Source organism: Lichenostomus cassidix, chromosome 4 (genome assembly GCF_008360975.1).
Source record: "Lichenostomus cassidix isolate B80296 chromosome 4, HeHo_3.0, whole genome shotgun sequence".
Classification (NCBI taxonomy): domain Eukaryota; kingdom Metazoa; phylum Chordata; class Aves; order Passeriformes; family Meliphagidae; genus Lichenostomus; species Lichenostomus cassidix.
The window spans coordinates 50,414,731-50,486,819 of NC_139484.1; positions in this window are offsets into that span (position 1 = coordinate 50,414,731).

Consider the following 72,089-nt stretch of genomic DNA (forward strand, 5'->3'; position numbering starts at 1 on the left):
CCATAATTTGAGTATTCAAAGTGCATCTTTATTCTGATTTTGAGCTGTCTGAATCTAATATGACTTTAAAGTCCTTTTTGCATCTCTGCGTAAAAAAGAGTATTAAAGGTGAAGTGAGTCAGTGGAATGGTGATATTTTCCATTTCTTTCTTAATATTGTGTAAAATTCATTAACTGTGTCTTGTGTCATTCTAGTTGCTTCTGTTTTGACACATGAAAAACAGATATTGGAGAATTTATTATTGGCTTCTCCAGCCTTCCTTCGGTTATTACTAAATTGTTGCTCCTCTGTGTATGGGCTTTATATGACCAGGATTTAGTGGTCAGGGGCTACAGGGGCATCTTCCGTGAGAAGGTGCCAGAAGCTTCTTCCATGTCCAGCGAGCCAATGCCAGATGGTTTTAAGATGGATGTGCTGCTGGCCAGGGCTGAGCCAATCAGAAATGGTTGTAACACCCCAGTGATAACATATTTAAGAAGGAAAGTTGTTGTGCAGATGTAATTGCAGCCAGAGAAGAGCAGGGTGAGAATATTTGAGAGAAACACCTCTGCAGACACCAAGGTGAGTGGAGAAGGAGGGGCAGGAGGTGCTCCAGGCACCAGAGTTGAGATTCCCTTGCAGCCCATGGTGAAGACCAATGACTAATCAGTTGCTGTAAATTTCTGACTTTTTAAGACTGGGGAAATCAAGTTGAATATCCAATATGGGTGGCAGTATTTAATGATTTTGTCAGTTCTTTCTCTGAATTAAGTTAACAATTATGCAAGCAGAGATGGCCTATTCCAGTGAGGTGACTGAAAGAACTCTGATAATTTAGGTAATTTATTAATATATTTTCTTTATTGTTTCTCAATCATGTTTGAGGTGTCAGATAACCTACCACTAAGTCAGCCATAAAAGAAATCAATGAATGGAGAGAATAACAAGAAGTCTATTCTGTGCTTGATATTACAAGGATGCTCACAGACACACACAGGATGATGACACAGGCTGCCACAGACAAGGAGCTGCCTTCAGCATCACCTGTATGCAGGACTGGCATGAACACTCTTACAGAGACAATCTCAGAGATAACACAGAGGCTGAATCTCAGTACTGACAGCACACACCCAACACACTCTTGTGTCACACAAACGTGCACATCAGTGCATCCCTGGAGTACTGACATGGCCCCTTCTGTCCAACCCACAGCCCTGACCAGATCACAGCCTACAGCTCCCACCTGGCTCCAGCTGCTGATCCCAGATCCAGTCACTCTGGTCCTGCCAGTAGCTGGCACCTTGTCCTGCAGCAATCACACACACACAGAGCAGAGGGATTACACAGAGATAGTCAAGAAGAGATTTTCTATCAAGACAGGACAGACTGTGGTGAGGAGGTGCAGGTCTCAGTGAGACAAGCACCCTGACCAGCTCTGTTTTACAAGTGACTAACCTCTTTCAAACCACTGTGTCCATTCCCACTTTCTTCCTCCCTGTAGCCCTTGCAGTGCACATTCCATCATCAGTTTGCATAACTCCAAGACCTCTGGCAAGATCCTGGACCCTCAGGTTTGCATGCTTATCAGCAGGAAGTGCCTGGTTTTCCTGCAGATTCTTGGTAGCCCATCAATTAATGTGACTTGATCACATTTGTTTTGGATCATTGTCTCATTCATGTTTGTCTGTCAGGTTTGTGTCACCATATATTTTGTTTATGGCTTTTCTCTTTTCCTTAGTATCCCATTTGGTGACATCTTAGATCAGGTAAAATAGAAATAATAATGATTTCTCTGTACCGTCATCAATTAGTTTGACTTGACCAGGTTTGTTTCTCCTTATTGCCTACCTTATCATTTGTCAGTAAGGCTGTGTCTCTGTGTTTACAGCTTCCCTCTTTTCTTATACCTTATTCCTTTTTGTTGCAGACCACAGACTATTACTCTTCTTTTTTAAGTTGACCAGCAAAACACTGAAAGCTTATACTTTTTTTTTTTTTCTGTCTATTTCAAGCACTCTGTGTAATTGGGTGTCATTCTGGAAATGGTTAGTTTCAGTTGATCATTGAGAAATTCCCCTCTACTGATCAATCATTAGATACAGAAAGAAGCTCTTCCAAATCAATTGACGAATCTGGACTGAAGATTTCAATTTATTTGTGTCTCTCATTGTCTCAAAACCTTGATTCTGTTTCTTTCCTGTAATGTAGTTTTCTGCAGAATTGCACAAGGTTTCAAAACTAGATGTGGCCCTATCCCCAGGTCAATCTTAACACTTTCTGGCATGGACTTATTCTGCCTATAGAAACCTTGAAAAGGGTTATGGTTTGTTAAAGAGGAGGGAGAGGTGGAAGGAAACCAAGCATATTTCATTTTCTGCACACAAAAAAAAAAAGTTGCAGGAAATTTCAACAAGAACATATTCTGTGTTTATACATACATATATAGTGGTTTTTCAGCCTTTGATAGGAGACTCAGTCTAAAACTAACTATGTAGCCTAATTGCAAACATAAATAAGTACACATGCTTAAAGAGGACTGCAAGAATACATTTGTGTTTACAAGCGTATAAAATTTATGGGGTATAGACTAGCTTTAGAACATTATTACCCTTCTAACAATGAGGTCATACAGATAGAGCATTATTAATGTATAAAACTGAGAACTATGTCAAGAGAGTTGTTGGAAAATATTTACTGAAATGTAATATTTCACTCACTCATCTGTTTCAGCAGCACTCCTTTCTTGCTTTTTATGCTTGATTTAACTGATCAATACTGAATTATAACAACATGAACATTCACTCTATCTTTGTCGTATGTTGATGGTGGCTAAATCTTGCACTGCTTCCCAAAATCTGCCTTTTATTTTTCTTGAACGCCAATCAGGAAATGGAAAATTGCTGTGAAAGCCATATATCTTCAATCACAATTACTGACGACCACTTGGATATCTCCTAGCAACTGTAAATGCTCAGCCTAAGTTTTCAGACCAGAGAAATCTTAGACAGGTTTCAAATATTGAATGCCTGAAGGAGTAATAATTTTCCTGCAGGTATTTTTGTGAGAGAAGGAAGCAGCACTAACTAAAATACAAGTATGCAAAGGTATCAAAATTTTTTGCTTTTGGTGTCAGACAATTAGCAACGCTCCTTGTATTAGGTGAGAATCCCATATATAAAATTCTATCAAATCCAAATGAGATACATAATTCAAGTGTGGTGAGCTCTATAACATTGTATTCCTCTAACACATCCTTTATCCTGTGTTTTTGCAGAGAATTGAAAATTTCCTAACTTAATACTGGGGAGCTGAGCATGACCAGAATCTTAAACAAATATTTGTTTGCTTCTGTTCTTCGAAAATAGAATATAATTATATCTCCAAATGCTGCAAGTTTCCATCCTGTTTGTTTTTCATCTTGCAGTGTTAATAACATTCTGCTGATCAAATTCACGTACAATTATTTTGAAAGCCCCTGATGTTTTTTCCTTTGTTTTTTTTGTAAACAGATTATAAATGCTTATCTTTTTAATACATGAGGGAAGAATACCTCTCAAATGCAAAAATATTCATTATAGAGAAAAAATACAGATATCCTTTCTAGATGCATTTTTTCTTTTGAATCTCTGTGGCGTTTGGCAACTTTCTACATAAAATGGGGATCCTTCACTGCATTTTTCCTTTTTTATTTGAAAGAATTGAAAGAGGTTAAGACAAAAGGATGGATAAGATTCAATGCCCCACAACTTGTTTGTTAACATTATAGCATAACATGTCCTTTATTCTTCAAGCTTTTATTTTGTCTTGGATGTTTTTGGCAAAGTACTTCGTTACCTGAACATAACTATGCCAAGAGATGCTTGTTTATTTTTAATAACTTTAAAACTACTTTAAGCATTATTCTTTTAAATTTAACTTCTGAATATCTGACACCTTGCAGTGGCACCTTTGAACCTCCAATTTTACTAAAATTGCTAAACATCAAATTGCTAAAAAGATATGATTGATAAGCCTAACATAATGGGATGAACTTATTTCCATGAAAATACTCTGCGCTGTTACCACTCCCTCGCTCACCACAATATTCTTCATATACTGAAGCATATGTGTGGTGTTTTTTAAGGGTACACATGGATTTTATGATGGTATGGTGAAGACATTTTATTGTAAAAATTTAGAGTTTTTAAACTGTTAGTTTGTTATGATTTTATATATTTGTGAGGTACAACAAATGTGCTTAACTAACTACCATAGACTACAATAAGGCATTAAGTGTAACCAATCACCAGCCCCACAGTGTGAGCACTTATGGGTTCTAATAATTGTTTTACAATTATGTAACTTGTTTTTCACCTTTAGTTTAGCTGAGTCATTCCCAGAATGCTTTTCTAGTTAGCTAAATAACAGAAGTGAGCAAGGATTTTGCAAGGGCAACAAGACCTTCACTTTGCAAGGCCTTTTTGCTCCACAGCACGTGTAGTTGTTAAGGTACACAGGCAGGTGGGCAGCTTTGAAAGGGGAGAGTGCACAAACTGGACATTCCCTAGCACAAGGTACAAAGCAAAATAAAGAAAGCTTGAAAGAAGCACTGTTGTATAACAATGAATTTTAAGTTCGGGGTAGAAACAAGTGTACAAACCTGTTGCAGGGTTTTAAAAAGCACAAAGTGATGGGTCTAGGATGTTTTGTTTATATGGGGGAAGAAACTAATTTGAAACAGGCAAAAATTATTTGATTAAATTGGGCTAATATTGATATTATAATGAATGAGCCATAGAGATAACATGGTAAATGAAAACAAGAGCCTCAAGAAGATAACATTTCATCAATAAGCCGTTAGGGTTGCTGAACAGTCTATAATAGCAATTAATAATCCTTCTTAAGCAATTAAGGATGTGCTTCGGAGAAAAATCACTGGCATCTAAACAATATCCAAAAGCTTTTACCTGTACTGTGGAATTATACCACTTTTTTTTTCCCTGAGACACTGAATGTGGCTATTTCAAAGGATGATGAAACTCGTAAAGCTAAGTTGTAAAAGAAAACTTTATTTTTGTTCGAGTTGCAAGGAGACTACATGTCTTCCCTTTAAAGCCCATGATAAAAAAAAAAAAAAAAAAGAGGAAGCTCTTCAAAGGTATTAAGTGATTCACATTATTGAACTAAACCCTGTGAGCTGCTTAAGCACAGAAGTCTCTGATTGACTTCTTTTCTTTCCTTCCCACCTCCCAAGAACATGAAGGAGAATAGCAGTGGTGTTAATACAGTCGGTATTCTTTTGCATATATTAAGTAACAACATGTACCATAGAAGTGAAAAAATTTTGACTTTGAAATATAACCTTCAAGGGAGAGTGCACAGTGCACAGTGGGGAAAGTACCACAGCTCACATTATTCGTTCCCCTCAGGGATTCTTCCTGGGGGAAAATAACTCGTAAAAGATGTCTGTTATTTTTTCAAGATCCCTGAAAATTCTGAATCACCAGGAAAAGCAAGAAAGAAAGAAAAGAAAGAAAAAGAAAAATGAGAGAGCTGGAGCATTTAGTTAGGTAATGTACCACTGTGTATAATTCATGTAAATAATTTATAAAACTCAGTTCTTGAAATATAGCTGATTTACTCATGTCTGTACTAATAAATTTACTACAGACTATGGTACAGGCTTGAAAAGTGGAGTGTGATTGTTTACCTGCTTTCTAGCAAGGTTTCAGCCAGTGTCAGTATTTTCTCAGCTGATTACTACTAATTCTGAGCAAGGGATTATTCCTAATTCTTGTTATTCCCCTGTTTTGGGAAGTGGAAAGCTAAGGCATGAGGAGATCAGTATCATTTGTGCCTGTGCACAGAGAAAGTGACATAAAAATTATTTCTGGAGAAATAGAAAATCAGCAGTACTTTGGGGTGTTTCATGAGAAATTGAGCATTAAGAAAGAAATCAGATGTGGCTCCTTCTCATAAAATGATTATTTTAATTTTGTTACAGTATGGACTGGGTATCCAAATAGGACTGATCTTTGCAAGTGAAAAGTAGTGTTCCCTTTGAAGTAGGCAATTGGGTCTGGTACCATGGAATTAACTAGACATTTTTAATCTTATTTCTCAAATATGTACAAGTCGCTTTCCTCAGTACAGAAGAAGAGGACTTGTAGCATATTCAGAATTCATTATGACTGCAAGAACAGTAGTTTAGTACTTGGAAAAAAACTTCTTGTTTCCAAGCCTTTTGTTGTAACAAGAAAACTCAATTAGGAAGGATTGCTCAATTGAATGGTTTATAAACCACTTCAGCTAAACTAAACTAGGTTTAATAAGAGTCAGGATTTTGGAATCCATCTCAAAATATAGACAACCAAACAAATAACTGCTTCTCCCAGAGAATAAAGCCAAACCCACCATAAAACCAGTACAGGAATAAATATTATGCACAATTTTAATGAGATTTCTTAATATTCCTGATTGCCAATTTATTATCATGCTTTCCTGGATATTAATTTGGAAAAAATTGTTTTGTATGTCTGGGTTGCTCTGTAAGCATAACACTGAATTTAAAGCCCTTTAAATTATTTATTTGTTATATTAAAAAATCATCACACTAAGATAACATTTATGGGATTTCATCCAAAACTTTCAAAACAGGAAAAAATGACTCGTTATTTCAATTAGTTTGGGATTGCATCAATCCCATTTTTCATCAGAATGGTGTGAAAGATTAGATTAGATTAGAGCAGATTAGATTAGATTAGGTTGGATTAGGTAGATTAGTTTGTGGATTATTTTTATTAGATTCATTTTTATTAGATTCATGAGTTTGTAAGCTTAGGCTGCATTAAACTGGTTCAGGAAAGTAAGAAGAAAAAAGTGTTAACACTTTTTAGTGTTAATACATTAGCAAATTAGTTCAAATAGCTGCGTACTCTTGATGACTCTTGACATTCCCATAATTGACCATCCATTTCAATAATTCATAAGGTAAATTCTTGTTAAATATATGATATTTTTACACAATAGGGAACTTGCAAGAGGTTCACAGTTTCTGAGGGTTTTTGCATATGATTAACAAACATTGGAGGTTATTTTTCATTTAATTAGACTTATGTGTAAGAAGAATTCATTATGTAATCAATATTTAAAAATAATTAATTTTTAAGGTGTACTGATATATCTTTTTCCATAAATAATACATTATTTTACATCTACATCATTAAAGCAAGAGTACTATTCCAGATAAATCAAAAATTTTGGAAGATAATTAGGTTTGAGGGTATCCATTCATTCCTGATTTCTATTGACACGACTAGATCTGGAGAACACAAGCAAAGTGTTAGTTAGGGGTGCTCTTCAGCACAACAAATCACTGTGACAGTGCTCTCCAAGCTTTCCTCTCTAAGTCCTCTGTATGTCACTAAGAAAGCTCTTGAAATATGCACTGCTTAGTTTCTAGTGCTTGTTAGCTTGTTTCTATTACCTAGATTAAAGCTAAATGTTTTATTAGATATGGATTGTATGCGAAACAGATCAAATACAGGTAAGAACTGAGTGCTGGGATTAAGTGAGCAGTGAAAGACCACCTCAAGGTCATCATAGTTATTTGTATTTTTTCCTTTCAGTTTTTGCTGCTGATAGCTGTTTCGGTTTTTTATTTCCGGATGTAAATATCATTAAGAGAGATTTTAATGGTTGAATAGACAGACTGTGTAGCTTTCAGAAGTGAAAACAAAATATGTGACTTTTTTAGTGACTTATTGAAAGGGTCACTGATTATTAATTTCTGCTAAATGACTGCCTAGCATGGAGGTGGAAACTCAGTCACCTTAGTAACTGAGGTAGGCTGCAGTTTAATTCACAGACTTTCAATTTGATTGTATGTGTGCAAAGGGAGAAAATGGCTGGATGTGACTTCTCAGCTGGCTTGGCAATAATACAGCCAGAGGTAGTTTGAAAAAAGAAAAGTCAAGTCTAGGGAAAGCTTCAGTTCCTGTACTTAATTATTTAAAAAAGCTGCCTAATTGTAAGCTTTATCTCTGACAGTTGTCAGATGTCTTCCTGCAAGTGAAGATCAAAAGGAATAATTAGTATGTAGTCTCTTTGTCCCCCTGGCTAACAGAATTTTTTTAATCTGCTGTAATGTGCATTGATGAAGTCCTTAATGGAAGTCAGTGATTTTCTCAGGTGAAAGTTTCCCTTCGTTTTATCTAATTCTGTCTAGTTCTGGATTTTAGACAAGTGGAAGAGTAAGAAAAACTTGCCTTTGTGTAGTTTTTAGCATAATTTCTTCAGCAAATTGACAAAAGGCTCCTACTGTGAGAAAAATGTTTCAGCATAATTCTTTTTCTTTCACGTAGAACAAAGACCTCCCTGCAAATGTAATTTTGAGCTTTGAAACTACCAATAATGTGTGAATCCCTTATTCCTTTCCTGTTTTATTCCTAATTAAAGCCTTAATTGGCTCCCAGCATTGAATATTTTGGACTCAATTCTTATCTGAAGTACCCAAATGCATAAGTTAATTCAGTTTCTAGGTAAGGTGGTTAATACTTTAAATACCTCTAGCTTTTAAAACTGGGAAAGTGAGAGGAGACACTCCTCCCATGAGGACATGAAGAGTAATGGGAGAGAGGATGAAATTTGTCTAGTGGATGCAGAAGGGTGAATTCCTCTAGTTTGCTTTTACACTTTCATTCAGACAGCCTTGCTTAAACAGTCAGTGTGGCAGGACAATCATGGGTGACTGAAGGAGATTACAGCTCATCTCAGTCCTTGGGAGGAGTAAGTCAGGGACATCCAGGAACAGATGATGGCTTCACCACAGAAGTCTGGGACACAGCTCAGTTTATTCAGGCACTTGGTCAGTCTTGGCTGTAGCAGTATTATTTCACCTGAACCCTTAGCTTTCACCTATTCTTCTCTCTGCTCTGCATGGCCTTTTATCTATTCTCTCCTGAGCCCCTGCTAAAATTCACTTCCTTTGTCCCTCTGAAATTGTTCTTTCTGAAAAAACATACCTTTAATAATGGGCTTGTAAGAGAACCCCTTTAATGACTTTAAATTCTACTTCAGTTAGCAAATAAGGATATACAACTGAACATCATGTAGTGTTTAATGCATAGTAATAAAAGTATTAATCAAAATATAAATTCAGAACTACTGAAACCAGTAGAACTGCCAATGCACGCTGGTCGTGCTGACCTTTATAATTTGGACAGACATAGCAAAAGGCTGGAAATCATTCAGGACAGCTTAGTGCCAGACTAATTCAGATCACAGCAAATATGTAGAATTAGTCTATAACATACTATACTGTTACATCACAGACAGCCAAAGAGTGAGGAAGTTAAACTGGTCTGGCAGGTATTGGTGGGGGGTCAAGTCAGAACCATCAAAAAACATTAGAGTAACAGAAAAATAGCAAATGCTAGAGCGTACCCGGGACCCCTGTCACGGGTGGAGTGGGAGCTTCAGACAAATTTAAGCAAAGTTTGTAGACAATCCTTGCTGTTGAGCCACTAGGTGCAGAAGGGACTCCCTTGTTTTTTAAATTCCTTTTCAGAGAGGAGTCTGGGTGTGGCTGGATCCAATCTTAGCCCCAGACTTGGTCAATGGTTTAAGCAACGTTGTCCCGCAGGATTAAGGATGGCAAATCAGAGATATTTATATAAAAATGAATTACTTTATGGCAAATGATTAGATAAAAATCTTAATCAGAATTATTTACTACACAGTATAAAAGCTAAAACTACTTGTAGTTTATAGTATAGCATAGTGCACTATATCAAAGCAATTTTTTTAAAGCAATTATATAAAAGACAGGGAATAGCAGAAAGAAGAAATTATTAAGTAGAGTGATGTAACTCACCATACCAATACTTGTAGTGTTGGAAATTATATAACTTAGGTTTTTTTCTTTGCTTTTAGGTAATTTTAGTCATGGGTTTGTTTGCCTTTGCCAAGCTGGGGGGGAATTGAGGTTTCTCTTCAAAAGAATCTGTTCTCCAAGGCTTTGAGTTTTGCTGGGTGAGTCCTGACGGGCCTCATTCAACAAAAAGAAGATTCCCAGGCTCTGAGAGTTTAACACCTACATGTTGGGAGTAGCCAGAAGATACAGAGGAGACAAATGGACATTACCCTTCTTGTCTGGTCAGAGATATCCAGTCTGGGAAAAGACTGATAAGTGAACCAAATATTGAGGACCAAATTAGCTTTCATTGAAGGTGAAGAGATCAATAACAAGTAGAATATCAAATATTAAGAACTGTGTAATGTAGAAACAATGAATGAGAATTTCTTTGGGTTTTATGTTTTTTCTACTCTATAAATATGTGAAAAGTCTGGTAAAAAAACATGTGTGATGGAATGATTCCTACTGCACATCCTAGCATGTGTTGATGGAATGATGTCCATTGCACATCCAGGCCAGAATAACTTCCTGGTCAGAATAAAGAAATGCCTAATTCTTTAACACTAAGAGATAGTGTTGGAGAATTTATTTTATTCCCACAGTTTCAGTGACAATGGGCAGATCTTTCACTCAGCCTCAAGGGGTATCCCTGGGAGCTGTCCCCTACCCAAGAGAGAAATCTCTACACACTCTAAGGAAGAATATGTCAAGAGTGGACTGGATTGACTGCCAGTGACAAATCTCCCATTGCCTCACTATCAGGATGTTAATTTGGAGCTGGTGAACAGACTGGATTTAGCATAATTCAATACCAAAACCAGCACGTTGTGTCCCAGTTGATCCACTACTGATAGCCTTGCAAACAGGGCATTGTCTGAGCTGTTTGACTACATTCCAGGGCAGAACATCCTGCTACATCCCCTATGTCCAGTTCCCAAGTTTCTTACAACAGGGTAGATAAAACTTGTGAAGGTTTATATAATGAGACATACCTTCTTCTCATGTTTCTATTTCTCTCTGAAAATATACTGATTCTTGAGATCCTACATAAATTTTGTGTTTTAAATTGTTCTCAAGTCTCAGATTCCTGAAACAGAAAGCTAAGTGATTGCTAACAGATAGAAAAGTGGTTTTTATGTAGGTAGAAAGCTGTGAAAATATCACTTGAATACATCTTAATAGCTTAAAACACAGAAAGCACATTGAAACGATACTATAAATATCAATGCTTCATAAGTCTAAATTAAATCTCCACATTTATTTATACATATGTTGTTCACGTATGAGCATACACACGCACAAATACATGTCTAAAAAAATATGTGTTTGGTTTTACAATATTTGAGTTGAAACAGCTTTCCTACGTTCAAGGAATGCTTTTCTATCTGCTATAAATATACTTTAAATAATTTCATATAAAGGGCCCAACAGAAATGCAATAAATAAAAATCTTATTTTGGTTTGTAGTATGTGTGTGACTATGAGAGCTAAGTCATGCGGAAAGCAGAGCAAAAAATGTAATTATGTCCTAATGCTCCATTGTATACATTACTTTTTTAGCAAACCCTAAATTAAGAAAGTCAGAACTTAAGAAACCTCATAAGCTTTTTAAAACCTGGATCAACCTTTCAAATGTTTTACAGTTGATGGTCATTTTATATTTACAGAAATATACATTTAAATGTATATTATTCTAATTACAATAATCAGTAAGAAAAGTCTGGGTTTAAAAAGATAAAGATGCAGAGAAAAAATAGAAGAAAGCAACACAGAAGGAAATATACAAATTAACATTCTTCCTTATCTGTAATTCTAGCTGTGCAAAATTGCTAAAATTTAAATGGTGAAAGGACCATTCCTCTTGTCATGAAAGCCACTGAACAAAAAGGGGCTTATTATGAGAGGAATTTCATGTATCCCCAAAGACCTCAGCATGAACTTCGGGTGTAGAGAGGGAATGTTCACCAATTGAGAGCCTGGAAGCTCCGTGCTCACAGCTGGAAGCACAAACTCAAATATAGGTAGGTAATTCTTCCCCAGCCCTGGGGCAACCTGAGATGAACAAGGAGTTTGGCTATTTCAGAGATTCACGGTCTGATGTCTCTGCTTTGACATCTGACACAGTGCCCCCTGTAATTTTGCCTGAAATAAGCATATTTTATTGTCCCTTTTGGCTCCACAAAATTCTCAAAACCCAAAACTGCACACCTTGTTTTTCCTTAAGTCTTAACATTTTTAATCATCTGAATTTTTTTTCTTTAAGTTATATTTCGATGACAACAATTGTGTTCATTTACTGTTCTCCATCCTGTTTATTATCACCAACTTTCCATTATTCAGTTAGACTGTTTCTGATTCATCAAACTCCACAGAAAAAAAATTGCCTTTTTTTCTGTCATTTTTTTCATTTCTTTCAGATCTGTTGAAATGTAAAATGGTTGTTTGAGCCAAATGAGTTTGCATTATTCATGTCTAGAGAAACTTTCTGGATAATTTCTATTGCCTTTTGCTTTCACAAGTAATCAGTGGCACATACCAGCAGTAGTTTTGCTGTATCAATCCATTCATCATTTAAAACTTGTCTATTCTTTATTCTCTTTCCTCCTCTAGGGACAGTGGCAAAAATTCTTCTCATAAGTCCCTATTCATGTTTTATATTATTTTGCCAAATGTGTGTTTTTATTTGGGTGGCCAAGGCAAATTTATGCTTGGGCAACTAATATGATTTTTTCTTTTATCAAGCCACTTTTGTTCCTGGGATGCATCCAAAATTCGGTATGGGACTGTGTCTTTTCATATTCTTAATATTTGCATTTAAATGACCATATGCTAAGTGCATATAGTCCAACAGAAGTAATCAAGAACAGTATGAAAAGTAGACTTTGTACAGCAGAAAAACAATAATGATGCTTTCAGTTATATAGTTTTAATTTTTCCTGACACCTGCAGTTTATTGTGGCATTACTGAAAGGGCATAAATTGTGCTACATTGTTAGTAGCTTTATTGCACAATCCTTGCATCTGGACAGATGCTTTGAATGGATTACAAGTAATTGAAATGGACTCTCTTTCCCTAGAGAATGATTCCTAATATTTCATCTGTGAAGACATTGATTTCTCTACCTAGCTCATAACTAGTCTTTATAGGTTGAAAGAAGTTGTGCTATTTATCTATTTATTTGGTTGTTTATTTATTTATTTATTTATTTAAAAGATAAAGCAGTCACTTTAGTGAAATACCAAAGTTCACAAGCACCTGTGGTGAAACCTGTGAGTTATTGGGGCTGTGTTCACTTACACTCAGCTGAACTTGGCATTGTTCCTGTAACACAGCAAAACTGCAGAACAGAGCAGAGAATAGAAATTTAATGTAAGGAAATTGCATTGAAACTACAAGCTGTCTGGTGTATAAAGTTCTGTAGATAATTAATGTCAGCATTTCAAAGGTGTGGTGGGGATTTCGGTGATCCTCATTTCATAACCTAGGTGGGTTTTTTATAACCTTGTCATATGTATATCCATAGATAAAATCTTAATTCTTGATCAGATTTATAGATTACACACTCTTAGATAAAAAAGTTACAGGGACAGATAAATAGAAGACTTTGCAGATTTCAGTTACAATCCAATAAGGTTCTTACCATCCCTGTCAAGTGGGCTGGTGACTAACAACATTATAGTTTTGTAGCCTAAATGGCCATAAATTTCTTCTACTGCAGGTCTTTTTGCTCCCTCCCTGCATTTCACTGATAACATCTCCTTTGTGCTGACACGGGTATTCATTCAGCCATGTACTACCCTGGGAACAGATTTAGGTTAAAACTGTTTTGAAGAGGTTATTTCTCAATGTATGTTATTATGCTATTCCAGTTCATCGTGCAGCTTTGCAAACACCAGGCAGTGGCACTCAGAGGAAGAGATTCACAGTGGTAGGAGAAAGCAGCTCAGAGTAGGGGCAGCAAAGGGTAAGACCTCTCCTGGTGTTACAAATTCTGGCTTATTCTTGCTCTAGGAGCTTGTTACAACAACATTGTTAGCCATAAAAGTTTTATTCTTTGCTGTGTTATTCCATGATCTAGCCAGACTTGAAGGTACATTTTATTTTTTCTGAACAAATCTTTTCTCTCAGCTAGAAGTACCTCTTATACCACAACTCATTATCTCAGTATATTGCCTGAATAGAAATTTGAAAATGCTGGCTTTCTCCTCAAACTCATTTGATATCCAAGGATAGTTTCTCCTTTACTTTCCTGTTAAATAATTGTTTTCATATCTTGACAGATGAATATAACATATGTTTTTCCCTTCTTATTGTTATTTTCCTTGATAACACACAATGCAGAAATATAAATTCATTAAATAAATACATATAATGTTTATATATATATATTTATACACACACACACACATTTCTGTGTCCACATGTACCTTATTTAATTGATTTCTTAATTAGTTTGTATTTTTTTTCAAAAGTAGTTAAGGGATATTTTAACCATGGAGGAATAGGACAGTGAATGAAATTGTCCTATTGTTTTTTTTGTGCCTTTAAATATTATGCAATTGTTTCATCTGTTAAGGAAATGGGTATTAATGTTAAGGAAACAGGGTATTTGACAAAACTAAATGCAGAACTCTGATGGGGAAAAAAATAAGGTAGAGAGAATATCAGAAATTTCCAATTACTATTTATGATAAAAACTTTTTCAAAAAATTGGATATTCTCCCTTGAAAATAATTTAAAAATTCTGAGTAGTTCTAAAATCTGCCTGCTTAATTTCTTAAACAGGAGTGAGCAATTAAATGCAATAAAATATGACAAGATAGTGAGGCCATGATTATCCATAACTGAGGAGATGATCTTTACAAGGATATGCTAAGTCCTGTGATCAACTGCAAGTATGATGTGCCAGTGAAGAATCCCAATTCTTTGTGTATTTTATATTTTCTGTACTTTAAAAATGAGTGCTGTAGCACCAGTTTAGGATTTGCTTTCTTTTAATGGCTTGTTTTCAGCATTACCCCGCATCTAACTAAGTAGTTTAACTACAGGCAACTGAGAACCTCATATAAATAAAAATGAGGACTCCAAGGCAAAAGAGCAAGTTAAGTCCTTCTGTAGCTGTTTGTGACTTGGTACAAAAATTTAAAGGTAATAGTCTTAATAGATCTCTTTTGCACCTAACTTCCACTTTGCGTATACATGCCCATTTATTTATTGGCAGTCACTGTTTATCTCTTGGTACTGAGCTCTACCACTGTACCTCTTCATGGGGAAAATGCTTTGTTTTCTGTTTCCATGTTGCTTTATACCCTCTTTTTCATCACTGAAAATGAGACTGCTGCCTTTCAGAGAGGAAATAATCCTCCATGAATAAAAATTTATTTGGAGATATCTAGTTTTATCTTATTAGGTTTGGTGTATCTAAATTGATGTAATGACACATGTGATGATATTAAAAATAATTCAGTTCAAAAAACCTTTTTTTAAATCGTACATTTCACCCTTCCCTCCTTCCTCCCCCAGACAGATTTACTGCACAGATTGCTTGGATTACCTATGGCTTATAATTAATACAAGTGATTATGGTGGGTCCTCTGCCATTGGACAGAAAGTGTTCTCCGTTCTGGTATAGGGTGCCTGCACAAAGACTGCCATTCTTTGAGGAGTATTATTCAGAAGTTGCTGAAGGTGAAAGAGTAGGGTGATAGGATTTGCTGGTAAGTGAAATGTAACTTTGCATTAACATTGTTTGGGTTTAGCAAGACACTTTCAATTAACATTGAGGTTTACTTGAGTTAGCAGTGCCTTTGAAGTAAAGCTAGTGGTGTTCGATAAATTCCCCTTGCACAGAGGAAAACTTGTTTTACTATGAAGGTAAAATTCAGTCATCCACAAGAACAATGTGATCAAACATTATTTTAGTAATTTTTTTTAGTAAAACTTTCTAATCTTAGCAAATTAACTCCTGCCATGATTTCTAAGGTGACACTATAAAAAAGATACATTATTTAATTAATAAAGTAACTGACAACAATAACTAGGACATATGGAGCCACTGTAACAAAAGTTTTATTGTTTCCATGAGTTTTCTGGTCTAATTACTAATATTTTATTGTAAATAAACCAAGTTCTGAAGGAGTATTTGCTCTCTTAGGCATTTATGTACTTACTACAAATATTTTGAGAGAGGAAAAAAGTAAACTAATGCCTCTTTTAATCCTGCTACTGCTAGGATGTGAAAACGTGAAAGGATTTCAGGAAGAAAATAAGGAGCAAGCTGTGGATTTGAAAACAGAGAATTAGCTGAAAGAAATAGTTTGCAACCTTCCCAAACACGTAATACATTTCATATTGCTTTTGTGCTTAAGGACAGGCAAACAATTTCACTGTGTGAGGAGTGCCCTTTCCAGTTCCTTCTTGGGTTGGTATTATATCCAGGATGTGCTTGAGCAGGACTCTGACTAGATGTTATCTCGAAAATGGAACCATGACACTGATATACTTCTGTGAAAGAGAATTAAGGAATATATGCCAAAGGAACACAGATTTCAGAGCTGCCATGCTGGATTAGATATGCTTTCAATGCATCAGGTAGATCAAGAGGGAGACAAAGGGGGGTGAGGAAGGTAGAAGATGGAATTGGATGGGACAGCCAGCCAGCCACTCTTCTACTTCCATTCTGAAACATGAAATGGAAGTTAGGGCTTCACTCACACAGTTTTCTTCAGAGTACACATATTTCAGTCTGAGTTTATCAAAGTAGAATATTCCTTTGCATGTTGATTTTAACTAAATTTATACAAGGGACTTACAATAAACCAACCTAAAGGATTCTTATTTCAGAAACAAAACAACCAGTGCAATATGCTATAGAGACATCGGAGCAAGAAACCCCAGTTAAGTTTATCTACAGAAAAGAGCAACACTTGTTTTCAATACTGATGCCTAAATGAAGCACAGCTGGACCATGTTATTATGCTGAGTAGCTTAATCATCAGGCAGAGCTCAGCAATCAATGTTCCTGGGCAACAGGGCTTGGTGTCACTCAAGATCTCAGTCAGCAGTTTAGCCAGCTTGATAGACTCTGCAGTATGCTTTGTTACACCCTGGGCTCTGGGAAATGAATGTGAAGTCAGTGTTGGTCTGTGTGTGTTTGATACGTCTATGGTCCTGCGAGGAGGAGTGTCAGAAAAGGTGGGAGAGACATGCAGTGGTTGAGTATTAACGAGCCTCTCTGGATTAAGTTATCTGACACAAATAATTTCTCCCTGAGTGCATACCTGACCTATTCCAAATTAAATTTAAAGTGTCACTGAGCTAGGATTTGTCTGTGTCAGTGTGTTATGTTGTGGTGGCTGGCCTGAAATCCCTTTTGAATTCCAGTATTCAAGTCCATTGTCCAGGCTGTGCAGCCCTAGGCTTACTCTGCCTAGATGCAAGAGGTTATCTCCAAAGCAGGTGGGATGATACAGCCCACCAAATCTTTAAATGAAGCAGCTATTTTGATAGACAAAAAGTTCCTTGAAACCCAAGCTGCTAAAATGATATTGCTGTTTGACATGACAGAGGAAATCTGCAAATGCATAAGTAACTTCTACATTTTCTCTTTATAATTTATACAATAAGACATATGTATAACGTCTTAAATCTGTAAAGAGTAGTTGTATTTCAGTAAACTGCTATATTGCTTTGTTAAACCAAAATCTCTTCTGACATCAAGTGTCTACAAATGAGTAAATTTGGTATTAAGCATTAAACCTTCTTCATGTGGGATATCTTAAGAGATATCCTGGTCAGAGAGTACTGAACTCTGATGGGGAATACTTTCCTTAAATCTATGTTGTGTCAATTCAGAAAAGCTAAGTGGATTTAGAGATGTCTTTCTGTACAATAAGAGAAAGTTATTTTCATGAATTCTCTGGACTTTCTGACAAAAGAAATTTAACTTTATTCTGAAGAGTCCATGTCATATCTGTATGTGCTGTTACTGCCCATGTGTTCCCGTTAACCTAATTTAGCTGCCACTAGAAGGTGTATATCAAAAAGTCTGTCAGGAAGTAGTCAAATTAATTAGGTAATCTTTTTCCACATACTGTTGAATATCTTCTGGTGTTCATAGTAACTATTTATATGTGTTTTGGGAGGGAATATAGGTTTGATCTACTAATATCAACCTTAATTTCAGCATACATTTCATTTTTCATCTCTATCTTCTGTGCAAATGCAGCAGCATTAAGATAAAAGATAAAGATAAGGTCTTGATGATGCCCAGTAAAAATGTGTTCTATTCAATGTCTGGAAACACAGTTGCCCTCAGATTTTAATTAGCTTCTGGAAAGTTTTATTTTCTTCCAAGATAGATAAGAAAATGGCAGATATCTTTTAGGGGTTTGATTAATTAAATAAATATACAATTGGTCTAATATTTTTGGGGGGACGGTTAATTGAAAAAAAAAAGAAAAAAAAGTGGGAAATAGATGGGCCAAGACATCAGTCATGTTGAATTGGCACATTGTTTCTTATTTTATTGATAATCTATGACTGTCTTGTTGATTGATTTGTGTTTTCATTAATTCATCTTCCCTTTGATCTTTACTAGGAGAACAATAAGAAGGTACAGGTATTGTATCCTTGAATTTTATCACAAAGATAAATTAAACCTGGTTATGTGTCAGACAGAGGCAGGTACCTGTGCATTTTCTAGTCATATATTATATTTTGAGTCACTTAGTGAATATGATCCAGCCATAAGTGAGTTTTGATGCAGAGTCCACAGTAACAAAATCAGAGTAGAATGGTTTATTAGCCTGGATGCATGTTCCTTTGCTAACATTATGTAATAAGGATTGAAGTTTATATTTTCAGAGTCAAGAAATAACAAATTTTCCCATCTCATTACTGGAAAAAATGTGTCACTCATTGCCTGCAATCCTGAGATTACTCTTTCAGCAGCATTCATTTATCAACAAACCAAAATCCATATCCATATTGTAAGGCTTTTGTCTCCCTACCCCTGTTTCCCCTATCCCTTTTTTGACCTTTTCACTTATGAGTGTGTGTCTCAGTGACTGTTTCAATAAAGCAAAATACATATGCAAGTTCCTAACTGCTCTTGGTTAGTTAGCGACTGCTCTAGACTATGCTCTTGCTAGAATCACTGTATTCCCTCTTTAGGAAGTATATGTGTAGCTCAAGCTGTGTACCTGATGGAAAGACATGCTTCTTAAAAATAAATACATCAATGAAGGTACCACCCTGAACATTTGTATTTTACTATGTTACCACCCCACTTCCTCCCCATCATATAGGTTTTTCAAACTTAGGGTCTTTAGAAGAGATCTGACTGTGTTAATCAGAGTAGAATTTATTATTTCTTTCCATGCTTTTTCTAATTTTATTCTAATACCTGTAGTTGCTATGGAAAGACATGTGTTAGAAATCAAATGCATATGAAGACCAATATACTGTATAGCAATAGGTGCAGAAAGAAGCCCACAGTATAAGAGCAAAGCAAGCACACAAATTTTATTGGTGTTCTAAAAATATGCTGTTCCAGTGCTTCCTGAGCCCGAGGTAGTTTCTTGTGTTTAAGATGGATTATTCTTCCATGCCTTTATCAAATCTTCCACTTTTCTAAATGAATGTTCCATGAATGTTCATCCTATGGACAGGCAGAGGATGTGATATTGATTTTTTTTTTTTAGGCAATATTATTTGTACTCCAGGTTCTTGGAAATACTCATTTATTCTACACACAAATACGTATGCCTGAAAAAATCCAGTCTTGCCCCATCTTATATTTTGTATTCTGCTTTGAAGCCTTCACTCATCCTTCTGTCTTTGAGGTCTGTACCTGGAGGCATTTTGGCCCTTGATTAATGAAACACTTAAAATCAATTAAAAAAATATTAATTAACTGCATTAACCTGCCTCCTTTTTTCCTATTGTGGCAGAATTAGGATGTAATCCTTGAATGCTTGATTGAGACATTTCACCCCTAAATTAATATATGCAGTGACAGATACTTGTGTATCATAATTCATCAAAGGTGATGTGGACCAGCTTCCAGCTTCTGTAACTGAAATATGATGCTGTGCTTTTCTTGATGGTTTAATGCCTTGTTATCTTATTTTAGTGGAAATGGAATAATAAACTGGAATACTTAATTGTGAAGAGGATTTTTTTTTTCATTTCACCTTTCCTTTAAATTCTCTAGTGGCAGGTTCCTATATCTATTCCATTTCCTGATAACACCAAAAAGCTTAAAGTGATTGGAAGGGTTTATTTGGAATTCATGACACTGGTAAAACGCCACATTGTGGCACTGACTTTTTGGTGTAAGGCTGAGCAATCTACATAATTCTTCTGTTTCACACCTATCTAAATGAGAGATAATACTACTTTACATAGATACCTATCCACTGAGTTTAATAAGTGGGATCAGGTAGATATGAAAGAATAGATAGCAGAAAAACAAACAAAAGGATAAACACTTTTTTCAGTTGTGAAAAAAAATGTGGAAAACAGCATGTTGCAAGTTGTGTCAAATTGCCTGTGGTGTGGAATCTTGTTCTTCAGGAGCTACTGGAACTAATTCTTCCCTCATACCAATTCTACATTGTCCAGTGGTGTGGCAGCCTGTGATAAGAGAGTGTTCCACATTTAGAAAATAAGGATAGCAGCTGAGCTAAGGATGTTTTTGGAGACTTACCTTACATATTTTGACTTTTAAGGGCTTAAGTCAGACCCCCCAACTTTATTTAAATGTATTTTATATTGAATTATAGTCATCAGCCTACTTACCTCCTATCTGCTAAGCTGCTTAGAGAATAAACAGTATGCACTGCCTAAGCATATGCGCTGAAAATAAACTGTCAAAGAGCCATTACGGGATTATTCTTTTGTTGTAGCTGTCACTGAATGAGCTATTCCTCATACACTTGCTAAATTATATGACTTTTTTTTTAATATACTCCTTGCTTTATATGCCACAGTGTCCCTGCTCCCTTGTTTTATGTAACATTGCTGAAATGAAACAGAGAAGCTTTATTCTGCAGCATTCATTCCTGCCTGCCAGATGGTTAAGTGACTTCTGCTTCAGAAGTCTCAAAATTTTCATGCCCTGACAACTGGATTTACAAATTGTGTGATTGGAGTATCTCAAAATGAGAGGGAAGCAGCTATTAAAAAAAGATCTGCTACCTGCCTGTTCTTGTTGGATTTAAGTCTGTGATGTGATCCTTCAGTGCTTCACTCAATGCTAATCTGATCAAAACCTCCTATATGTTATCTCAACGCTACAGAAATCTCCCCTGGTTTTACTTACTGAATATGATCTCTGTGCAAGAGTAGATGTTTCATTTTCTTTTATATCACCTTATCCTTCACAGCTTCTTTTAAAAAGTCAAATTTTATTTCCTTCACCATTCCTTTGGGGATGTTTCACAAGAAATTATCCACAAGAACTTATATAAATCAATAATATATATTCTATACAAGTTATTTCACAATTACGTATATACATTATTCATCTTGGACTGTTTTTCTTACAAACAGAGATGTTTTTGTAATGAATAAATTAATACTGCGTAATGTTTCACATGGGAGATACATTAACTGGCTGAAATTAAATGAGGAGGAAACACTATAGAAAGATATTTAAGCCCATTAGTTAAAAAGTTCTGTGTGCCCTGTGAAAAGTCACATATTTAGAGCATCAGAATCACATACAAATTAATATCAAATGTGACATGTATCAGCCAATGAAAAAGATTACAGATAGCAAGAATTCTGAATTTCTGAAGAAAGGGGTTTATTTGCCCTTTTAAATAGTAAGTGCAGCTGCTGGTTCTATGGCTTCAATAATATAAAATAAAGTGACATTATTTCACTTCAGGTCAAATTCTGTGGCTGGAGTCTTGTGATATAGATTATGGGGGAGTTGCTTTGTTTGTGTTTGTCAGTGGGTTTTTTTGCGTTTGATTGACCTGAAATGGTATTTTATTTATTTGGGTTAGAGCATTTTGCAGATAAATATCTTCTCGTAAAACTTGCTCATAACAATGCCTTAGGATCTATCTGTGAGAATTTACTGCATATTCTGTAGGAGGCACTGTGTTGCTAGGTCACTGTAGGGGAGAGCCCCAAGTTAGTCGTAACAGTCTTGTCAAAGCATATTGTTTCTGTGAAGAAAAGAAGTGAACAAATCACAGTCATCAAACAAAAAATATCAGAATATAATTCCAAGAATATTTTAATTCTTGCCATGTAATAATACTGTGGTAGAAATTGATGCTTTTGCATAATGTGAACTACTACCAGATATAATGAATTTGCAGAGGTTGATACCAGTGATATACTTGATGGTTGGAAAAGAGCACTTCAGTCTCTCTTGACAGTAGGTACAAGATAACAGTCCTCAGCAGCTCCCCAGCTGGTACTTTCTGCTATGTCAATATCTATTTTTCTCCTGTATGGCTGTAACTGGAGAGCTCTTTGCTAGGATCAGATATCACTGGCTGGACAAATCTCTTTAAATCTCCTAGCTCTTTAAGTGGGTGAAGGCAAGCATCTTGAATTAACCTGAAGATTATTTTACTGGGTTTGTTTTTGTGTTTATTTCAGGCTCAGCTATCATAATGATTAAGATTTATATTACAATGGCAAATTCCTATATGTTAGCTTCCAGAAAAGAAGTGACATGGGAATAGGATCAGCCCCTTTCCAGGTTTTCTAACTTTTTCTCAGAGAAGAATCCTTTAGGATATGCTCAAATATTCCTTAACAGTTGCAGAAAATTCAGGCAAACATTTCAACCAGAATTGTTTCTAAAAATGGGAGTATCAGGAAAATACATTATTTTATCTTTTTCTAATTTAAATGTGGGCAAGTTATTGTTGAAAATCTGTGTTAAAGTAATTTTCTTGCTTTAAGGTAGGGCCTGAAATCCTAAAACGGAACAATCTTTGTCAGGTCTGTCCTTTTCCAGATCTAGTCAAACTCTCAGTTTATGCATGTTGCAGAGAGGGTTTATTTGACTGCTGAACTTGGGTAGCATTGCTTGTTCCGTGCTGCAGGAATAAGTCCTGGTGGCAAGGCAGGAGTACTTGCCCTGTGACTCCAAACCTGAGTGCTACAGGCCAGATTTAAATCACATAAGAAACCTCATGTCTTCAACAAACTTTTTGCTGGTACCTGTATGCTGTGAAGGTTAGAAGGCTCTGGTTAAGATTTTAGGAGTTATAAGAACTGGATTTTGGCTAAAGAGGTAACTTGAGAAACAAACAGTGTTGAGAATGGAGATCAGAAGATCAAGTTTTTGGGGCAGAGAAACTGGAAGTTGGCCGTGCTAGAGACAAAGACAAGTTAGGGAAGGGGATGGAGAACCACCACGGAGGTGGGGAGGAGATGTCAAGAAGGTTGCTTCAGGTAGGTAGCATGGACTAGGAGAGAAAATGAGAGAGATGGACAAGGTGAAAAGAAGATGAGAGATCACACAGATAAAGGCAAGAACTGGAAGCATGGGACTGGAATTACAAAAGATCAAGAGGAGTAGAGAATAGAACCAGAGCGGCAAGTCTGACAAAATAAATAGATTTTGGAAAATAATATTTGGCCTGGGAATATCTTTATAATATCTAATATTTAATCATAATATATTCTAAATGTTTTATGATCTGTTTGTAAGCAATTATTTATTAAAAGAAAAAGCTGTCTGTATTTGTCTGTGACAATAGAGATTTATCTTACTAGTCTGCACTGAGTCAGGCCACATCTGCCTTGTGGTATGATTTTAAGTTGTGGTAATAATAGGAAGTTTTGGAAAGCAAATATGTGATTTCTAGTTTTGAATCTAATAATTTTCTTACTTCTTATCCCCTAGTGATCTCATTCTTTTAAAATCTTGTTCCCTCTCTATCCTTCAGAGTATGCTTTCCTTATAATTGCTATTATAATTTGCCTACAGGTATGTAACTGTGCCCAACCTCCTGCAGCTGAAATTCTTGCTGTGAAAATGTTTTATTTTCCCCCTGAAAAGTGTCTATTTTCATGAGTTTTGCAACGTTGCTTAAAAGTAAAATTGGACAGTAATCCTTCAGAGTGCTTAGATAAGCCCCTCAGGGAATGATAATGATATTGGCCATTTTCTAAATAGCTGAAACAGAGCTTCTGTTTGAAGGAACCATTAAAGAGATGAGTAATCGCTGGTGACAGATCTTCACAATGGTTTTTCAACAACTAATTAGGATTGTTGTCACAGTTAGTGGCATTTCTTCTTGGTAAAGCAGCATGCAAAGTAGCCCTTATATTACCAAGCACTGTGGCTGACAGCCTATAAGCAGGTGATGAGTATGAGGTCAATGTGCAGCTGCCCAGAATAGTGAAGAAATGATTAAATGTCTGCAACCTCGGAGACAGAGATGTTCTCCAGCTAATTCTTGTGAGACTCTGACATGTCATCTGGTGCCGATATGAAGAATCTTTCTAGACGTAATTCCTTATCTAGGAAAAGGAAATGGTTCGCTAACACAAAAAGTTATTAAAGCAAAACCTCCATATTGTCCAGAATTTATGCTCTTTATATGTAATCTTGAGTGGTGAAATAAATTACCATATTTTCCAGACTAGCAGTCTGTTTGGAAATGACTGAATAAAAACAGTAAAGAGAGCAATAGCTGGAAAAAACAAGATTTCACCTGACTCCAAATATCTTCCCTTTTTAAGTGACAGTTGTAAGTTCTGTTTTTATTAATTCAGCAGTTAATTAAGAGACCAGCCTTCTGATATTCCTCCTTTCTCTATTGATTATAATGTATTATATTTAGAAAAGACTAAGACAATAAAACCATAACAAGAAGTATATTAGTTGTATTAATCATGTTGTTTGGAGAGAATCCCTTTATTTATGAACATATTTTCACTATTTTTCAGGCATAAGTAAGAAGAAAATGTGTTAATATAATTCCTTGAGATGGGAAAACAGGAAGCTTCTCTTATCACCCTCATAGAATCACAGAATATTCTGAGTCAGTGACTGATTACCTTGAATAAGCCAGGCCAAAGCCAGCTTATTTCCCTGTGGCTGAAGTTTTTCATTAACATTTGCTTTACATCACTGTGGAGATGAAACAAGCATTTTACCAGTTTTGAAATGGAAAAAACTAAAGAGAGTTATAGGTGTTCCCTTTAATTTCGGGTGATCAAGTCTGCATGCATGTCTGTATTGCCCTGCAAATTTCTTGGACTTAATTTAAAACACTGAGAATCTGCACTTACACAGTTGTCTACAAGGAACAGTTTCTAGGATATTGTTTTTAATTTGTACTCTTAATAGTTGATACAAAAAAGAAAAAATACAATCCTCACAAAATGGTGTATAAAACTATTTACTTTATATTCTTGAGAATTAAATTTGATCAAAGTAGACATTTCTGTCTCTAGTAAAAGAGAGATGCCATGATTATTTTTAAAACTCAAAAAGAGACATAAAGCCAAGACTTTATATATTTTTGAAAGAAGTTTAAAGCAAATGTTGAACTTTTTATTTTAACTTCAATCTTTCTTGAGTTTGACTTTAATACATTTCAAAGTTGCTGCTTCTTTCTTTCTCTATTTTTTTTTTAATAGGAGGTAGTGGGTTCTCTAGAGCAAATTTATAAATGAATCATTATGGAAAGTAATATTACAAAAAACCCCAATTTCTGCCACTTCAAAGTGACTGAAATTGTATGAGGAAATCAATAATTGGTCATAAATATGTAAGGTTAGGCATGTTGCATGTGTCTAAGGCTTTGTAGAAGTGAAATTAATAGAGAAACTTCAAGTTCTTGTCTGTGTTTGTTAATTTGGTGACACTTGATTAAGCTAAATGGAATTCTTACCGATTTTTACTTTATAGTGTTGATTTTATTTCGAAGGAAATAATAAAAGAAGAAATATTGTTATTAAAACTACTTGAATTTTTAGTAAAACAATGTTTAATTGAAAATGCCAGGTATTCAAGTAAAAGTATTTTTTCTGGAAAGGGATTAGTTGTTTTTGAACTAGACAGAGAGGGTTTTAGATTTCCAGAGAATCCCAGGGATTCCAGAGCATTGAGATTTCTTAGCTTTGGTAATTGACAATCAGGGCCCTGTCTCTGAAATCAGAAGCCCATGAAAACTGTAAACTGCAGCCTCAGTCAGAATATTTAGACCCCACCTCAACAGGGAGTTTGATGCATAGAAGGCTGTAGGAGGTTACAACCATATACTTCTATCTTCTTACCAATAACTTCAGTTAAACCAAAATTATCTCCTCATGCTTTTATCTTTCTCTCAACTACATCTTGTACTTCGTCCCTATTGTGTGGTATTAATGCTATCTCCTTGCTAATTCAGTCTTTTTAGTTAATCCATATAATAATTCATTTTGTATGATTTTACCCACATTTTAGAAATATGGGTACTTTGAATAAAATTCATATTTTTCAGTTCCTTTTATAACTACTGCATTTACAAAATTTTCATTCTTACTATCTCCTATAGAAATTCTATGACTGTGTTTCTGAAACACATAACATGGAACATAGACCATACAGCTTTTTCTGGATGGCATTTAGTGTGTTGAGATTAATAAAAGAAAATAATTTCACAAATGGTTCCTCAGAATCTTTGATAATTAGTATTCCACTCCAGATTTCAGCAGCAAGATATAAGCTATTGAAAAGCTTTTTATAGCCTAATGAAAACCTCTCAGAAAGCAAACTTGCTGTGGGTATTATTTGAGGGGAAATAATATCTCAAGGATGTCCTGTTTTACCCACTGTGGAATTTTGATTTTGAAACATGATTACCTCTGGTGAGATACAGTTAAGTTTTTAGCATTTAGAAATTAAAGGCAGCATGCAATAAAAGTTGGCTACCTTCATGAAAGTTGAAGTGGTCTTTATACACATAAATAAATAAAACTTTTATTTTAGTTCAGTTGTCACCTTAGCCTTGGAAGTGTCTTAGGCTTCAGAATCTGTCAGGGCAGCTGGGAAAAGAAGCTATATCTGAAAAATGTCAAAAAGTGGGAGAAGAAAAACTATTTTTCAGAAATATAATGACTGTATAATGAGAGGAGGCAGGCTGGAACTGGTTCAACTGGACATCTGACTGAAAAGATAAGGAGGAAGTTTTAAAGGTCTGCTTAGGAGAGAGGACATGACCTGGAAGCTGGGTAGAAAAGGAAAACTTGGTTTGGTATGTGAAGTAAAAGAAAATTGGCTTCTTGAAACACCTTTAGTGGAAGGGAATCACCTCAATTAGATCAATAGCTAAAAGGGGATAAATAGTAAATTGTTTAGAAATTGAGGTAAGAACAGGAGAAAACAGCAAAACAAAAAAAGACATTAAATAATGCAGCTGTACATTAAATTCTGAAAGCCATTCTGATCATAAAAAAATGCCTCAGTAAAATCTGCAGGTGTAAGATTTTTATTTCAAGATGAATGTGTGCTCTTTAATGTATTAGTGGGTGTTTTAAGAAGTCTGTATAAACCATTATGCATGGAGAACCCTTTTTATGATTGTTTGGAGAGCTCTAGTCTGTTCTAATGAAATAACCCTAATTACGTATCCATATGCTCAATCTCATTTATAAACAGTGGAGAGGAAAAAAAAAGGTATTTTGCTGCTGATACTGCTATTGTTGTTATAGCCTGCTGCTGTGGGTATCACTGAAGCAGTTAGTTCCCTTCTTTCCTTCTGTACTACAGTATGTCAATTCCTGCAATGCACTCTGTTCTGATGCGTATTTGGTAAACCAAATAGCCTTCTTGCAACATTTGCTTATGAAAATGTTTCTAAAGATGTATGACTGCAATAAAAGCTCTCCTGTCTTCTAATAGTTGCACACACTTACTAACCAACATTTTTCTTGAATATAGTTCCTTAAAAAAACAGGTTGGATGTACACAAATAAACAAAAACCATAGGTGCCTATATGGAAAAGGGTTTTATCTCTGTGGAAAAATGGATGGGTTAAATTAGCAACAACCCTCAAAAAGAAAAAAGATCTTAAGAAAACCCCCAAAAACCCGACTAAAAAAATCCCCAAAATCACCTCCCCCCTAAAAACCACCAAACCAGCAAACCTCAAAAAGAAATTTTTCAGGCATTTGCCTGATTAGTCAGGTGAAATTGGAATTTGAAATTTAGTAGAAATGCAGTCACATATTGATAGTTTTGGAAAATATCTCACCTTTTACAGACTTTGATCTTAAACCCAGACTTTCTTTGAACCAAAAGTACTGGAGTATAAAAATAATGCCCAATGAACTTTGTGAGATGCTTGTCTGTTTCTCCACCCTGCCAAGGTTCTTCTGAAGAGCAGCTCTGAGGTACAGCATATTGACTGCCTCACTCAATTTGGAGTTGTCTGCAAACTTCCACCAGTTTGATGCTAAATTGTGAGTGTTCACTACCACAGCATAGAGAGAAATAGCATTGCTCAGAATGAAATTGTCCTTGGTAAACCTGTATTGGCTGTGCTCATTCACCCTTTTATTGAATTTAGAAATGGCATCTTTGACTGTTTTCCTGTCCTTGGTCACTAACAGGGCTAACATATGCAAAAGGAACAAGAGAAATAACGAGAAGGAGCAGTCCATGTTTCATTGCATGTATCTATAAGAAAGTGAGCAATATGGAAAGGAAAATCCTCACTGCTTCACAGGGAAAGAATGGGAGGAGAAACAAAGAGGGACTTTGCCCACAAAATGTCTCTCTCTTTTCTCAGACATTAATGTGTATCAAACCCTGTTTTGTTCTGAACTGTTAAAGGAGAGTTTGATGCCCCATCTTGATAAGAAGTGTAGGAATTACCTTCTAGGATAGAGTGAAGCAAAACAGTACATGAGGTACTTTTATTTTCTTGAATTTCTAACCAATAAGCCTGATGGGTTTTGATCAGTATTTCATATTTATATAATGACTTTACAAATATATGAAAGAGAATTTTGTTTCAAACTCAGGAAAGCTCACATATGTACTCTTATCACAGAATTGCATAAAGCAGTGCATAGATGTCACTCTCAGAAAATATAATAGTTTCTAAGAGGAGGAAAGCAGTGTCATTTTGCTTCTTTAGCTTTGTAGACTGAGCCAATGAGCACTTTAAAAATAGAGAATGTCCCTTAAAATAAAGTGGTCTAAACCCCCCTTTAATTATTTTTAAAAATAGTGAGACAAAGAGGAGAAAAACAAATACCATTTACATTAATTTCTATCTTGCTTATACACACAGAAGAAATATACCCCATTCTACAGAAATTATACAAAAAAAGAGAATAATGTTAGGAAGGCTGATTTACATTAAGAAAGTTTTATTTTGTTGAATCCTTCCTTTAATTCCAGAGAACTAAAGAGAAATATGCTATATATTCAGTAAGAATGAAATGTATCCCATGGAATAGCGGTAGAATTCTTGGTCTAAGACTTAAATGCAACTCAGGCAGTTCACAAGGCTTGTGTGGAGCCCTGTCACAGGTCGATATCTTACCTATTGAAAGGTCAAGCCATTCTGTAGCTTCAGCACAAGTACTAAATAGGACTCTGTCATTCGGTGGTGTGGCAGAAGTGCAACAGGCTTAATCTAATAATCATTTGAAATTCCTAGCCATGGTTAACCTTTAAATATTTCTCTGAGCCAGTAATGGATTTCCGTTTTTAATGTCAAAATATTCTACCTGCAACAAAGTTTTAGGTTTGGAAATGTAATTTGAGCTTCTTGTAATTATTAGTTTTCAAGGATGGAAAAATAAGACAGAAATGTCCCAAATATCTGAGGGAATTAACACATGAAGCACTTCCTTTGCACTTGGTCTTTGCAAAATTGCATGTTGAAACTGTGTTATACATTGAAGTGGTCTCAAACCCTCATATACAATATCAGTCTTGTTCAAAGTTAAATTCCTGGATTTCTCTGAACAAGTATAAAACAGAAAGAGGAACTATGCGTTTAAGGTAAACAAAATAAATCCTGTCCTTTCCTCACCCTCAAATAACAATACCTCTGCAATTTATTATTTTTTTAATCCCAGTTTCATGGAATCACAGACTCAGAATATCCAAACAAAATTGCAAATAGTTTCTATGAATTTGTAATCAACGTGGATCAGAAGTCTAAGCAGTGAGCTAGGATTCCTTTGGGTCAAAAAGTTTCAAATGAAGTGCATTGGAAGAGCATACAGGTCTGTAAACAAGGAAAAGGTAATTCCAGTTCCCCTTTTCCTTAACAGAAACAATAGTTTTAATGAAAAGTTATTCTGAAACACACAAATATCTTATTCAGAATCGTGGGTGGGTGAATTGTAAATCTATGGCTATATTTAACTCTGTAACCTTTAGGCAAAAATACCCTTCTATTAACATTACTGTTTCATTGGTATTCTCTGTATTGATCTAGTAAAAATAGAGTGTAGGGAGAATTGTGTCTTATAATTTAATGTTAATCTTTTTCTCTCAGCTAACAATCAGCAGATTTGCTTATCGATTAATCTTACATAATAGACTACCAAAACTGGCATGTGTGCTCTTAAATCAAGTGAACTCAGAGTTAAGCTTTGCATGCCAGTAATTGGTGCTTTTCTGAGCTATTTCTATGCACTTGCTTCCAACCTTCAAATCAGGTGACAGCCAAAGAGATACCTAACATGAGTATTCACCCTTGCTACCCTTATCCACAGTGTAAGTAGCACTGTGTTCTAATGAAGCCCATTATTTGATGGTGAGGTTTTTAATGTGTTAGTTAGTAAGAATTCACATTTTTTCGAGGAACTCAAACCTTTCACTAACAGTGTCAGCTTTTTAAAAGCCAGTCATGACAATAATTTAAAACAAGTGAAAAAAACATTTTAGAAAATGTATTAATCTGATGATTTAATAGTTGTACGTTAACTGCTCTTTTTTAGGAATAGGAAAATTGCACATGTTAAATGCTGTGGAGATCCAGGAAAATAAAAGCTTAGGCCATAGATTTTGCCACAGAACTGATAGGAAAAACTGTATTGTAGGGATACCAGGAAAGTAGTACGGCTTGGATGTTAAACACCGATGAAAAATCTGAGCAGAAGATGATGGCCTGATTACAGGTTTGAGAGATAACTGCTTTACACAGTAATCAGAGCATGAGGGACCAGAGAGGGATTTGGAGGTAGAAACATCAAGATTATTTTTTTTTTAACTTATTAAACTTAAATTCATAACTGGTCAGCCATGAAATCAAAAACTCAGAGATACAAGCCAATATCTTCCTGAAGGCCTTAAAAGAGCAAAGATAATTTACTAAGACTCTAAAAAATATTCATTTCTTGAGGAGAGTCAGGAAGAACTTAGAACTCTTCCATATACATATTTTTACAAAACTTTATGCTGCTAAAAGTATTCAGTTATTACATGATTAAAATTGCACACTGAAAATTTGTCCGTCACACAGTGATTATATAGAAGGAAGTGGGGATAAAAGGAGAAATCTTTTAGTAGTGTGCAAATTTTTTCATTTCTGCTTTTACATATCAAAGTGTTTTTCATTTCTTGAGAACATTGGTATAGTTATTATATCACCTAATGAATTTTTTTTTTGTTTGTTATAGGAGTGTCACAAGAAAAATACTTATTTTTATTCCTTTGAGTTAATATTTATATATTTGTCAGTCAATAATCAAAGGCCGTGGCGCTAAGTATAGTGCTGGCAAAAGTGTTTTCCCCCTGAGAAGTCAGCAGTGTGCTACATGATAGCATTCAAATAATGAATGAATGTGGATGAAATCTTGTAGCTGTCCTCCATTGTGACCAAAACTTTGTTCTTTCTGTTACCACTTAGTTAATAAGACCTGGATGTCATGAGAAAGCCAGAAGCCTCCATAGTAACTTGTAAGAACACTAACTAATGCAACTAATAATACTAACCAGCAACTAATGACAATTTCCTTGTCTCTTGGTCATTTCCAGACCCACATAATATGTCAGGAAACCACTGTAAAGTGAAAGAAGCAAAAAAAAAGTTTGAAAAAATAAACAAAAACCACAAATAAAACAACACTAAAGAAAACCCAAATAACCCCAGAAGGAAACATGAGATCTTTGTTTACAATATATTTTTCTCTTGGAAAATGGAACTTTAAAAGCAAATGCTGTCAGGTTCTTCTGGAAGATGAAAAACATGTTACAAGCTTGATGTTGATCATGTACAAGGCCACTCAAGAATGTCTTAAACTGACATGAAAAGAAATGCTTCTGTTTTCTTCCTTGTTTTTTTACCAGATGAAAAGAATGTTTTATTGTACTGGATGTTAAGTCTTGGTGAGGAATTGAGGTATGCTTATACCAGATGAACAAGCAACAGCTGGTGTGCAGTTTCAGTCCTGCTTTTTCATTCTATTTTAATGCTTTACTTGAAAACCTTGATAATATTTTAGTGTCCACATTTTTAAAAATACCAGAGCCTTTTCAGATTCATAAATTTTTAGATATCCAATGTGGGTAAGTAAATTTAGTGAAAGCATGTTCCCAAAAGGCTGCAATGAAGTTTCATCTGAGTACATTCCCTGAGTAAGGGATCTGAATGCATATCTTGGCATCCATCACCGGCATGAACAGGGAGAAGACGTTTGGAAGGAAAATAAGATCCTCATTTCTGCAGCAAGTAAAATCCCTCATACATCTTTATCTCTACAGCAAAGGAATGTTATCTGCCTGAACACTTCTCCTTTGCTACTATGACTTTAAATGAAAGCAGCAGCCTTTGTAGTTTCTTCTTTGAGTCAGTCAGTATTATTCGCTGCTGGGGAATCACTATGATAAGACACAACTGAGAAATCCAGAAAAAACACTTATATTTTCATTCTACAGGTGTTACTGTCTTGGTTTTCATGTGGCTGGGAGAACACTAAATGCTTGGCCAGTGTCTGAGTGCTTTATTAAAAACTTTTTGAGCTAGAAACATTTTAGATTCAGATATTCTTTTTTTTCATGTTTTTAGATCTATGCTTACAACTAAGATAGCTAACATTAAAGGAATAAAGCACATTAATTTTCAGTTAATTAAATAGAAGGATTCATTCTCCTCAGAAGTTACAAAATAAAACCATAATGTAGATACACAGAAAAATATTCAGATGCCAAATTGAAGAAAAAAGCCAGAACAAAATGGGAGATCTGCTGGCAGCATGCACCTCATAAGTGGCTGTGTTTCAGAAATTGTTTTGAGAAAAAGAAAATACTTTGAGTCTGAAGAGATACTGCAATAGCCAACTACAACCTCTGGGCAAATTTAATTGATCATGACTAGATGATGCACTGTTGAATGTCCCAGTTCAGCAAACCTTTTAAACATTGCTGGGAATATTTGCTTATTTTTCCTGTTTGATGCAGTAAACATCCATTAGGCATTAAAAGAGTACACCAATATGCCACTGATCCTCTGGTCCTTGATAAGGTGCCAGCCACTCAGTGTTGCCATTTGCATAAACAGCTGGAGTTTTTCTGGACCTATTCCTATCATGTAGCTGGATGCCTTCCTGATGGTTTGCACTTCATCATATCTCCAGTGAGCTAGCTTGTTTGTGATAGATCTGAAAACTTCAGAGAGAGAAGGATACTTTCTTTAGTCACATTTAATTTAAGCAGGCTTCAATATAAATTTAATAGGGAGCATGGTCTGGAACGTGCAGAATAAGCTGTTCTCTGCACTTTTATCGGTTTACTAGCACACACAGGGAAATCTCTAGGTTACAGTAATCTGTTCTTTTCCTTAACAGATTGATTGTATGCATGAGTGGTTTAATCTGTTCTCTCTGGTGGAAAAAAAAATAGTGTATTTCCTAATTCAGTAAAAGTTTCATGGTACTAAAATCACAAAGTTGTAAAATGAATGTATGAAAAGGTCTTGCATACTACAAGACATTGTCTTCCTTAGAAGAGATTACAAAAGTGTGGAAGTAATTCTTCTTTTTCAATTTCACTATCTATTAAATGGGCAATGTTTCTGTTCATATTTCTTTATATCTAATAAAAATCTGTATAACAGATTTATGCTTTAGAAATATGAACCTACACTGTATTTTACTATCCACAGGGTGTTTTTCGATAGTCTGTGATGATCTACTAAAGTCAATGTTATATGATTTTAAATTGAAAGAAACGTAAAGATATTTTAAAATTAATTTTTCCAACTTTATTAAGGCTGTCACAACATACAAGGTTAACAAGTGAATAGCCTCTATATTTTATTCAGATTCCAATGAAAATACATAAAATGAAAATAAATATAAGTAAACCATTTTGTAATAGTAGCTTTCATTTCTGAAAAATAAAGGGTCTTGGGGGTGCTGGTGGGTGAGAGGCTGGACATGACCCAGCCATGTGCACTCACAGCCCAGAAAGCCAAATGTGTCCTGGGCTGCATCCAAAGCCCCGTGAGCAGCAGGGCCAGGGAGGGGATTCTGCCCCTCTGCTCTGCTCTGCTCTGCTCTGCTCTGCTCTGCTCTGCTCTGCTCTGCTCTGCTCTGGTGAGAGCTCACCTGCAGTGCTGCATCAGCTCTGGTGTCCCCAGCACAGGAAGGACATGGACCTGTTAAAGGGAGTCCAACAGAGGCCACAAAGATGATCAGAAGGATGGAGCACCTCTCCTCCAAGGAAAGGCTGAGAAACTGGGACTGCTCAGCCTGGAAAAGAGACGGCTTTGAGGTGGCCTTATTGTAGCCTTCCAGTACCTGAAGGGAGCCCACAGGAAAGAAGAAGAGTAACTTTTTACAAGGGCATGTTAAAAAGGGGGACAGGACAAGGGGGAATGGATTCAGATTGAAGAGAGTATGTTTAGATTAGATATTAGGAAGAAATTTGTTATTGTGAGGGTGGTGAGGCACTGGAAGAGGTTGCCCAGAATATTTGTGACTGCCCCGTCCCTGGAAGTGTTCACGGCCAGGCTGCACGGAGCTCTGAGCAACCTGGTCTAGAGAAAGGTGTCCCTGTCCACAGCAGAGGGTTGGAGCTACATGATCTTTAAAGTCCCTTTCAAACCAGGCCATTCTATGATTGTACAATTTTATTTATTCTATTTTTCAGGGGAAACAAACCAAACAAAGAATATTTCAGAAATATTTCAGAAGCTAAAAAACTGTATTTTAAATTAATAAATAAAAACTTGGGGGAAGAATTAAATCTTCAAAAGGGAAAGCAAACAGGAAACACTTAGCAGATCTATGATGGATGATATTTAAACACACTGAGATTTGAGACAATATGCATTAAAAATAAGATTATAAAACATTTAAAACAAACTAGATGAACCCAATTATAAATTGCTTGCCTAGAAAACAGAAGATTGATTATGTCTAGGGGTAGTATCTGTTTATGATAATTTATTTGGTTTGTTCATATCATTTAATATGGAGGTCATGTGATGGAGAAAGACTAGAGAAATTATGCTGAAAAAATAAGTTAGAGAGTTTTTGGTTGAAAAGGTCACTCCGAGCCAAACTTCCCTGATTGGATACTAGCATAGGTTTAGAGCTGTTTATGATCCTGGAAGAAATGGAAGATTTAGTCAGTACTTTTGGGGTGTTGTCATACACTTTTATTGTCTAACAGACAGTAAAAGTCCAACAGTCAGTCCAATTTTTAAAATGATGAGATGGAAAACAAGCTTCTGTATTTCAACAAAAAGTCCTTATCTCATTCTTAGCTATACAATGAAATAATTAGCTGTTCTTCATTCAATTACACATTAAGTAAAAAAAATAAAAGTAGAAACACAGAAAGAACTAAATCCTTTGAAGATTATTTTCACTGTTAACTAATTTTCTTTTGTAGTGTAAAAGCCAAACATTTGAGAAGTGAAATTTAAAGACCCAGTTCCAAAATCCATAGGCATGTATCTAATTAAAATCACACAAAATCACCAAGTTTGTTTGTAATGAAATGGAAGCTGAGAAAAACAAATCCAGTAAAAAGTGATTGCTGACATAGCACAAATGGCTGTTAGTTTTATAAGGGGGTTAGCTACTTTAACAAGCAATCTCTTCTGAAGGACTATAAAGTGTTTAAGAATAGAGCTGCTGTTTTTAATTTGATTTCTCATCACTGCAGTTTTAGTTAGCTATCTTAGACATCTATAAGAAGAAGAAGAAGCATATTGACAAAAATATTGACTTGACTACAAGATCAAAGAATGAAGATTAAAGCAGGATATGGCAGAATGTGGTTGGAAAAATAATTAGATCCTTATTTTGCAAATATTAATTTATAATACTTCAAAAATAGTGCATCCTGAAGTTTAGTCTAAGTTTTCCTGTATTTAATTTCTGCTCATCAGCTAGTTACCTACTTTATATGATATTTAAGAATGTCTTATAGTAGTTTTTATCAAACTGTCTCTCCTGACACTTTTTTCTTACCTTCTTCCTTGCTTCTTCAAGCAAGTCCAGTGCCATGGTCACAACAATCAGTTAGAAGCTTTTTGTTTCTGGTGTTCCTCCTTCTTTTTTCTTTGAATATTAAGAAACCCCCTGAAAGGAATGTTAGAATGTTAGCAGCTTAGCATTTTGGACAATGTAAGAACCCCTGTCTTTTTTGGTAGCAGCTTACAGCTATGAAACTCTCCCTTGTCCAGAGTCACCATCAGTCAGTCTAATCCTTGTTGGCATGAGGCATGCCTGTGCTGCTCATAACATTCTACAGGATCTCTCTGTCAAACTCATTTCACTTGCTGACCTTCTGGAGCTTTCAGACATTGGAAAAAGTCTTACAGTTAAGGTCCTTTTATGGGCAAAAGAACACACATTTTATATGAATCTAAGAATTTGTTATTAGTCCAATGGAGCAGTTTAATGCTCTAATTTGTTTGATTAATACAGAAAAGACCTATTAATAGCACAGTTGTTATAATAAAATGAAAGTATGGCCACCCTCTCTTTCTTTTTTCAGCATCTAGGCCTTTTCTCTGATTTTATCCTCACCTTCTCAATGTTCCTCTGGATCCCAGAGTTGACAGATCCAGTTTTCCTCAAGAGGAAATGGGTGTGTTTCTGTCTGCAACAAGTTGTGAAAATGACTCGAGAGGTTCTCACTGGGAGTCTCTGGCTCTTCATAGTACAGGTTTCCTTCCCCTCAGTTCTGGGTCTTCTTGGGATTGCTTATGATTTTCTGTCGCAATTAGTTTCCTTCTCTTCGGTATCTATCTCAAGTCTGGAAATTGCAGTGGAGCCTCCCCAGCCCCAGCTGACAACAAAGGCAGTTGGTTGTTGTGCCAGGACCCCTTTTGCTTTTTATCCATCATAGGGCATCTAAACTTATTATACTTAATCATTAATCCCAAATGCCATTTGATACTTAAGTTGTATGTCGTAGTTTTGCCATCTTCCATGATGTTTAATGCTTTGATTATTCATATTTTAAATTTTATTTCTAATCCATACTGGATTTCAGAAGCAGCTGCATGTATTTAGTTTGGTGATATTAAGACAGCTGTTTATTTTGGCAATCTGGCTCATTCATAAAGTGCAGAAAAAAAGATATTTTGAGAACATAAAACTAAATGAGGCTTTGCAGTAGTGTCAGTCTCAAGACAATTTTCCATTTTTCAGACCATTTGTGGAATCATCTCCATTTACAGGTCCTTGTAGAGAACTACCTGGGATTTATATTACTCAGCAGTTGCCTTGCAGTGTGTAGTGTTATTTTTTAATGTAGGTGGTATTTTAAGCTTTTAACTGCTTTTCTTAAAGTTTTTAGGGATGCCTAATATAGACAAAATTGCACTAGCAAGACTCTGCCATTTTGAAATCAGCATTTATCTAGATTCTTATCAGAGTATCAGCATATGGAATTTGGGCCAGTCTATTCCTCTGTTTCTTACTCTGAATTATCTTTCCTGCATTAATTCTGATGAAAGCTCTCAATGTTATTTCCCCCCTTTCTGCCATTTACTGTTCTATACTTTCCCAAGGCAGTCAATCATTCTAGTGCTGGTGTGTAATTTGCTTTGTGAAGCAGACATTTTGCCATTAATACATGTGAAATTTCTTTCAACTCTCATTCAACATAGTCACTTCCCTCTGGTGATCATTTGTACTTTTCTGTGTTTACTTGATGACTTCTGTCTCAGACAGGCTTTGCTGGTTGGCTGAGCTTCAGGTGACACCACATTAGCATACAGAGTTTTATGATGTGTCTCAAGCATATTGAATTCACCTGTGCTATTACAGTCACATCTTCACAGAAAACAAAATACCTCTGAAAATTATTTTTTCCCCTCAGTCTCTTTCCAAGTTACTATGATAGGATCTTAAGTTAATATTGGTGGAGTCCATTCTAACCTCATAATTAGTAGCAGAAATTTAGTTATTAACATCAACAGTGAGCCCTGGCAGCCAAAATGACCAAAATATCCTGGGGTGCATCAAGCTCAGCATTATCAGCTTGATCTTTCCAGTTGTGTTTGACTATCTTAAATTGATTGTATATTTTTTTGTAGACAAAATATCTTCTCCTTCAAACAATTTCCAAGGAGATTGGAATGGTCATAAATGTAACTCTACAGTTATAACTGGTAACTGATGCAGAGGAGGATGCAAAGAAAAGCTTTAAGATTGTCAGTGCTGAGAGGGTTTCCAAACAACTGTTTCCTTCACTCTCTTAAGCTTATGGTGTATAAAGGCCTTTAAGGAATGGATTTGAAATTAATAAATAAGCTTCATAAATATTTTGAAGCTTCAAAACTCAACAAACAAAATACATTAAAATTGATATTTTTTGGTATTGTTGAGAAGTGACAGTACAGGCTCCAAATGTCACAATAATTTCTCTCATATTTGTCTTACAAAAATAGAAATTAGTTTCTTCATGGCTAAAGGTGGAACTAGGACTACCTTAGCTTGGTTTTCAACAGTTGCATTCCTACAGTAATCTGTCGTGCTTCTCTCCAGAAAAGCTAGTTCTGCAGTGCATTAGACATATATTCTGATTTATCTGATTCTCTTAACCTCTTCCAGCAATATAGTATCTGTAACAGAGTGAAAGGTGGATTGTGGAGTATCTAGTATGGTTTATCATAGGTGACCATAAATGTGTACAAAATTCCAGAACTGGAGAATTACAGGAGAGAATAAATCAGATTTCATGCCCATTCTTTCCACTGGTAAGAACGTACATTAATCAAAATTATTTCAGAAATAAAGAGATGTATATTGAAAAATAAAAGATATAAAATCGGCACTGTCCTTTGAGTGCAAGAATGAGATGTTAGGGATGCTGCCCATTTTATATTGATCTGAAACTCCTCTGTGTAAGCAGCATGGCATAATGACTGAGCAGTATTAAATATATCAGGGGAGCACATGGGTAGACATCAATGCACTGTATTAGTTTGAAAACAAACCAGTGGGAGATCACAAGTCAGGATTAAAATTTGATCGGAAAATTAAAAGTAAGTGCAATAATAGAAGGAAAAGCACTGACGGAGTCAGATACAACCAGACACCCTGTTAGGGTGGTGGTTGCAGTCCATATGAAGTAGTTCAGTTGAAGCAGTGATCCTGTGAAGGTCTGGTCTCCAGCTGAAAATCCCATGGTAGCTCTTGTCCTCTGGGAACCCAGTAGACAGGGCTGACTTGGGCAGTTCCAAAGCCAGGTTATATCCAGGTGGGAATGCTTGGCTCCTCCCTCCTGGGTGGAGCATCTCACAATAGGATGAGATAATTCCATGAGTCATGCAGTGGTTTCTTGATGGCTTATTGTCTGTTATCAGGGATGAGTCACAGCAGGAGATAACAGCTAATGGCCCACAGCGGGTGGTAACAGAATACTTAAATACATCTATATTGTAACCTAGGACATGCCCTTGGGACAACACTTAGACAATTTGTGTGTTAACTTCCATGTAAGACTCTCTCGTCCAATTTCGTGCTTTACAGAAATATCCAATGTTCCCAATAAACCATCAAGACAAACACAGTAGCTATAGTATTCCCTGGGCTTGTGTTGGTATCTCTGCTGGCAATACTGGTGCCATACCAGATTATTTCAGTGTAGCAAGAGTAACCACTCCTATGAAGACTTTCATTCAAATACTATGTTTTATGTACCTTTTATGTTTATGCAATTATCATTCCCTTTCCCAATAAATAGAATTTTACAGTTAGTTTACAGCAGTAATTTACATTATCTTGTGGCTCCAAGTTATTTTTCTGTTTGGTTGTTTGGTTATTTATTTTTTCTTTTTCTCTGTTTAACAACTTGAGCTGTATTTTTATTTATCTTGATTTACAGCTCATCAATCACTGCTTCTTCACAAATTTTATCTCATTTAGCAGAATGTTCAGAATAATTATTATATTTTACTGATTGTAACCATCTAAAAATTAAGCATACACATAAAAGTTAGATTTATCTTGTTAGTCAGAGAGAGAGAACATAAATAAATAATTAACTTACTATGTTTTAGAGACATTCTTATGTATTCAGAAGAATTAGCCTTATAAGGTGTTTTGTCTCAGTTGATGAGGTACAACCTAAGCATCATAATCCAGAACCTTAATTTTTGGATGCCTGTAATGATGAGATAGTCTTCCCCTTCTCATAATTTAGAGTACACAGTATTTGGAATCTTGATTTCTCGTTGGCTGCAATTTAATTCACTTCTTGGAATATTTATTTCACTCACAAACCTAGAACTGCCCAGAATTTAAAATCCTTTCTAGGAGTTTTCCTCTAAAAGAAATTAGTTTTCTTTATTCTCCCTTTTTTAGTTTATCATGAGTGAATTTGACATAGTTATTCCAAAGGCAAAATGTATTTGTTGAGATTTTGATAAAGGATAACATGAGCCATTCTATTCTTACTGTGCCTTCACAGAACCGTGGCAATAGAGGGCAGACCAAAGTATGTAAATATTTTCTTTAATAAAAAATACCAACCATCTAAAAGTGATTTCTCAAAATTTTCTTTTAGTCCTGACTGTAGTTTTCTTCTCTGTACATTGCTAGATTATGTCACTTGAAAAGAGGCCTGATAACGTTTGCTTAACATTGTTTAAAATTATTATTCTGCTAAAATTAGTCACTACTGCTGCTTTTTGTTTTAATGTATCATGTCCATTCCTTGTATGCACCCAGGCAGCACACTCAGTGACTTTGCCACTTCAGCTTAATGAGGACAGTGAACCCCAGTGTGCATTACCATAAAGGGTGAGCTGAAACGCTGGAGTTGTCTAATCTCTATAGGTACCTGTCGTTTCATTTTACACTCTCTGGATGATGGACATTTGCAGAAGAGTGAATTCCCTTTAAAGTTTCAAATCAAATCAGAACATTTGCTCAGCCTCCACTCTATCCCTCTTGCACCCAGCATACTCTCTGAGGATTAAAGAACTGTTAGTTGTCACCTTTATCAGTTAAATCAAGAAGGAAGTACATATACTGTTCCGCTTGATCATGAAAAGATTTGAATCTCAGTTGCCTTTGGAAGACTCCTGGTCTTTATAAAGGATGAATCTTTTCCTGTTGGAATCTGCAAAGACAACAGAATATATCTCTTTATATTCTTCCCTTTGAAACTTTTTGCTCTGTTTTAGAAATATCTTAAAATTCAGATTTTTTTCCCCCTGATAATGATACTGTCTAATACATATGCTTCCTGACTGGATGAATAGAAAGTAGACTTAAACAACAAGCTTATTTTTTACCTTACAGTTGTTAGTAAATTAAAATTTATTTTTTAATGAGTTAAAATACAATTTTCTCTAATAATCATTCATTCATTCATTCATTCATTCATTCATTCACTTTCACTTCCCAGAATTCAGATAGGTGGAAAAATGTAGTATTTTTCTTTCTTGTTTTGTTTAAAAACCATACCTGTTAAGCTTATTCATGAAGCAGTAAAATATGTCTGGTTTAGAACTATTTTAAGAAGACTTACTTTAATTTTTGACTGAGAAGACTGAGCTGAAGTGACTATGATGGTTAGATATTGACATTAATTACATTAAAGGTAAATAATGATTTCTATTTTCTTTGGGAAATAGAGTATTTCTAGTATTTTAGTGGTTTTGTAATGGAAATGGATTTTCTATTTAAAAGAAATGCAACCCTTAGTTTAAACTGGTAATTAGGGCCATTCAAAGTTACTTGGTATATATCGAGGATTTGCTATCCAAAAGTCAGTCAAAATTCTCTTTGTAATCTGACTTACCCTTGTGAGATATGAATTTACCACTGCTAAGGAAAAAAAAAAGTTATGTAAGAAAGTTAAGGAAAAAGACTACCTGCTGGAGTCTACTAAGAATTTTACATCTTTAAAAATAATTTTATTTTTGAGCTGTAAAATACTAAGAAACTTCTCATCTTCTGAGAGAAATGCTTTTGTGAGAGATTCTATCCTTGTATTTGTAAGTACATTGCAAGGAAACTTCCTGCGAACAGGTAAAATGCAAGCAATGTCTTTTGTCTTTCACAAGATTCCATAGTGTATCAGAGATAATTTATCTATAGGAATGCTATGCAGACAGACTTCCATATTCTGGAGATGAAGTCAGAAAATGGTGTTGAAAATCTTAGCATACATGGACTGGACACACCAGAATTTCTGTGCTGCCTTCCTGTGTGCATGTTGTGTTTACCTGTGTTTATGTAATAACTGATGACCTCCACATGCAAAATTATGTGTGTTTCTTTAAATATCCATGTAATCGTTCAATCAGAGTAACTATGGGTATTTTAAAGAAGAATAAGAATGTTGCTGTGTTTTGCTAATTCCAGACACAAACCTTAGCATTATATAAACAACTTCATCTTGAGTAATATAAATTCAGATCTATATATGCAAAGAGCCAGAGAAATCTGTGATAAAAGCTTGTGCAGAGCTTTTACTTCCACTTGATGTTGTATAAGTAGAGACTTACAATGAAGGCTTTTTAAATTAAAGAAAAACAAGATATAGTGCTTATTTGGGTGTTTGGGTGGAATCTGATAAAGGTTACATGAGAAATAAGTTAATGGATTGAAGTTTATAGCTGTGTGTATGACTGTCAAATCTCTGTGTAAATTACCTTTCTCTTCTGCTGGTCAGAATGCAAAAATCCAATAAAGTGTTAATAAAAATGGAAAGGTCATATGTAAATACCACAGATCTTGAAAATGAACCAGAAAAACTCAATAGTTTGCACACAAATATAATTTCATATTCTGTTTCATGATGTCTAAAGTGGGGTGGGACTTATGATGTGTGTTTTTATCAAAGTATGGTGCGAAAAGATCCTGTAAAAAAGAAATTTGCTTTAAATCTAAAAACAAGTGTTTGATGACTAATTGGCTGTTTGTTTCTCTAGCTTAGAAAGAATTTTTCCACCTTATTAAGAATATCCAAAAATAAAGACAGATTTAATTATTCTAGTAATTTGCCAAGAATATTTACAATGGAATATATATCCTGTCTTTTCAGACTGGATTTTACATGGGCCAGCTTCAATGAAGACAGTATTGCCTATGTTTTCACTGAACCATAGATCGGCTTGGGATGGAAGAGACGTCAAAGAATATCTAGTTCCAGCTGCTGTGCTGGGGCAGGAATGCCCTCCATTAAACCAGGTTCTCAAAGACCCATTTTCAGGGTTTGACCCTGACTAAACGCCAGGCACCTCGACTCTCTCTTACTGCAGGAAAAAAACCTGCAAAAATACACATCAATCTCGTGGGTCCAATAAGATAGGACATTGCTAGGAGGACGCATGAAGAAAGAAAGAAAGAGGGCAAACAGGCTCCAACTTAAAGTTGCAAAAAGTGATTTAATTACCTAACAGAGTTGGAAGATAAAATGCAAGGCAAAAATAAACTTTTCATACACTATTTTGTTCACTCCCCCCCCTCCCTCTTATGAACCCATTTTTATTCACCCCCTTTCCTCTTTTTAACCAACAAGCCTGGGTAGGGAGGCAGGGTGTGGGGTATTTTCTCAGTCCACAGAGCAGGTTCATAAATCTATTCATCACCACAATTCTTTTGCTACAAATACTCTTTATCTCTATTTATCTCTCTCTCTGTCCAGACAGTTTTCCTGCTCTCACCCCCACCCTCTTAAGAAGCAGTCTCTCTGCTCACCTCCCTTCCCTCTTTCCAAACCAGCAACACAGACAGGGGGCAGAGTGAGGAGTTCTCTGGTCAGTCTAATCAGGGAGAGGGGTTCTCTGCTTAGCCATGGAGTCCCTCCCACGAGAGACAGTCCTCTGGGAACTTCTTTGGCGTGAGTCCAATCTCACGAGCAACATCCTGCCTGAATTCTGCTGCAACAGGAGTCTCTTGTCCATAAGGTGCAGATTCTCCTGAGTCAAGGCCAGGCTGCTTCCATCCCAGGAGCAAGGCCTTTCTCTCCCTTGCAAGGCCTTTGCAGTTTTAGCTCTTCGATGAGACTCCAACTGGATCACAGCTTTCCCCAGGCATCCACCTGCTCCTCTGGAGTGGGCTGTGGGTGGATTTCTGCACCCCTGTGGACTCCATGGGCTGCAGGGGGAACCTCCTGCTCTCCCCATGGTCTTCACTACAGCTAGCAGAGGGTTTTCAGCTCCGGTGCCTGGAGCACTGGAGCACCTCCTCCCGCACCTTCTTCACGGACCTTGGTGTCTCCATGCTGTTCTCCCTTCACGTATTTTTACTTCTACTTCTTCCTCCTCCAACTACAATGAAGTGTGTGCCTACCTTGTTTTGATTTCTTCTTAAATATGTTTTCACAGAGGCGTAACCAGCACCTCCAATTGGCCCAAACTTGGCCGGCAGCATGTCCATCACCTTCAGAGCCCTCAGAGATTGGCTCTGCTGGACTTGATGTAAAAGCTTCCAGAACTTTCACTCAGGACACACAGGAGCCATCTTTGTGCCACTCCCCACCCCACCTCCCCAGGCCTACCACAACAGTTTCTGAGGGGTCCAAATTTCTCCTAGATGAAGTTTGGGCCAATCAAAACCACCACACCCATCCAACCTGGCCCTTCCTCCAGGAATGGGACATTCCCAGTTTTTATGGGCAACTTCTTCCAGTGCCTCACCATCCTCATAGTGCAGAATTTCTTTCTAATATCCTATTTAAACTGGTTCTCTTTCTGTTTGAAGCCATTCCCCCTTGTCCTATCACTGCATTCCCCTGGGAAAAGCCTTTCTCCAACTTTTTTTTAGGTCCTCTTTAGGTACGGGAAGGCTGCTAGAAGGTTTCCCCTGAATGTTCTGTTCTCCACGCTGAACAACCCCAATTTTCTCAGCCTGTCTTTGTAAGAAAGATTCTCCAGCACTTTGATCATCTTCATGGTCCTCTTCTGAACTCACTCCAACTGGCCCAATTCATTAATTTTGTCCTTATTTTTTGCTTGAAGAAAGTATACCTTAATCTATAAAACCTGAGATCCTCCAACTACTGGAGTGATACGCATTTACTCAATTTCAATTAAATGGAATATGTATGTATATAATAAATATGCATTGTAAACATAGTGGTCTGTAAGTCTGTTGTGGTTAAGGGAGGTCCATTTCACTCTTACGCTTTCCTTCTTGCTTACTTTTCAACCATTAAATATGTAATGTAAACGTACTGGATACTTTCATAGCACTTTTTGCCTATTTAAGAATTTATTGTTTTTCTTCTGGACTGTTTAACAGTACTACCAAGGGATGTCATCCTTAGTACTTGTAACTAGAAGAGATTTTTGTTAAGAATGCAATTTTCTCTTAGAGTGATCTTCAGGCAGTGGATTAGTAAAGAAATGACCTGTAAGATAGGTGCTTTGTAATCAACACATGAATAAAAAGCCCCACTGCTTACTGCAAAACAACATCTTGATATCAAAGATGCTCTAAAATTAGAGTGATTACACACTTATTTTTCTAAATAGAAAGATAAATAATGGCTTTAATCAGGAATAACCTTCAAAAATAAATCAGGAAGGACACAGGAGATTTAGCCACAGGGTTACATAGCCATATGTATATTAGCAGACTTCTTGGTAGCTTGTCATAAAAGTATTTTTTTGGTGTTCTTGTTTTTTATTTTCGTCATAATTTTATGTGTAAAAGTCATCAGAGCCTTTGGACTCCTAAGGTATTCTATTATATAAAAAAATATAAAAATTTCTTATTTTCAAAAAAATGTTGCTTTTTCCTCAAAAATTGTAACTTCTGACTTACAGAAAATTTGTATGAAGAAACAGATGTGACACCAAATCAGAAGCCTAGATCAGACTCATGGAGTATGATTTGTTTGGGAAATATACTGGCCTTGCCCATTACATATCTGAAGGGAAAGGAGAGTAGAATAGAATACAACTTCACTACTTGTACTTCTTTTAGAAGACCAGATGAAATCTTAGCCTATGATCAAAATTTCTGAATGAAAACATCCCCTGAATTTTATGAGTCTGGACATACCTCCCATTATAGACCTTAATTTTTGTACGTGTCATCCTATGTGTTCTACTGGCAGTGCAACATTATTCTGAATATATACAAAGAAGCATAAAATCCACTGTAGAAAAGCCTTTTCAGGCTTTCAGATGCAGAGGTGTGTTCACATTATACTGCACTGTTTGATGCAGAAATACAAGGTAGGATTCATATTAAAATGTATTAATATCCCAATGCATTTTTTCTAATTCTATTACAAGAATGAAGAGTCCTAGTTTTTGCTGCATCCAAGGAAAGTGTTACCATTCCCCCATTTTTTTATCTTAGGAAAGCCTGATGATATTGAATCCATATGAAGAGCTGTGAGTGACTTAGAAGTCATAAAAAGGTTAAAGGAAAATACCCTTTAGGCATGGCAAACTAATTCATTGGTTATGTAAAAACATAAAACTAGAAGAAAAACATGCTGTCCCATTAGGATAATGCAAAATTATGTCCATATGTACAAAAAATTATCTTTTGCAAAATTGACTAATTTCTTATTTGTATGTTTAAAGACAGAATTGAAAATTTGGGTATATAAAAATCACTGGAAAGCAGCCTAAAGTAGCTGCATTTACAGTAATAAAAATGCCTTACAAAAAGCATTACTTCAAAAATTTGGAGGTTAGTGGTGCCTGTATTTTATTTAGTGAGGTAGATCTGTACACTGGAAAACCTGAAGAGAATTAAATTAGCATGAATTCAAATTTTCCTGAACTAAAAAAGCGCATTATAAAGAGTTTTAAGGATATGTGTTATACACTGTCATAAGGATTTTAGGCTTACAGAGTAATGTGTGACTCTGTCACCAGCTTCGTAATTAAAAAAGTTATTCCAGTTCTTTGCTGCACATGGCTTTTCAGAGTCTTGAGCTTAGTGACTTTTACAAGTAGAAGAAGGGAGTCGATCAAGTAATCTTCAGAACCACTGCAGTTTTTTTTTTTTTTTTCTCTGTGCAATTCTTTTGTCTGTGTGCTAAATCTCTTGGAAGAGAAAGGTATATTCTGTAATCTCAGTAGAAATAATTGGGTTAAACACCTCTTCTTTTTTTTTTTAAAGTAACTCTCAGCAATTTTTTAAATTTTATGCTTTGAAGAACCATGGGACTATTTAGTGTAAACTTGCAAGTGTAAACATTTCTGTGCTGCAGATCTTCAAACACTATACAAAAAAATTTAAAAAAAAAATCTATACAACTAAGTGTTCATGATGGATAATTAATAATTGTATGGAAGCTAATGAACACTAGAATACTCAGGCTGGGAGTAATTGTGACATATGTAAATACTTGCCAGAGTCAGAAGATATAGTCTTTTTTTTATTTCTTTTAAAGACTTTGATGACCTTATCAGTAATTAGCATAGATATGTGATTTCTATTTTTCTATTGTAAACTGATTATCTTCAGAAATCACACCAAACTTCACTGCATTTGGTACAGACTGTTACTCTCTTTAGCTGGACAAACAAAATGTCTGCATTGCATATGTTATGGATTTTTATTCACCTATCAGTACTATGTCAAGTCCCAAATGTTATCGATTGATCACTGTTTTGCCATTCAGAAAGAATGGATACTGGAAAAAAAAAAAAAGCTACGACAAAGATACCTTGGGAATGTATGAGAATATTTTTTAATAATGAAAGCACCTCATATGTATTAATCAATTTATTTTTAATCTTTCTAGATCCAACAAAATATTTGACATTGCCTACTTTCTTTTCCTTTGACACTTTTCATGTTCCCATTTCTTTGAGCTCACTCTCTAGGCAAGCTGGTTAAAGAATTCTGAAAAGCAAAATAAAACAAAATAGATTTTTTTTTAAAGAGAAAAGAAATAAGAGAATATAATAATAAGAAAAACCTAGAGAGTCAGGCTTTTGTTTTGATTTTGGTATTTTTTTTCCTACTCAGACCTCTCACATATCAGTTTTCAATAACATTAAAACCTCTGGCTCCATAACTTTCTAACAATTTGTAAGGCAGTTAATTAGTAGGCACTGAACAAATATAAAGCTCTCTGTATTCCTCAGTCAGATCTTCTTGGGTGTCTTACTATCCATAAACCTAAGTGGCTCAGTGGACACCTTTTACCAGACGATTTTGTCAGAATACCAGACACCTCATTGAAAGAGCTTCCAGTATTTGCTGAGAATATTCTTCTACAAGAGACATACGTTGCACAGAAAGATGTGAGAGCTGACACACAGATTCTGGACAATAGAGCACCAATTTGTAATGAACTTTTATTTCTTTGAAAAATCTTGAAGTTTCTGGGTTGGTCTTATTTTTTCTTTTAGCTTTTCTTTTATCTTAGAAGATGTTTAGTTTCATCCAACCTTTGATATTTTCTGCAGAACTACAGTGCTGATGTAGGTAATAATGCCTTCTCAGGAATGGTGCTGTAGCTACTGAGGCTGACAGTATACAAACTAGTATTTTGATAGGATTTTGATACTATTACAAAATGTTAAGGATACGGTAATTACGATGAGTAGGGAAAAAAATTACATAACCATCACTTTCTCTTGTAAGTCCCATGAACCAAAGCAGCTGGGCTGCAGTGTTCATGTTTTGCTTCAATGTCCTTATTTTGCTTCCCCTCAAATGAAGCAATATTTCCAGACACTTCAAGTTCTACAGCAAATTTCACTGAACTGTTTGAACTCTGCAGTTCTCTGAGGTCTTGGGACTGCAGAAGTCTTCTCACTGGTTCTGAAAAGCTGATGCTGATGACAGCTGATATTAAGTCACAAAACTTGTGGATATCATAGGTGTTTTAAATTAGATTTCTTTGTTAAAATGAGAATAGGAATCTCATATCAAATGTAACATGCTAAGACTTTGGAGATAACAATTTCTGTTACTAAACAGACAAATTATTGATGTTGTTGAAGGAGATTGATGAGTTTCTCTTGCTGTGTTCAAAAGACTCATGTATTCTACCAAAAAAATGCATTTGAGATTTTTTTCAGTTTTTGTAAAGACTTCTACTTGTTCATAGCAATGTCTGACTAGGAACTCTTTTTATTATCAAAAATGGATTTGTGGTTATTTAGTTAAAGCATTCATTCACAGCTTCCTGTATATCACTTGAAATAAATGCCATTACATTAACCTGTGTAGAGTTGAATTTGCTTTTATTCATTTTTGGGTTTCTTCAGGTAACAATGGAGATAATGTGTGTGTGTCATCTCTCCCATGTATGAATAATTATAAATTATTTTTCTCTAAAGTTAGGAACATACTGCAATAATATAGCATTCATTACTAGGGCACTGAGCTAATGGGGGTTACTCAGAAAGCCTCAATGCAGTTTCAAAAGCAACACTCAGTAGAAGTCAGCAAAGAAAGCTGAATGGCACAAATTATTAGAAAAGTGAAAGGGAAGTGAATCAGAAATGTCAGTGTGCTGCTGCTTGCAGTGTTTTGCCAGTGTCTTTGAGTATTTTGTTAGGTTCTGATCTATCTGATCTCAAAAAGGATGTAGTACCACTGGAGAACTTTTAAAAGGAGCAACAAGATTATCAAAAGCATGTGATGTGGTCCACAGAAAGGCACCATTTAGGGTGACGACTACATTGGCCCTGTAGCTTGGATTGGAAGTGTGCTTTGGAAGGAAATCTTCATTTTGTTTCCACTTGCCATTTGCTTCTTCTTGCTGAGTGGTTCAAGAGATCACAACCTGGATTTCCTTCAGATGTAGTTAACTGGAAGATTTCCACTAATCTTTGAGTTCTCAGTACATGCTAAATAGATTAATGTTAGTTCAAAGTGAATAATCTCTAAACACACTTAGTGAGGACGACAGGCCCTTGGCATCAACTATTTTTCTCTTCTCTTCTCTTCTCCTCTGTTCTCATTGTACTACCTGCTAGTGTCATCATATAATTAAGTAGACAAGGATTCTTCAGTTTTGGAAAAAAGCCTACTGAGTGGGGTGAACAAAAATATTTCAGAATTTTGTAACAGAGAAGAGAGAAGAATTTAAAGAATTGACTTGAAAGCCTCAGCACTGAATGATAACTATTGACTCCACTGCTGATTTCGCTATCCATTTAAAAAGCAAAAATTACCCTAATGCTTTCCTTAACACTTTTTCCATAAAGAGAAATAATGTATTATGCATAAAAAAACAGAAGAGAAAGAGAGTAATCAAGAGAGAGAATTTTATTACAACCATGATTTATTCTTTTCATTTTTCTTTTGTATGATATGTGTTGGTTTACGCTGCTATTTCATATTCATCATGGCTATAAGGAATTGTCTATCTCTAAGGTGTAAGCCCATTTACTCCAGCAAAGTCAGTCATCTGACCAAAACTGTGTTTGTGGGAGTGTGCTTCATTAGAAATTCCCTAAACTCCTCTACAAATCATGTATGACCCACATTCTTTGCTGCTTCCCCTTGCTTGAATCTGAGATTACACAAAGTACTGAGGCAACAAAACACTTCATCACTACCACAGGGTTAGGAAGATTCAGTTCATTTCCAGCATATGTGGAATATCACTGTTTTCTTTCTTTTCTATTTCTTTTGTTCCTTTTAATATATTCCTTTTAAAGCATGCTTACTTAAACTAATAACGGTGATTTGAGTTCTCATTGTAGTCTAAAACCTTTATATTCATAAAAGCTTTTCCTCTGGCAAGCTTCCATTAAAGTTTAGTGCAGCGCTTGTGCTCTACAACAAATCTGCACATAAGAAAAGGGAATTTCACTCTTCACCCCTAGCAAACTTCTTATTGTGTTGCTCAGAGATGCTTATAGGGACAGCAACCACTGTGTGGCACGTGTTCCAGGATGCTGGATAATAAAATCCCTATGGAAAACTGCATACTCTTGTAATGTCCATACCTTTCTGCCAGCTTCAGCTTTTGAATGATAAATGATGCAATTAAAGCTTTTGAGATGTGCATAAAATAACTTGCCTGATTCCTGTTAACCCTAAATAACTCCTGGGACATTATGGAATAAATCTGACTTTCTGTCTCGTAAGGATTTTATTTTTTTCAAGCCTGACATTTTTCATAGCTTCCAAGCAACAAAAGGAAGAGACCAACTAAATTTCTCAAGAAAGCTACCATTTCCAAAGATGCCTCAAGTACTGGCTAAAAGTAGTAAAGTAATGAAAATTCCAGATGATACACTCTCTAATTTCTCTCCTAAATTACTGGCTTAATGTTGTTTTTATACTTGAACCAAACCAAATTTTATTTACCCATTTAGTTAAATACTGAAACTATCCAACAGTTATTTTTACATCTTAAGTGACTTTAAGGAGATCTCATTTTGCCTGTTAAGGTCCTTCTTATTTTGAAGTTATCCAAATTATGTATAAAATTGGAAACTGTGCCAGTGGGTGACTGAAAAAAACTGGTAAAAGATTTTAAGGGCATAATTTTATTCAACTGCATGGAAAAAAATTAGTTATTTAGCAGGTAGCCTAAGAATGAGTTAGCTTTACTCTGTGCAATTATTTCTATGGCTTTTCATCCATGGGTTGTACTTTATAGATCTTGTTCCAAACTCCCTGCCTTTGGAAGAGACCTCATCTGGCCTTATCTGGAAAAATTCTGATAAAAATAAATAACCTTACAAAAAGAGTAAATATTTATGCATAGCTTATTGCTAGTTCATACTTTTGAGGATAGACAGTATTATAGGTGATATCATAAAATTAAATTGCAGTTGCAAATTATTATCACTTCCATATGTTTATATGCCTCTTTCTTATAAAATGTTATGATGGTATTCAGTTGAGAAGTTGCTTATAGAGGGCTTTCTCATAATACAGAAGATGAAGGTTCTTTATTATAAAGGCAATGCATCTTTTCTTTAATAACTCTGGCCCTGAGTTTCTGGTGGTACAGAAGTCACCTCTTTCATTGACTGTGATTGTATTTGATTAATCTGGAGATCAAAACCACAAGAACATATGAAAAAGCAATATAAGAAATACTAAGAAGTAAATGGGATTGTCTTTTCCTATCTTTAATTACTGAAGAATTTGAACGATGCCTCATGTGAAAGGTCTGCCATTCAGTTTACATTTGTAATCCAAGTGTGAATGTAAGCACAAGAACCCTTGCTCAGTCAAGATCTAAAACACAATATTTCACTTCCCCACTGCTTTTTAAAATTTCACCCACCCTTAAATTACTTCAGATTTTCACAGGTGAAATATGGACAGTCCATAAACTTTTGCTAAGAGGTCTGCCAGGAAATAATCACAATTCTTGTGATACTTTTTGATGTCTCCCATGTATAGGTGCAATATAAAAGATCATGACCTGTACTGTTTTATCTATTCATAATGAAAACCATAATTTATAGGGTGCTGTCAAGCAAGTTTAAGTGTGAATGTTCCATTTTTTAATTCCCATTTTGTGACATATATAATTATGTTAACTTAGAAGTGGGGTTTTTCCAAAGAAGAAAAAAAAAACCTTACTATGCAGAATACCTTTTGTTCAAAGATACAGGTCTGCAGGTGGAGACATCAGACCAGATTTTAATTTAAAGCATTTGTACTCATGTATAAGATACAGTGTTTTGACAGGTGATCATCCTGCCCTGCTCTGTACTGGTGAGGCTTCATCTTGAATGCTGTGTGCAGTTTTGGGCACCACAAAAAGTAGTGGGTTGACCTTGGCTGGATGACTCTCTATCACTCTGCAGATGGATAGCAGAGAGAAAATATACAAAGGGTTCATGAGCAGTGATAAGGAAAGAGAGAGATACCTCACCATATACTGTCAAGGGCAAAATGGACTCAAATTAGAGGCTGCTGGATTCTAAATGGGAACTTCTGGAAAGTTAGAAAAGATAGGCAACATGTCAAAGAAAATAGGGCAGGTTTTGATTAGAAGGATGTAGAAATTTAAGGTGTGTGTTTGGGTGGAAATATGCTTAGCAAGAGTGTGCTTGAAAATCAGACAACCTGAAAGTTGAATTGGTTGTACTAAGTCATTCATAAAACAGGTGCTTCAAAGAGCTTTAGATAATATAGCTGTTTTACATGTTAATCCACTCCTATAAATTTTGTCCCGTAAAAATTAGATCTTCTTGAAATAAATTTTCATCCCATTTTAAAATATAAGTAGGTGATATAATAAACAATTAAGAACAGCAACAGCAAATTTCATGTATCCACAAGAATGCAATAGATGTATTCCACTGAAGATCCAATTAATTCAATGTTTTATCTAAAACAGTGACCAGAAGTCAATTTACAATGTATGATATACAGATCTCATGCAATAATGATTCCATGAAACATCTTAGGCATATCAAGTTGCTGAGCTTTGGACTGTCCTTTAGCTAAAAAGCCACGCAAACCAAGTGCTTTAGCAGGGCAATTCTCAGATTAGCAATACATTTTAAATTTTACAGGGTGATTTTTATTCCACGTTACTGACTAACTGAAATAGTAGCTTTGTGTGTGTGTATTCAATGCAAACAAGTATCAGGTGAAAAGGCAGTTAATAGATGTATTAGAAAGACTGACCCAGCAACATGTACTTGCAGCCCAGAAAGCCCACAATATCCTGGACTTCTTAAGACGCAGGACTGCATCTAAAGAAGCGTGGCCAGCAGCTTAAGGGAGGTAATCCCCTCCCTCTGCTGGGGAGCAACTCTTTACTGTTAGGGTGGTGAGACACAAGGTCAAGCTGCCCAGAGAAGATGTGGCTGTCCCATCCCTGGGTGTGTTCAAGGCCAGGTTGGATGGAGCATGGGGCAACCTTGTCTAGTGGAAGGTGTCCCTGCCCATGGTGGGGTGGTTGGAACTAGGTCTCCAAGGTCCCTTCCAACCCAAACACAAATTTTGTTATTTTATGAGTAAGGACTGAAACAAAATGTCTTGTATATGAGTAAAATTTTTTCTAGGTGTATGGGAAAAAAGACAAGGTGAATGAGTGGATATTGAATAAGGCATCAGCTTCACTAAGGTCATTCTTATGGGAATCCCTTGCAATAATTTAGTATTTGGGGCACTTCACGATTCCTCTCTTAATAATTCATGTAAGACAGAAAGCTCCATATAACTTAATAGACAATTCTTGATTTCTGTATGGGACTCTGCTAATTTCCCTTTCTCTAAAATTCTTGTTTTGCTTTGACTTTGCTAGATCAGATAATAAGGGAGTACAGGTTCATTCTCAAACTGTTTTTCATTGTTAAACCAAGTTTCCACTGCACTTTTTTGGAAAACTCAGTAACTAGATGCCCTACAGATTAATAACACTTACTAGATAGCTGGCTTAGAAAGACAGTCCAAAATTTGCATCCTGCTTATGTCTGAAAATGCTAACACTTACTTACCCAAATATTTGATGTTTCTCTCTGCGGGGGTACGGCAGGAAGCGGCAACCTCACGAAACAAGGTCCCCGTTGCTCATATCTCCACCCAGTCCGGGCCGGGCGGCCCCGGGGTGTGCTCTGCGTGGCATGGGACTCCAGCCACAGAAATTCTAGCAGGAAATGTGGTGAGGCAAAAGAATGAACTGGATGCCATTTCCGGGTCTGTCAGGGGGGTTTATTAGGGTCCTTAGGTGGGGTGCAGGGAAGGGAAAGGGGGACGAAAGCAGGGGAAGGGAATAAGCGCTGGCAGGCTCGAAGATGGAGACCCCAGACTCCTGCTGGCATCGGCTTATAAGGGAAGGAAAGGGGGAGGGATTGGCTCTCTCAGAGCCTATCCCGGGAGGTCTAAAGGAAAGACAGGCAGGGAAACACACCAATAGATTTCGCACAAGGCAGGGTGCATGTTTCAAAAACAGGCAATAACATACAGAGCAGAGGAACAGAGGAAAAACCCTAGTGGAGCTTTGCAGGACCGCGTTGCTACAAATATTTACATTGACTCAAAACATATATCATTTGGAAAATTCAGTCTTCATCGCTGATTAATAATTTTTGTGAAGTCCGTGTTTTTATTTTACATACAGACTTTATGTTTTATTATGTTTCTTGTATTTCCTGGACATATATTTATTGATAATATAATGTAACACAGGCTTTCCATTTCCTAGTCAGTATTATCTCTCAATGAATTTAGTAGTTTACAGCCAAGCGAAAAAAGTCACTTTATTTGCTCTAAACCTCTTCTTCACTTTATAAGAGGTTTGAAAGGTCAAATGTTTAAAGATCACAAACTGTCCCTAGTATTCAATTGCTTCCCAGCTCCCAAACAATTTTGAAATACATTTCAAACATCTGCATGCAACATCTGTCCAATGATGTTCTAAGCAGAAATTAAAATAAATATTTACCCTTGCTTCCCACTTCTTTTCCTCTGTATTTTTTCCATCTGCTTGTATGAAGAACTGCTGAAATAATGGAGGTGCAGGAACATTCTGAAGGGTAATTGGATGTCTTCCTGAAGACCAATCAATTGTTGTATGTGGATCAATTGAAAACAGCACTCAGAAGCTTTCTTTTCTACATTTAACAGATTTTGTGCAATTCTAGGACACAGAATTTAAAGGGCAAAAAGGTACATCTTAATTCAGCACTCAAAATATCAACTTTTTTTTTTTTCTTGTGATAATTTTTGGAAATACTTTAATAAAACAGACTTCTTTGGGATTATAAGAAATTTGAAATTAGACCATCAGTCTGGCAGCGTTCATTGCAGTCCTGTGTAATGAGTAGAATTCTTTAACTCCTGGTGAGTCAACAGTGAGTAGATCAAAGTTTAAAAAAACTTCAGAAGGTGAAATATATTAAAAACAAAGCCCTGATTAAATGTGTTGTTTGTGAAACATTCTAGTTTGCCAGCCCTAGAAACTGGTCTCATTTCTATTCCAAATAAAATGTTCTCTGTAAGTAACAGCAAAGTAGCTGTCCTGTATTTCTACAGTAGTGCAAGAGACAGGATGAATGAATGCTGGGGAGCAACCAAGAATATAAAATATGTCTAAAGCTGGAAATGTGTAGCAAAAATGCTTATCAAAAATGCTTAACAACCATCTGCAGATCTGAAAAGGAAGTCAGGTTGCAGAGCAGCTCAATTAAGTTGTCTGACTTTGTTCAGGAAGTTCTACTCGGAGTACAGTGGCTGGGTTTAGACACTTGCTTCTGGCTTAAATGGTCCATGTGTTTCTCATCCCAATTCTGAGTCCAAGTGTAGTGAAATAAAATGCAAACTTGAATTCATGGTCTAAGAAGATTCCTCTGTATCTACTAGTACGCTTATGCTAATGGATGAATATTTTTCACTGGAGCAGCAAGACAGACCACTCAATTTCAAATTCATCAGTATATTATGTGGGCTGTAAAACTGTAATCTGAAGTGGGAAGCATTTTTTGTTTTGTAGCAAATGCATTATTTTTCATTGACAAACTCCACAAAGAAGAAGAATCAATGCTCAGTTTTCTAATAACAGCCTTCAACATCTGCTGTTATTTCTTGCTATTTCTATTATCAGCATATTTATGGTAGTGCCCTTTGCATGCATTGTGGTTACATTTTCAGAAGATTCACAAACTAAAGTGTTCCTTATAGTAAAATGATTAACAAAATAAGGAAAGAATTTCAATAGCTTTTCTCTCCATAGAGAGTATGGCACAAAAAAGGCTTCCATGTGGATAAAGTGAAAGTAGTAGTAATGCATATGGTAGCGTCCACAGCAAAGTAAGCACATCATCTAGTTTTGCATGCCATCCAAGCAGAAAACTAGAAGGAAAAAAAAACCACAAACCATCGGAACCTATTATATCTTTACCTTCAGTGCATTTCACCTCCTCCTTTACAATTAACTTCTTTCTCTTTAATGTCATTTTAGTGGTTTATAATCAAAATGGAATACCTTAATCTCCTGGCAGGGTGGAAGTCCTTTACTAGTAAGTCTTGTGTGCTATGTTTCACTTTTACCACAGAAACAGATGCATGAAAATAATTAGAGTTCCTACCATTAACACGGTAGATTGAGGTAATACAGCCTACTGCCATACTGGGAAAAAGTAGCAGATTTAATTTTCCTAACCCTTCCTAAGTACTGAATTTAATTACTTGGGTGACATTCTTCCTGCAAGGAGAAGGAGATTTTGTAGCATATCAATGAATTTACACAAGAGAAACATTTGGCCCAAGAGTAGAGAACACTTTCCTAACTATTTAACACAGGCACTTTGTAGAAGGAAAATGGAAGTATTATTTTAAAAAAAGACTTCCTATTATTGTACAATGGCATGTGATTAATGAATTGTATGAGTAATATGGATGTTGTAACCACCTACTGTTTTTGTGTCTTACAGAGAAACGTCAAAAAACACACAACAAAATTATTCCAAGTCCCTTGCCTTCCAGTTCCCAGTGTCCTACCCGGGCTTAATAGCTGACAAAGTGCTGTTTGCCAAAAGCTAATGTTAGCTGGTATTGTGCTGGCCCAAAAGAGTGATCATCATTTTAGCTAAGGTTATAATGACTCTTCCTGCCATTAACTGTTCGCAGTTGGCAGAAGACCTACGGCAATTGGATTGAGACTTCTTTCTAACAAGCCATGCTCATCTACTTGTGTTGTGTCAGTTCCATATTCCCTACTTTACAGATTTTTCTTCACTTGGATGCCCTGCTTTCAAGTTAAACATTTTTGCAGCTGACATTTGTTTTAGCAATTTATAGCTGTCTTGGGAATATATCCCTACTCTAAGAATTAAAGTGTTGTTGGGAGAGATATGAAGAAAAATCTTCTATAAATCTTTCTGTAAAAAAATTCAAAAGAAAATGAAAACTTTTTTAAAAAATCATCTGCCTAAATACTATGTGGGGAGGATAAAACAGAGATGGTGGGCAAGTAATACTGCATGATTGGCATATTTTCACTTAGTTTAATTTATAGCTGGTTTGGATTTGGATCAGTATCTCCTTTTGATAAGAAAACTCTTTGCAGTGTACACTGTTACTTTGCAGCAATTGCCCCACTAAATTTTAGTTCAAAATGGAAATTATTTAGCTGGCAGGTAGGCTGTAATATCAAATTCATGCCAATAGATCATATCTGATGTTACTAGAAATTATTCAAGAACCTTAAAATGATGTATCAGGGTCCGGGGGGGCTGCATGAGCCGGCTGCCCCCCGGTCCGGGGTCCTGGTCCGTGTAATCCCACCGGATCTGGGATGCCCGGCCCCCGAGGTTCTGCGGCATGGCGTCAGTCTCTAAACCACGTCAATTCAGCAGGAATATAGTGAGATGAAGGAAAGAACTGGACTCCATCTCTGTTCTGGCAGGGATGTTTATTTGAGGTAACAGGGAAAAGGGGGTTGCAGGGGAGGAAAGACAGGGACAGGTTAAGGGCTGCCAGCTCAGAGAGAAGACCTTGAGCTGATCCAGACATCGGCTTATAAAGGGAAAGGAAGGGGAGGGACTGTCTCCCCTAGAGCCAGTCCTGGGGAGTCTGAAGGGAAGACAGGCATAGGGAACCCACCAATAGATTTTGGGTACAGCAGAGCATATTTCAAAATGAACCAATGGTATACAGAGCAGAGGGACAAAGGAGCACATGGAATCCTAAAAATTGCATTACTGCATTAAAACACCAAAGATTTTTTGTTACAGACCACATGCTATTCTTAAAGTCCAGAGGGAATTTTACTGTAACTTCCAAAGAGCTTTTTTAAACATATTTCATACATTTTCCACTAGCTCTTTGTTCAGATGTTGAAGCACCAAATACGAGATTGTTGTCACTTTGACAAGCACATTACGTTCTCAGATACACATGAATTCCTACAGCAGAGGTGAACAGGCAAGCAGTTATTCTGTGACAACAGTACTGATAAGAGGAGGTGAACAAAATGTCTCTGTATTTTTGCCTGTGTACCATATATATGCTAGTGATTTGTAGCAGGGTATGCAAAGAGCCTGTTAGGCTACCCTTACTATCCTAGGCACCTATTTTATTTTATTTTTACCTATTGATTGTTTTTTCTTGTTTCTGCAAATAGAAACAGGACTCCTATCCTAATTCACACATCAGGATAGCCAATATTCTTGCTGTTTTTTGTAAATGACCTCTGTTATTGTACTATCGCTTAGTTTTCTGACAAGAAATTAGGATTTATCTTTCTACATGCAAATCATTATTTCCTTTCATACCATGCAGCTCAACAAAAATATATAAAATATTTAAGCAACGTTAAAGTCAGTGGAAATAACCGACCCTTTGGAAAATGGCCTTGGGTTGTTTTCCTTTAGAGCAGTTATAGAAACACCAAGGTTAAGAGCTTATCCCTCACTCCTAACATTGTATTTTCCCTTCACTGTTACTCCATTGAGCAACTGGATAAAGGTGAAACTTGAGGAGTGACAAGGAAGGTGACTCTTACAGGAGAAATTGATGTTAGGGTAGAGCTCTCTTCAGTCAGATTAATGGCTTGAATCAATGGATCTGAGATGTCCTTCTGTATCCAGAAATTCCTGCAGTTTCTGGTGTCCTTTTATCTCCATCTTTTGCTGCAAAATTAAAACGTATTTTGAGTTAACTGAACTGTTGGGATCTGCAAACCAAATAAAGATGCCAAAACAGCAAAAGAATTGAAAAAATCAATTCCCAATGGGTAATATTTGTAAATAAATAAAACTAGATGTTACCATTGCAGTTGTGACTTTAAAGCTTTCTTGTGCAAGCACAGTTCAGCAATGTTTTTGCACCATATCCTTTCCATTTTGACATTTGGTAAGATACAAAATCAAATTACTTGCTTTAAAATACATGCTGGTAATAATAATTCAGTGGTATGAAAATATTGTGAAATAGATTGTGAAATATTTTTCCAAAATGTTCAGTGACATGACAATACAAGTTTATTCACTGACTATGACAAAAGGGAAATAAATACTAATGCCCCAACACAAGATTTCTGCATAATCTAACCATGGAAAGCAGAAATTGTCTTTAATAATTTCCCACAGCTTTAAGAGTTAAAAAAAAAAAAGAAAAGTGAAATAGTCTTAAGAGGGAAAGATATTCACTGGCAGAAAAATAAAAAAATCAAATGATAGTTTGAAGGAACCGCAGTATGTGTTAGGATAGGTGGTCTGATGCTTGAAAATATCAATGCATTAATTGGAATATCTAATTTAAAAATACCATTGAAAATGTCTAAATCATGTAAGAGAATTTGATTTATGTCAATTTTTCTTCATGAAAAATAAATCCACAAATATAAGTTTCAGAAGCACAAATTATATAGTCAGAAGCAGTCCTTTAACTTACACTTTCAGATTAATAACAGAATTCATATATTGGTATGTGAATCATTGTCTTTGTTAATTGTCAAGTTTAACACAAAATGTAACTAATTTAATTCCTGATTCTTACATTAGAAAGGAGACTTACTGCAAAAATATTTTTATTTTATTTCAAGCAAAGTACTGACTTCTTGAATGATATTAAAACTGAATTGGGAAGCAATGAAAACAAACAATACATGATCAAACACAGTAGATCTCAAAAAGGCACTTTCAAATACAGGTGTCTGGTAGAATCTATATGTTTGATAACAATACAGGAATACAATTAAGACTTTTAAGAATGGGATTCACCAAAGCAACTCCCTCATTATTAAAAGCTGCCTAAAGTTGTAAGCAGGAAAATCCTCCCTTTCTGTAGGCAACATTCCTCCTTAGGCAGTCCAGAATACCATTCACCTTCTTTACTTGCAGGGGCACATTGCTGGCTCATGCCAAACTTTGTATCTACCAGGGTCGCCCAGTCCTATTTTGCCAAGCTAATTTCCAGCTCCTTGGTCCTCATTGTGTACTGTGCCTGATGCTATTTGTACACAGGTGAAGGAATTAGCACTTCCCTTTGTTGAACTTCAAAAGGTTTCTGTCAGCCCATTCCCTCAGCCTGTTAAGGCAGCACAACCCTCTTGTGTATGAGCCACTCATCCCAGTTTTGTGTCATCTCCAAATTTGCTGTGGTGTGCTCTGCCCCATCATCCAGATCATTAATAAAGATGTGAAACAGGACTTGACACAGTGCTGACCTCTAAGGTACACTGCTAGATACTCATCTCCAAGCAGAATTCATGCCTCTGATAAGCAGCATTGATGGTCATGATCTGAGATTATGAGCTGGGTTATGCACCCAGAGACTTTCTCTTAAAACCCAGGTGTTGAAAGAAATCCTCTCCTCTCTAGCACAGAGGTAAAATTTTCATTTAGTTTTCTATTTCCCTGCAATTTTTAGCCTGTTTAAATTTCCATGAGAATACTTAGGCCATAGACATCTATGGTCCAGAAACCTCAAGGCCTGTGATTAATCAAGTTTGCAAGCACTGATTAAACACCGATTAAATTGGGAGTAAAAGGTGGAAGTGTGTGCATTAAGGCAGATAACTTAGGAAAAGCATCATGAGGACTCCAAAGTCAACTTGCCAAAATTTTAAAATATAAACAGCTGAAATAAAGGTAACTGGAAATGAGTGTAGAGGAAAATGACTTTTTAGCTTAGTAAAAAAGGATCAGGAAACGGCATGTTCTGCAAAGACAGCTATTATTCTGAACTCAGTGTCTGGAAGAAAGGAATAGTACATAAATGTGTATAAGATGAGAAATGAAATGAAAAATACATGTTGATAAGCAATGCCAAAAATTATAGATTTTGACAGATCTGAGTTGTTGTGACATGACTGACTGGAATAAGAATTACTGAACACATAAATAGTCTTCTCTGTGTGTGTCAGTCTCAGATTTTCTGCTATTTTTATTTTATTCCAGTGTGCAAAATATTTTGAATGACCAAAATGATCTGAAGCAATTTAAAGACCTATTTAGGAAGCAGTTTACAAGCTGGAGTGAAATCTATGTCGAGCAAACTTGAAAGGCCTTGGAGGTTTGATTTAGATAAGCATGCAAAGTGTGAATATTTATTTGAACCTATTTAACTTCTTGTAGCTTGTTTTTGTTCTGGATCCAAATGACTCTTTCAAAGCTGTATTGGATGAATGTTTGTAATGAGGACGAATATATTAACAGCTTTTAAAGTGTTTGAACTTGAGCTGGAAGGAAATGTTTTCCTTTTTGCCAGTAAAGCATTACTCTATATCTGTAAATTACTGATGTGTCACAGAATTACAGAATTAACTTAGTTGGAAAGGACTCACAAGGATCATCCAACAAAGTCCAACCCCTGCACAGCACCATCTCCAAGAGTCACACCATGTGCCTGAGAGCATTGCCCAAATGCTTTTTGAACTCTGTCAGGCTGGTGCTGTGACCACTTCCTTTGGGAGCCTGTTCCAGTGCCCAGCAACTCTCTGGATGAAAAAGCTTTTCCTAATATCCAACTTAAACCTCCCGGACACAACTTCAGACCACTCTCTCAGGTCCTGTCACTGAGTACCACAGAGGGATCATTGTCTGCCCCTCCTCTACCCCTCACTAGGAAACTGTGGGCTGCAATGAGATTTCCCCTCAGTCTCTTCTCCACTCTGAACAGACCAAGTACCCTCAGCCACTCCTCATACACTTACCCTTCAGGCCCTTCATCATCTTTGTTGCCCTCCTTAGGACACTCTCTAACAGCTTTATGTCCTTATTACACTGCGGTGCCAAAAAACTCCACACACCTGAAAAAAACATCTTCCCTGGAGACTTTACTTACCAGTTCCCCGAGCAGCCTGAGGTCTGCTCTCCTCATGTCTGGAGCTGAGGTTTTTCTGAGGCTTTTCCTCCTGTCAACACAGATTTTTAACTCAATCACTTTGAAATCACTGTGGCCAAGATGTCTGCCAACCACAAGATCCTCTCTGATGGCAAGCAGTTGATCAAGGAGGGGGTCTTTCCGAGTTGGCTCCCTTAAGGACCTATTCCATAAAGTTGCCATCCAGGCTTTTTAGGAATCTTCTGGCCTGGGTTGCACACACCAGCTGTGTGATGCTCCCAGTTAATTTCTGGTAAGTTGAAGTCCCTCATAAGGATAAGGGCAATTGACTTGGAAACTTCCCTTAGTTGCTCAAAGAATAATTCACTGATGTCATTGTCCTGGCTAGGAAGTCCACAGTAGACTCCTATGATGTCATCCACATTATTTGCTTGCCCTTGATTCTTAACCAGACACTCTCAACTGTGCCATTGCCAGCTGTCATGAAGATAAGAAAAAAAAAATTAAAAATAGAATGATTAGGGGGAGAAAGAGCATACCATCAAGTACTGAAAAGGGGAGGAGAATTACACAGGGTGTAAATAATGTGGGCTCAAAGTCTCTGTCTTATTTTTAATGGGCTATGAATTTTGCTAATTGACCATTGAATGAATTCACAATAAAAGCTTATATCTCTCAAAACTAACTTTTGAACAACAATACACATGAAAAGTAATACTGAAGATGTTTTAAGAGGAATTCTTGCAGGTATTCAGTGATAGGAATGTGTCCTAAGGATTCAAAAAAACACCAGTGTTTTTTTGAATCCTTAGAATTAACTGAAGATAAGACTTATGTGAGCACTAGGCTATTTCTGTGTGCTATGTTGAACATTAGTTGTGGAAAAAGGCTTAGAAAATATTTTAAGAGATCAAGTGAGAAAATACTTTGAAGGACTCAGGTTGATTAGGAGCAGAAAATATGGGTTTAAGAAAAAAAGAATTTATGCACTGGTGAAGTTTCTTCTCCTTTCTAAAGAAAACCACTACAGCTTCTGAGTTGAAGAGAAAAAATTGAAACTGTACAGTTAGAAATATTTTGGCAAGATTTACCTTGCAGGTTTAGAAGTTTTATATTAATAAATAACTGAAACAACAGAATGATTCATTAGCTAAAGGATAATTGAGGAAGAAGTTTCTTACTGAAAATTTCAGGATGCACTCGAAGGCAGGGATTCTTGTCTGGATAGTGTAATAGGGTGTCTTTTGGGCCAGCATGAGAGGTTACCCAATATTTTTTGTCCATACAGTCATTTTAGTGTATTATGAGACTCTGAGACTAGCTCAGCCTCAGCAGGACCAAAAAGGAGTAGACGTGAGCTGTTGAGGTTAGAGAATGAGCCCTCTCTCTCACCTCATTTAATCATTTCTAGAATGAGTAGACAGAGATTTACTTGAATGTGTCACCAGAATATTGCACTGACTCTTTTAAACATTCTTATTTTTGAGAACTTTCAGTAGTTTTTAGCATGAATTTGATATTCAGCAGTCACCCTTCAAGCTCAGTGATTGAAGAGATGTCAAGTATTATTTCTGTTTCCCGAGCAGATGAGCAAATGAGCAATGTTTTTGTGGTGCTGCCCAGTCCTGCTGCTACAACTGTTGGACCAAATGAACATAAATTGACTTTGTGCCAAACAGACTTTTACTTTCTCACTTCTTGCAATGAGTAAAGGACAGAGTTATCACATGAAATCTTGTAGTGTTCAGGCATGTTAGACCATGTTGTGAAGCTCCACGAATTATTAAGGTTGAATTTAAGCTGTCAAATTAACAACATTTGAGAACAGGGCTTGTGTTGTATATTCATTTTTCTAATTATATCTGATGCTTACAATCTCATGTCAAATCCACCACCCTTCTTTTGTAAATTATGGGAAACAATGAGAAAAAAAAGAACAAAGCAGCAGAGCACCAAAGCTAACAAAAACTGTAAACCTGTAGAGACAGAAGTTGTAGATAATTTCTGCTATGTATTGAAGTAACAGTCCACAGCAGTGGAGAAATGAAATATACAGGCTATAGCCTTCCAATAGTGTCTTAATCTAATGCTGGAATAATAGAATTTTTAGTGAATGCAGTTGTATTCTTTGTTTGCCATCTTAGTAAGTTAAGTGCAATGCATACCTAAGCCTTTTATGATCTATTTTTGTTCATAAAATGAAACTTAAAACCTGTTATTGCCTCTCTAGATAGTGTTCAAACCAGCTGATACATTTATAATTATAATTAAATTATAATTATGTATTTTAACTTAAAATGTCCATCTTGCAGCAAAACATAATTTTAAGAATACCCATTCTTGGAATGGTAAGGCTGGAATTATTTCTATTCCAAATAGAGAAAAAAAAACGATCACTGATGACACAAAATGGTGAAGGTATTGAGATAGGAAACCTACAGTCTCATTTCTCTTCTGTATTACGAACAGCAGAGACATCAATCAGCATGTATTTTATCTAGGGAGAGTTCTGACTGTAGGGCTATTGGCTATCCCAACCTCTCTTTACTTCTAATACTACATATTTTACAAGTAAAACTGGCTTGTGTTATTTTCATATTTTTCCCTGTTAATGAATAACATTTTTAGATTTCAGAAGCAAGGAATTTTTTTATTTAAAAAATCGCTTCCTTGCCAGTTTTAAGCATGCTAACAGTGTATCATTACAGTAATTATTAGTTTAAGAAAAAAAGAGGTCCAGGAGGGACAAGTGGTTCAAGTTTATACATTATTAAAACAATTTTTTAGTGTATTACTGTATCAGTATTAGTTTGTGAAAAACTGACAGCGAAGCTTGCCGTTCTCCCACATTTCACGAGAGTGGTCTCAGGAGAGAGAGAGAGAGAGTCTGCTGCCAACATTCTTTAATTATGCAAAAGCAAAAATGGCTTTTGCGTCTATCCAACACAGAAACATTGTATGGTTGGCTTTTTTCTTCTGAAGGATGTACGTTGGGGGTTCAGAATACTAGATCAGTGTTCAACATATTGCGGAATTGCGATGCATTTTTCAAATATCTGGTTTAGGATTGAGATTGTGTAATAGTAGTGTAATTATGTGCTCTCTTCAAGATTTCAGGGTCATGTTTTCTGTTTGCTAGGTCATTTGCAGAATTCGTAGGCATGAGTGGTTAATGTAAATCAGGATATGCTTTGATAATGAAAGGAAAATTCAAGAAAATTAAGAGTTTTAGATAAAGACATACTTTTTGGCAAGTTGTTTTGATTATATATTTTTAATTGACAAGGTTTTTTTATAATTAGAAGCAGACATTATTTCTTATTTCTCTAACAAAAGAATTGACTCTCCAGTTTCCTAATGGAGATTGGATGATATAAAAGTTTCTCAGTGTGTTGCTTGTTGTGGTTTAATTTAGGAATATAATCAATTTGTAGAATCAGTACTAAAGAAAACAATGTAAATTTCCATTTGATGTTCATAATGTACCATTTAAAAAATATGTTGTATGAGTGAATACTAAGTCAAATATTTTGCTGTTAGTACTTAAATAATGACTACAATGCAAGTATTTTTGTAATTATCACAGCTTCCTCTTGTAGAGAAGTACCTAGAAGGTCCCCTAAAAGCTCATTTCAAAAGTAGTTTCTGTATGGAAATTAGAAATGTGAATCAGGAAGAATGATCTTCCAAAAAAGATAATCCTAATTAAGTCTAATTCTCAGTTTAAATATGTTGAATATAATAAATACGTTCATTATGTTGTCGCAAAGTCACCTTGCTTTTGCTGTTATGTAAAAATTGCCACATTGAACATTGTTCTTAAAATTACAGTACTGCCACATTGTTTTGTTCATTTCATCAAGAAACGGATAAAAACAAAAGATGTGATTCTAAATGCAGTCGGTAATAATTTTCCAAGATTATATGAGTATCTTGCACCAGTTCACTGCTGTGTTGGGCTTAAGTGGGCGGGGTGGCTTCTGTGAGAAGCTGCCAGAAGCTTCCCCCATGTCCAGCAGACCCAATGCCAGACGGCTCCAGGATGGACCGGCTGCTGGCCGAGGCTGGGTCGATCAGAAATGGTCATAGCACCTCTGTTACAATGTATTTTAAAAGGAGAAAAAAGTTATTGTGCAGGTGTAATTGCAGCCGGAGAAGAGCAGGGTGAGAATATGTGAGAGGAACAATTACACAGGCACCCAGGTCAGGGCAGAAGGAAGGACAGGAAGTGCTCCAGGTGCCAGAGATGAGACTTCCCTGCAATTAATGTAGGAGACCCATGCCAGAGCAGGTGGATTCCTGAGAGGAGCTGTGACCCAGTGGGAAGCCTGTGCTGGAGCAGGCTCCTGGTGGGGACCTGCAGACTCATGGAGAGAGGAGCCCACACTGGAACAGGTTTGTGACCCTGTGAGGGACTCACTACAACTGTTTATTTACAAAAAACCTGAAAATTATTATCTTTCTGTTTAAATAAGTTCTGTGGGGAGGAATATGTGTTTTTAGAAGCTAAGACCATACTAGTGATTAGACCATATCCCCCTAGTGATACTTAACTTCCCTTTAATTGAAATGAATACACTTTATGAAGCTGCGTACAAAGACAGAATATGTTTAGTTCTGTTTCTACCTTTCCATCAGTTTTCATATTGAGAGGACTAGAGCCTAGAGACACCAAAACAGGGCTTGCTCCCAGCACTCTAGAGCAATCTCACATATTAAAGTTTTCATAGGCTGACTGCAGATGGGCAGGTCACAGTCTAGTGTTACTTTTAAGCTTGTTTTTGAAGTTAAGGGTTGAGTGGAATAACTTGTCCTATTCCATTGTACTTACACTGTGCAAGGGGTACACAGAGTTTTGAAAACCTGAGAAAGCCCAGACATCTACTTCATTGAATATTTTCCCATTACAGAAGCTGTTGACAAAAGATGCAGGTGTGTTCCCAAGATGGGTGTCAGGTATATGCCAGGAACAGAAAGATAATATCAGAATTGATGCTGAGGATGAGAGGGCTCTCTGAAAGAGGAATTAGTATAAAAGTGCTAGTTGAATTTAAAATAGACCAAAAGTATTAGTGCAGTTGAATTTTCAACTACAACAGCAACTACACACCAAGACAGAGTATGTGTAATATGCCCCTATCCATAATATTTTGTGATGAGAATGTATCAGAAATAACTGAAAGCCACCAGTGTAGGAATTCTGTGATGTATCTCAAAAATCTCCTGATTTTGTATTTTATTATTAGGAAAATAAAGAAAGAGGTTTTGTGAAAATCTTGTGCCTCTGGAAGCAGGGGGAGACACATGTTCTTTTACCCTCATTTTACTCTTCTTGAAGATTTTTTTATTACATCTTATGAAAGCTATATAGTAAATCCTCCTGTCACAACTGGTGGGAACTTTTTTGTTCCTAAACACCATGGCCTGCACAACTCTGCCACTGAGAAGTTCAGTATGCTGATATTTGCAAGTGCAAAGAGTGTGGACTCTCCTGGGAGAGATGAAAGTTGTGCTCTATTAGATCCTGATGATGAATCATTACCAAGTAGGGAAAAAAAAATTTATTCACTCCATTAAATTTTCACACACACTATGTTTTTAATTTAATAAACAACTATGTAAGGACATATAAAAATATGTTTATTATTTTGGAAGAGAATGAAAACTACTCTTACAGAAAATAGTTTTACTGGTTTTATAACATTAATCATATTTCACGAGTTTGCTACAATTTTAGGTGCTATGCATTAAATTACTAGCAATGTACCCTGCAAAGGTGTTTATGGTGCTGTTTACTCTAATCTCTGTGGCAAATGAAACACTGACATAAAAACAGCCACATTTCCATTTTTCATCAAATGTGTTGTTGATATTTAGAAGTAGCTGGGCACACTTCACATTTAACAAATGATCAGTTGGGTAATTTTAATGACAAATAAATCTCTGTATGGTCTGCCATTTTCCAGGCAGAGCATTTATCCCTGTCATCACTGCTGTGAATTTCAGTACATCAGCTAGACAAAACTGAACTCAATCTTTTAGCTGCCTTGGGAAATATCCAACACATTTCCGATTTTCTTCTAGAACCTAGTTGACTAGGATGCAGTGCATCTTAAATTAACAAAGGTTCATCAAAGAATAATTGTTATCACTCTGATCCCCTGACTCTTTTTCATTCTGGACACCTAGTCACACGTGCTTGCACACACAACTCCTTAAAGCATGCCATGCCACAAAGAATGTGTGTGTGTGTGTGTGTGTGTGTGTGTGTGTGTGAGGGAACAGGACAATCCTGCTGTACTGACAGCCACGGAAAGACACAGCCATCAGAACTCTAGTGACATGAAGCTGTTCAGAAGAATCTCTTGAAATGCTTTCATTTTACATGATAAATGCACATCTATTGTTGTCTAGTATACTTTTGTACAAATTTTTTTGTTATATCCTTCTTTATTTAAATTTTGCTTTGTAAAGAAAAAAAAAGGGTAGGTGAGTTATGCTTTGAAATATGTTCTCACAGGTATACAAAAAGACTTTTAATAACTTCTGCTCCCATTCACATAAATGCATATTCCATATATCTTCCATAGCAGGTCTAGGTGTAAGACTGGCATATATTAATACCAGGCTGCAGCTGAAGTCTTTTCCACTGGGTTTCTTGTGAACAGCTGAATGCTGGGAGTGGTGTGAACCACTACCAGCATTATGAGTTCTGTGCAGGGAAAGAGAAGAAATGTAGAGAAAGATCATACAATAAAATTTCTGATGAAATGGAGTTGTTAGCTACAAGTTGTTAGCTCATTGAAATGTAACTGGATGTTTTGGATAATTTCTCCAATGGGCAGCAGAAAAAGTCTTAGCTTGTATGACCCCTGCTTAGCAGAGGTCTGAGCTTAGGAGTTAGAAAAACACTGAGATTCATTCAAGTTTTAATTGAACTTGAGTTCAGTTTGTTCAGAATTGAGGGCAAATTCTCTCCATGGACCTGGATATTGGAGAACCAGCAAAAAGATGGAAGGATATCTGTATCATTTCTTTGATACTGAAATACTTGAACTTCCAGCTGTTGGGTTTGCTTCTGCATACTATAACAAGGTTTCTTTTTGTCCTTCATAACAAATTCTAATATTTTCTTCCTTGGCCTGTGGGTTTCAGAAAAAGAACAGAAAAAAAGCAATGAATCACTTGGGTCCTGCAGTGTTACAGGGCAGCATCAATTCTTGATTTATCACCTTTCATTAGATTGGAATAAAAAAAATACAAATAGCTATGATAAAATGGGATAAGAAAAATGAAGGTATTATGGCCAGTAGTAGTCTTTCTTTACATTCTTGGCTGCAGATATTTAGTATTCTGCCCATAGTTCCAGTCTTTTATCCTGCCTGCCTCCTGTTTCTTGTTTTCCTGGCACTCAGCCTTACTTTGGCTGAGCTGATAAGAGGCAGCTGGCACAAAGACTTATTTGCATCTTTCTCCAGCTCTGCAGTGACTCAATGTGGTAGGTAACAGCTATGGAGTAGAAAAACCTGGGATAAGCTAAGATTCTAGAGGAAAGGCAAAGGGGAGAATAAGTAATTAGATGGAAAGCAAAGTCAGCATGGGCTACAAAGGTCAGTGCTTCTGAAAATCCAGGGTGGGGCAATAACACTGTTGAGACCTTCAGAGAAGGAGACTGATTCCCTGTAAAAATGTTCCAAAGAATGGTAAACTAGATGTGGTGAAGGACAAGGGATTTGTTTGGAAAAGGATTCTTAGAATGGGAGTTTTCTTTAGATTTTTTGTAATTTATTATATTATATTCATAAAAGCAACAATACAATTATGGTCTTACTTTTCAGTTTATATTTGTACTTAACATAAAAGCAGTAAATATATTCAATACATTTAGTAAGCATATCTATGATGAGTGGGGGAAAAGGAAATTCTGGACATATATAGCAGTTTGCAGTATTTTCTAATCTGCAGTGTAGAATATTTGTTGTTTTCATTTCTGGCTTTGTTGTCTTTTAAATTAAGAAAGGTGTTTTAATTTGCCACATTCATGATTTCTGTGTCTATCTACAGTTTGCCCCTTACTCCCTCCCTTACTCTATAAACAAGTGCATCCATAGCTGTTGCTTAAACTCTTAAAAGTGTGGAATGTCCTAAAAAGCCGCAATTACAGAAGTGAATGTTTCAATAATGAAAAAGATGCAGCCACATTTCTTACATTTCTCATATGATTTCTTCCTGAATTGTTCATAGGAAGACTTGAATAACAAGTGCCTGGAAAGTTTGTCTCTATTCATGATTTCACTTATCAAATCATTGCATAGGTTAGAAACATTTTTGATTCCCAGCTGATTGGTAGTGTCCTTAGTTTTGACTGGGGATGCTTGTTTTGCAGATAAATGTCAGGGAAATTTTTAAGCAGAAGCTGAAACTGATCCTTCTAGCATGACTAAGAATAAGCCTTATGCTTACCACGTTAAAATAGTATAAGTACCTGAGAAATGCTTTTCTGGATCAGATCAAATGGCCCACCAAGTTCAGTGACAATAAGATAGTGCTTAGGGAAGGCACACAAATCTGACCAATACCTGATATTCATTTTTTCTCATGCTTCTCCACAGTCACTGGATTAATGATCCTGACTGCTCTCTTCATCATCTAGTTTACAGCCCTATTTCTGAATTTGCCCAATCCCTTTGTGAAGCAGCTGATTCCATCTACTTCCACAATCTCCCATAGAAAGAGATCCCAGAAAATTTCTGCCCACTGTGCAAAGAACTATATTCTTTCACCTATTTTAAGTGGATCTCCTGGTTTTCTCAATGGATATTCTCTAATTCTAGGGTCAGAAAATTAGGTGACTAACTGTTCCATGTTCACCTTACCCATGTAATAAGTGAATTTGAAACCATGATCTCACCTCATTCTTCTCTACAAACAGAGGGGTGCAGTTTTCATGTCTCCATTTGTGGAGGTGAAAAGCCCTTCATCATATCAATTGCCCTCTTTGTGATTATTCTGTTTCCAGGACAGCCTTTTTGAGATATAGACAGCAGCAGGACAGGTGCCACTACAAAACCTGCACAATTAAAACTTCCCAGGGAAGGGTACTAATATTTCTTCATCTCTCAGGAGAGGAAAAGAAAGATAGAACAAATGGTAT